General features: G+C 42.8%; 1 protein-coding gene across 1 annotated transcript; it reads left to right on the top strand.

Moving 5' to 3' along the window:
• Positions 1-24,701: 24,701 nt before the first annotated feature.
• Positions 24,702-53,697, top strand: RUBCNL (rubicon like autophagy enhancer). The gene is made up of 14 exons (XM_046665148.1): positions 24,702-24,891; positions 26,291-26,928; positions 29,735-29,817; positions 30,314-30,524; positions 37,021-37,122; positions 37,588-37,648; positions 38,549-38,681; positions 39,885-40,030; positions 41,734-41,798; positions 47,112-47,350; positions 48,575-48,636; positions 50,749-50,902; positions 51,536-51,626; positions 52,803-53,697. The coding sequence occupies exons 2-14, from the start codon at positions 26,385-26,387 to the stop codon at positions 52,913-52,915; spliced, it is 2,004 nt and encodes a 667-aa protein (XP_046521104.1). The 5' UTR covers positions 24,702-24,891; positions 26,291-26,384; the 3' UTR covers positions 52,916-53,697.
• The last annotated feature ends 18,392 nt before the right edge of the window (positions 53,698-72,089 follow it).

The raw sequence follows: 72,089 nt of genomic DNA, 5'->3' as shown, positions 1-72,089 counted from the left end.
GTAAACACTCTCTCAACTGGTGAAAGGCCATGTGCTGGGGTTGACGGGATCCTTCCCAGGAAGTCTAAACATCTGAGTTCTGGCCCTGGCTCTGACTTGCACTCCCAGTGTGGGCTTAGACAAGGAACCCCACAGACCTGATGGCCCTAAGCTCTGCTTCAACTCTGCCTAGATCTATGCAAGGAATGTAGAGCACTGGAAATGGTGGCTGCATGGGTAAATATGTGGTAACTATATGGGCAAACAGGAAGACTTTCCTTCTTATGATTTAGATATATGTCTTTAAAAGATAATCAGGGGGCTGGTCCAGTGGCGTAGTGGTTAAGTTTGCGCACTCTGCTTCGGTGGTCCAGAGTTTGCCAGTTTGGATCCCAGGCATGGACCTACGTACCACTTATCAAGTCATGCAGCGGCAGGTGTCCCACATATAAAGTAGAGGAAGATGGGCACAGATGTTAGCTGAGAGGCAGTCTTCTTCAGCAAGAAAAAGAGGAGGATTTGTGGCAGATGTTAGCTCAGAGCTAATCTTCCTCAAAAAAAAAAAAGTTAATCAGTTGTTTAAAGCAAAAACAGGACTGTACTAAATATTCATATTGTCTATTTTAATTTTCATAATCACCCTCTTGAAGTAGATACTCTTATCATGTACACTTTACAGATTAGCAAACTGAGGCTGAGAGACCTTAAATATCTTTCCCAAGGTCAAGTAAACACATCATTTAAACTCTATTGCTTTGTGTCCTTGACACAGTACACAGCTCCTTTGCTAAAAGTATGTGGAGGGGGGAAAAATGTATTGAGTAATTACTATATTTAGCTGCTTGAACAAACGCCTCTTTGTTAAAAAAAAAAAAAAGACTTTTTTGGGACACATTACCAAGTTACTCATAGATCTAAATGTGAAAGTCTGTAAATAAGGATGTTGTCTGATTCTCTGAAAGAGAAATGTCCTGAGATCTGATGGATTAGGATACGGACCAGTTGGGCGTTATGAGAATTTAGCTGGCAAGTGACGGGCTTTTATGGCAATGGCTGGAGGGAAGAGAACAAGACGGTAAGTGAATCTTCGTATTTCAAACACATCATGTAGTTTATAATCTCTATTTGGATTAGGGGGAAAAAAATCAATGGACACAGGATAAAACCAACTGTTCCTCCCCTCCCCCCCAAGTACAATTTTATTCAAGAAAAGGAATATATTAAAAAGAATACTCATTTTTATCTATCCACTAAGTTTGATGGCACAAGTCTCTGTGACTGGACCTGAGCCTTTCAGAAGACCTCAAGCACTGCACAGTGTCATGAAAAAATGTCTAGATTTTCTTCCTTATTCAATAGTGTAATGCTGACCAGGGGAAATCGTGCATGCACAGTTGTCTGTGTGTGTGTGCATGTGAGTGTGTGTGTGTGTAGGGCTAGGGAAGCAAGCAACTAACAGAAGTTGGTTTAGAAAAGTGAACATTTAGGGGCTGTCCCAGTGGTATAGTGATTAAGTTAGCACTCTCTGCTTCAGTGGCCTGGGACCTGTGGGTTCGGATCCCAGGTGTGGACCTACACAACACTCATCAAGCCATCTGTGGCAGCATGCCACACACAAAAATAGAGGAAGATTGGCATAGATGTTACCTCAGGAGCAACCTTCCTCACACTACAAAAAAGCCAACATTTATTAAGTTCTTACAATGTATCAGAAACTGTATCACACATATTTTTAAATATTGTCTCATCTATTCTTCATAAAAACCTATATAATAGGTATTATTGTCTTCTTTTACAGATAGGGAAATTAAGCTATAAAAAAATTATCAACAGTACTAACAAATAATGTTTTATTTAATAATTTATTATAAATAATAAATAATTTATTATAGGATAGGCTGTACTAAATATTCATATTATCTATTTTAATCTTCATAATCACCACACGGAAGTAGATACTCTTATCATGCAGCATGCTTTACAAATTAGTAAACCAAGGCTTACAGGCTGTAAATATCTTGCACAATGTCAAATAAACATATGTCATCTATACTATCTATTGCTTTGTGTCCTCGAGAGAGTACAGAAATTAGCACCCATTCGTCCTTAGCCTATCTCTGAGAAATACATACCAATACCAGATAGATGAATTTTGACAAGTTACTTTTTCATTTATGATAGTCAGTGAAAGGCGGGGATAAAGAAGATTTCACGTCTTCAGATTCCCGTTGTCTCAGTCTACGAAGGGTGCCTGTTTTTCCTGTTTCCATAATAATGTGATGTGCACTAGTGTTTGGAACATGGGGAAGATGAGATGCTGAGAGTCAAGGTGAGTCTGAGCGAATATGAAGCATTTGGGGTTGATCCTTAAGGAATATGAGTTTAAGGCAAAAATAGAAGGTAGTTCTGCCGCATAAGAGAGCTGTGATCACCATGGAAACAGTTAACTTCTCCACGCCAGACCATGCACTAAGATCGGGCTGTCTAACTCTACGTGCTAGAAGTCGTTAGCGTTATGCCATTTTACAAAGAAGGGAACTAAAGCTCAGACAGAAGTACTATCTTGCCCAAGGCACAGAGCTGGTGAGCAGCAAAGAAAGAATGAGAACCTCCAGATGTCTGGCTCTGAGCCCTGCACGAAATGCTCAGCTCAACTGCATCTCGAAAAACTGAACGGAGGGAAGGCTGCTGCCTGACGGGGAGAGACTGGGTGGACACACCAATCCTGTTTCAGTTTACTCTCCTTGTTAACTCTGAAAAGATTGAAGGAGGGAACTAAAAATAAGAGGAAGATGAGGATTGGTGGAAGAAATCAAAACAGTAAGGCTGTGTAAAGAAGAGATGTCAGTGAATCAAATGTGTTACATAAATTTTAGCTTGGGGAAAAGCAGTTAAAGTAAAACCTGAAACAAGAATCATGGTGTCACGGGGTTTCCAGAAATTATCTACGTTTTGTCCTTTTTTCTGATAGAATAATCCAGTGTTCAATTGCACAAACAATGGTCTTGCATTTTATTTAAAGACTTCCTTGGAACTACCAAACTTTAATGTCAGTAAGTTCATCCTCAAGTCTGACATTGAATTGCCTGCTGAAAAAGGCTTGAGAAAGACGAGATCGTCACTCCTGTAGCTGGGAGGGCCACTTGACCCCAGATGATGCTGACAGCTGCATCAGGAGCTCTGTGCACTGACAGCTAGTTTTCTTTCTATCCTACTGTCTTTTTAGGGGAATTCCAAAGGCACAACTGGCATCTCTTTTTTGTTCTCTCTCATAAATCATTATGAGGGGGTTGGGGGAGGGTCTGGTATTTTGCAACTGTAATGCACCCCGAAATCAATGTGAAATTTAAGGCTTCACATTTGTGTGAGCATTTGGATCCCCCTGAGTAGTCATTCATGATACCTTGTGAATTCCTAATAAATACAAACGATAGCTAACATAAAAAACTCAGCTAAATTGTAGGTGTTATTAAATATATTATTTCCAGTACTAATCTTTTCTTTCATGGTTAGTGCTTCTTGTGTCCTGATTAAGTAATCTTTGTTCACCTCCGAGTCATGAAGGTGTTCTCCTACGTGGTTTTCAAAGAAGCCTTATTGCTCTACCTTTCACATTAAGGTCTGCAATCCATCTCAAATCAGTGTTCGCATATTGTGTGAAGTAAACGTCAATGTTCAGTTTTATTCCACATGGTATCAAACTGCTCAACCACTGTTTCTGTGAAAGCCCCACATTTTCCCCCACTCAACTGCAGGGGCAGCCCAGCTGCCAATCAAGTGGCCATCTATCCGTGAGTCTGTGTTTGGAGTCTCTCTTCTGTCCCACTGATTTATTCGTCAGTGAAAGCCTTCGGATTAACTAGCGAGTTATACTGTCTTTCTGAGGTTGGAAGGAAGAGAGGGCCTAACTTTAACGTAGTAACTAAGTTATAAAGCCATGAACAAAATTTTAAGAGAAGTTCCTGGGGGGGAAAGGGTGTATTCCATAAAATATTTGATGGACCAAAAAATTATCAACATGTAAGTATTCTAGTCTTTCCCCACTATGTGCACTCAATGAAACAAGTCTTGTATTTGCCTCTTTAGTTTCTCCCACTTTGTCACTCCTAACAGATAAGGAGTCTTGTTTGTTGGGAAAGGGCCTAAAAAAATTAATCTGTGTAATAAAAGAGAGAAGCCAACAGTTGTTTAGGCTGTGGGTTGAGAGAGGGTTTAGGCGGCCTTTGGAGAGACATTGGGAGTAGATTCTGGGTGTAAATGAATTGCAGGGGAGGGAAAAGGAATGTTTTGAGGCATCACCTTTGATGGTCCTCAAGAAATGCAAAGGAAGGGGTTTGGTTGCATTATAATTATTGTTGGTTTTGAAATGTGTTTAAGTAAATACTTCACCTTCTTAATCTCCCCAAAATCTTATCATGGGAAGGTAATTCTATTGACAGAAGAGAGAACAGAAGCTCATCTGAGTTTAACACACTGTCTAAAATAAAGCCGAGATTTGATCTAAGATTTTCTGAATTCAGGTCTCATGCTTCTGCCCCATCACTAGAAAACAGGAGAAGACCTGAAGACAACCAGCTGTAATACAAAGCCTGGAAGGACAAGTGCTGAGACAGCAGGGGCCTGGGCACGAGGAGGGATGTTTTCAATCTCCTTCCTGGTAAGAAAGCGTTTGGGGAATTTTCTGACTTCTAGCAGGCCTGGAAGAGCACAGGCTGTGGATGGTGACTCAGCCAGAAGAAACTGGCCACTGACTGGCAGCCTGTTCGGACGAGGGTGGGCTCAGCACAGAAGAAGCAACCGTGAGTCGGGTCTTCAGAGGGCCTTGGTGAGGTGCCACTCTCCGGTCCTGCAAACTTTGAGGGGCTGCTCGGATGACGGATGGGGGAAAAAGAGAAAACTGGTTAGAAACTGGAGGAGAAAGAGAGCATCTCGAGCAAGAACTCTCTTAAGCCATGATAGTTTGCGTTCTTGCTTTCATCTTAATTCCAAACAAGGTTATCATAAGAATGCATTAGCCGCTCTCTTTTTTTTTTCTTTTAACTATCAACTAAGCTACAGAGTTTATTTGGCTCTCACCAGTTTTCTTATTAATTTTTTTATTGTGGTAAAATATGCATTACATAACATTTACCATTTTAACCATAAGGTTACACTCAATCTTTTTTTTTTTAAAGATTTTATTTTTCCTTTTTCTCCCCAAAGCCCCTAAGAACATAGTTGTGTATTTTCAGTTGTGGGTCCTTCTAGATGTGGCATGTGGGATGCCACCCCAACACGGCTTGATGAACAGTGCCATGTCCACACCCAGGATTCAAACCAGTGAAACCCGGGGCTGCTGAAGCAGAGCGCAGGAACTTAACCACTCAGCCACGGGGCCTGCCCCTATACACTCAATCTTAAACAAAGGTGGCATGCCAAAGCTTTGTGTCTCCTGCCACACCTCCTCATACATGTTCTCACCACCAAAATGAGTCTTGGAGCCTCTCGGAACTAATCTCATCCTGTCTTTTATGCAATGCCAGTTTCTTTCTTTTTTCTTTTAAGGAAGCTGTCCCTGAGCTAACATCCGTACCCATCTTCCTCTACTTTATACGTGGGACGCCGGCCACAGCATGGCTTGATAAGCCATGTGTAGGTCAACAGGCCCAGGAACCAGAACCCCAGGCCGCTGTAGTGGAGCACATGAACTTAATCGCTATGCCACAGGGCTGGCCCCCAATGCCAGTGGTTAAACATTTACCAGCACACCATTGTTATCGGCCCTGTTCAAGTCACACTTTATATCCCTCTTCCTCCAACTCTCCACCAACCACCACCTCTTGCTCCTTTTCTTCCTCCTGCTTCTCCTCCTGCTGCTCCTCATCATCTCATCATTGTCATCATATCCTCTTCCTTCTCATCATCACCACCTCCATCATCATCATCACGATAGCTATGGTGTGTTTGGCATCTACCATGTGCAAGGGACTATTCTCAGTGCTTTCCACGTGTTACCTGACTTACCTCTCACAACGTCTTTATAAAGTATGTACTTTGATAATAATAGCCACTGTATATTGAATGCTTCCTGTATGCTAGACACTGCGCTAAGCACTTTACATCATCTCATTTATACTATACAATGTGTACATATATTCTATATTGACAAAACAAAGACTAGAAGAGTCCTGTGTTCTTCTCTTGGCAATATCAATTTAAAGGCACCGTGATTTATTTACTTGCATCTTCCTTCTGTCCTTAAATCATCCAAACCAATGTACAACAGTCATTTTTGAAGAACCTGATGTTCTTGGATTAACGTCAACCTCAAGAAATCAAGAAGCCAATCCCACTAAAAATACCAGGAAAAAGGAATTTCAAGGCTTGTTTGGTAACTAAGAACATGGAGAACAAGATGAGACGTAGAGTTCTGAGCTGAAAGCGCAGAGTCTGAGTAATGGTCCAGAACAAACAAAGTGCTCAAGATGGATGACTAAGGACATTGCTACAATGTTCTCAGCCCAGGCAATTAGGTCACCCCAGGAAAACATGCAGCTACTTGAGGATGGAAAAGAGCTTTGTGTATGCTTTCTGGCTGCTCCCTTGCCTTCTTGCAGGCTCTAAAAAATCAATGATGGATGCTCACAAGTGACTCTGTTTAGGCTTTTGCTATTCAAAGTATGGTCCATAGCTCAGCAGCCCTGGCATTACCGAGAAGCCTGTTGCAGCATCCAGGCCCCCACCTGAGAAATACTGGATCAGGAGCTCCATTTTTTCCAGATCCAAGGTGATTCCTATGTACCTTAAAGTTTGAGAACGTAAGAAATATTAGATCATCATGGAAGGAAAATGCAAACATCAGTAAGGTGCCAGCCTGATTGCATCCGACTGTTCAAAACCCTTCAGAAGCCCCCACTACCTTTAGGATAAGGCCCTAACTCCTTAACGTGGCTTTAGACTCTCATCTCCAGCCTCCTCTCCTCGCTCTTCCCTCTTATATTCCAGCCAAGCTCAACTGAATGCAACGACACAAAGCAGCCAGGCTTTCTTTTTGCTCCATGTGTTGCACATATTTCTACTGACTGAAATAGAACTGTTTTAAAGCCAAAGAACTAGAGCACTAGTTAGGAACAATGAACATGAAGAAAGGTCCCCTGGCCCACAGGGGTCCGGTGAATGTGCCTAGGTCAATGCACCAGCTCTGCACATAGCTCAATTGGAGAAGCACATCTCTTCCCAGGAGGCTTCCTGAGTCAGCAACTTACAGCCGATAGCATTTTTCAAGGGACCTTTTCATTTACACTTGGTTTAACTTGCTGACAGCAGCTCCAACACCAGAGAATGACAACAGGACTCTTAGGAGCCCTTCTTAGCTGACCAAATGTTGTAATGATTCATTGATATCTCTACTTGTCTTTCCTTCTCCAAATAGGCCTAGCGTTTAGTGTTGTACATGAGATGGATGTCAGCTGTGTTGACAAGAATGTCACAGGCTCTTTCACCAGCCAGCCTAGACAGCTTCCACAGGCCTTGGAATAGAAATGAGGCTTCCTCTTCTATAAGGGAAGTTAATACTGTATGCTAAGACGAGGCATTGATTTTTAAATGGAATCCTTGTTTTTCCTGTAAGCAGAAGGAGAGCTGAGTATTTTCATCACAAATTCTCTGTTACTTCAAGTCCATATAATTTAACTACCAATTTCTTTTTTTTTTTTCTGCTTTATCTCCCCAAACCCGCCCTGTACACAGTTGTATATCTTAGTTGCAGGTCCTTCTAGTTGTGGGATGTGGGACGCCGCCTCAACGTGGCCTGACGAGCCGTGCCATGTCCATGCCCAGGATCCGAACCCTGGGCCGCCGCAGCGGAGCGCGTGAACTTAACCACTCGGCCACGGAGCCAGCGCCCCAATTTCTTGATAGTAGAGGCATTGATTCACAACTAGTTAGAGAGAGAGATGGTTAGTCCTTAAAGTTTTCAGACCATCTAAAATACACCAGTCACGGCTCACAGATTCTATATTTTGCCAAAACTTATTTATTCAACAAATATTTTTAGGAGCCTATATTATTTTCAAAGTACTTTGATGATTAGAGAAAGAGAAAAAATTGAGATGTTTTCAGAGGAGTCCACGAAACCACTTGGCAGGGATACTCTGTTGCAGCTCCGGGAACTGCATTTCATCAGTGCAGCCAAGATCACTTGGTCTCTTGGCGTCTGTACTGGTTTCCTATTTCTAGGATCGTAATGGTTCCCTGTTATATAGCTGCAATAGTTTCCTATTGCTGCTTCGGATTACTACAAACTGAGGGGCTTAACACAATACAAATTTATTATCATCCAGTTCTAGAGGTCAGAAGTCTAAAATGGGTCTCACTGGGCCAAAATCAAGGTGTCAGCAGGGCTGTGGTCCTTCTGGAGCCTCCAGAGAAGAATCCATTTCCTTGTCGGTTCCACCTTCTAGAGGTTGCCTATATTCTTTGGCTCATGGCCTCCTTTCGTCTTCAAAGCCAGAGACGGCTGGTCGAATCAGCATCACATTGCATCACTCTGACTCTCCTGCCTCCTTCTTTCACTTACAAGCACCCTTGTGATTACATTGGGCCCATGTGGATCATCCAGGTTGATCATAGGGACCATATTCTCCCTATTACAGGATCTGATTTAATATGACCAAACTCACTGGAGATTAATATATAAGCAAAAATGATAATTTATTACTACTTACTATGAAAAATATAACTTTGGAGGAGTGGAGTAAGTGAGAATGCCCATGTTGGCTGGTCAGCACCTTCTTTTTCTGTAGGCAAATTGACACAGAAAATCTATTTTTAAATAAAAGACAGCTTGGAAAGCATGAAATCAGAGTATCAAATCAAGCCGAATGACTTGAATGGCTGGTAAAAAGAATCAATGAGAGAGAAGCTGTTGGTTGCATACATCTATGATATAGAAAAGTACCTTCTCTTCAGACTGGAGACAAGTATCCATTGGTATTCATTGTACACCATGGTACATTAAGATTTTTTCACTTAATGTGGCAAAATAATTTATTGAGAAATTCATTTGTTTTGTTCTTATTGCTTTGTAGAAAAATCTGAATAAATGAAACTACTTTCCTCTCACCTCCCTGAGGAGGGCCAGCAGGGTGTTGAGGCCCCAGGGCAGAGTTAAGAGATTTTCGTATTGAGCTTGACTGTGGTTCTGTGGTATGATAAGCAGAAATGCAGGAATTGCCTGAGTGGGAAGTAGCTTCTTCGAGAAGGAACTAAGGAAAAGCGATTCCTCTTTTTTTGGATGGGAAGGGCAAAAAGGGTCTGTGAGAGGGCAAGACTCTCTGAAGGGGCAGTATGTGGATGCTGAGTGACTGAATCCCTAGGAGCCTGGTGAAGGATCCTTATACCCACACTTGGAACTGCCAAATTAACACAGACTTCAAAAATGAGAATCTCTGTAGTGACCATGATGGAACAAAGACCAGAAATCTTTCCTCGGATGTTATGTAAGCACCTGTGCTCTTGAGAAACTATAGGGAGGAGGCAAGGCTCTCCAACACACGACAGATTTAAATTCTTGTCATTTATCTAAGTAGTGATATCAAGTCAACTTTGATTTAGAAAAAATTTTAGAAAAATAAGGTTATGTAACTTTTTTTTGGGTACCAGAGTTATGGAGAAAAACTCATACCAGCCACACAGGATTTTATCTAGGTGTTTCTGTCTTTGCTTATCTAATAGTCCATGTGGATATGACTTGGAGAATTGTCTAAACTGGACCAAAAGGCTACCACAAAAACTAATGAAATATCAGGCACGAAACTCTGAAGTATCAGGTCAGCTCTGGGAAGCAGATGTGAAAAATATATGTGGTCAAAGGCTGGAGGGCCAAAGGTAGGAAAATATGAAGGAAATTCCCGGGGCAATTGGTGGGCCATTTTGGATCTTGGGATCACTGAGGCAGGAGAGAAGAGACTGCAAATTAGGTTGAGCTCACAGTAAAGAACACTTTCAATGCTAGACTAAGAAACGGAGCTTTGCACTTGGTAACTGTTCCCAAACATGGGATCATCTTAGCTTAATGTCTTCCTCTTTCATAGGATGACATTCAGATCACACCACATAAGCCACGTGAGCAGCCAAAGAAATTTGTGCAAGACCCAAAACATGTGAAGTACAGGCTAGGTCCTGGGGAGGGGAGCTGTGGAAGAAGAAATTCAGAAATGAGTAAGGTCCTCTGCATCCACATTCTAGTGGGCAAGACAGAGTATAAACAACTTAATATTTTTAGTTCTAACGGCAGATAACTGTTTACCACTGCATTCATGCGAGACCCCAAACTTTTATACATACCGCATTTTTTGTCATGAAAATAGACCACAGAACAGGTGCAGCTTCTGGTTCTACTAGTCGAGCTAATTAGGGTATCTTCAAGAGAAAAAGTGGGAACCAAGTAACGAAGATAGAGAAGAAGAGGACTAAGGACAAGGTTCACGTATTAACTGCCCCACCTGGGGCACAGGCCCCTCATCCCATCATCTCCACAGGAACAGGCTGACCCTGGGGATCAGGGTGTGCCTGAAGCTGTGGGGCTGTGTCTGGTATTCTTGGATGGCTGGAAGCAAACAGCACTTTCACTGGGGTCCACAATCCTTTTGTTGCAACGTCCTATATCTCTTAAAGGTAAAGAGCCTCTTTCAGGGTGTGGCATCTCTGAATAGGCCCCCACAAACCCCAGGCCACCTGTCACCAGCAGAAGCAAATAGTACATGGCAGGACTAGTCTTCCTTCTAAATAAGGGAGTGCAACAACCCCAAAGCTGGGCTCTGGCACCCCTCAAGAAAAGCAAAATAAGGCGAGATTTATTAAAATTCAAGAAAAGAATTTCCAAGGACAGGGGCCCTCTCTTAGCATATTTCTTTCACTTGGGCTTTTACTCCAAAGAAGTATTACATCATGATAAGAGATTTAAAATATATTTACACATATACTGTATATATACATATATTATATTTGTACATATATTGTATATTTATACATATAAAATGTGCATATATAAAATATATCCATATATATTTTATGGTAAAATATACATAACACAAAATTTGCTATTTAACTAATTTTGAGTATACAATTCAGTGACATTAAGTACGTTTGCAATAATGTGCAACCATCACCAGTGTCCATCTCCAGAACTTTCTCATCATTCCAAACAGAAACTCCTTTACCCCTAAAACAAGAATTCATTTCCACTCCCCCAGCCCCTGGTAACCTCCATTCTATTTTAATTTTTTTCTAAAGTGTGATTTTTAATTTTTATTTTTTTAATTTTTTTTAAAGATTTTATTTTTTCCTTTTTTCTCCCCAAAGCCCCCCGGTACATAGTTGTGTATTCTTCGTCGTGGGTTCTTCTAGTTGTGGCATGTGGGACGCTGCCTCAGCGTGGTCTGATGAGCAGTGCCATGTCCGCGCCCAGGATTCGAACTAACGAAACACTGGGCCGCCTGCAGCGGAGCACGCGAACTTAACCACTCGGCCACGGGGCCAGCCCCCCTCCATTCTATTTTATCTCTCTATGAATTTACCTATTCTAGGCACCCCATGTAAGTGGAATCATACAAATTTGTCGTTTTGTGGATAATGGATGTTTCAGACAGACAGACAAGAGGAAAAGAAATGGGGACAAGCCAAATGCAGCTTCCCCGGGTTCTTTGGCTCCCTGACGCACGTCTTGGCTCCCCTCCTATGCCAGATCATCCCTCCCTCCCTGGGCACCCGTGCGGTAATGATGCCATTGGGCTCCTTCTCGCAGCTTGTTATGCAATTCATCTCATCTCAGCTCCTTCCTGTTTTGTGCAGACTGATTTCCCTTTGCTGACTCTGCTAGCTGAGCTCAAAAACAGGGTCTCATCTCTGCTTATGGCACAAATCGCTTCTTGTGAAGCCTGGCTGTGTTGGGGCAGGCAGCTGCCAGGTTTCTAATCTCCTGTGAGGCAGTCCCAGCCATAATGGAGCTTTGTGTGTGACCCATGGGTGTTGGGCATGAGCCCGGCTAGCTGAACGGTGCGTTGTTCTGATACCCTTACTAGCCTGGAGTCCCAGGTCTTGCAGGGCACTGTGACCTGGAAGATGACCTTCCCCATGAAAAATAAAACAAAATCAGCCTCTGCTTTTCCTGTGTGGTACTTGGTTTGTAAATATCAGTGACTTTCTCAGAATTGACCAATCCATTAGGCAGTCTTGAAAAGCCCATCCCTTAGCATTTAGCACTTGGGAAATTCTACTTGTAGATGGGGGGGGGTGGGGGTCTGGGGAATGGGGAAGACAAATACATTTCTAGTGAGTTTTCCTAATTTGAAAAATCTGTCCTTGAGCTTTCTTTGTTCTATATATACTCATCCATGTGGGTCTCCTTTATCTGTGACTAGATGTTGACTGTGTATGTTCAAATTTATAGGGTGCCCCACACAATAGCGTATAAGCCAGCCTATTTACCTATTTACCTGTCAGTAAAGATGATTTCAAAGTGGCTTTAGAGGGAACTGACCAAATCTTACAGTCTTGGTTCAAAATCGCCTAGTCTCCCTACAAGAATGCTTTTCTCGCCTTGGACTATGTCCAGTCCACCACCTAGTACAGTTTGCTTTGTTGACTAGCAGATGCATTGATTGACGTTGCGTGACATTTGCTCTTGTTTTAAGATCTTTCTCTTCTGCTTCCTCCTGATTTCTCTTCTCTTTTAAACATTCCTGAAACAGGCTCTTGCTTGGCCCCTTAATTTCATTATTCTTTTCTGTCTTGCTAGCGGCATGGTGGAAGCTGGACAAAGGTCTTAGCGTTAGCTACACCTGCCTTCAAAGCCTGACTGTGCCACTTACTAGCTGTGTGACCTTGGGAGGTTACAATACCACAGATGTTGATAGGATTGCTTAAACTCATGAGGAAAGTAGTGGGCACATAGCAGAGACTCAACAAAAGTTAGCACACACCTCACACCTTTTGCTTTTTAATTTAGCTTCATGTAAGCCCTTCCCAGTCTGCCTTCAGCCAACCTGAATTCCTGAGACAGAACCCCAGACGTCCAGGGTGCTTTCAAGTCTGAGCCAGTCTAGACTCCCATCAGGCTGCCCTCTGAGGAAGCCGGATGATTGACAGCGAGTATTCGCCTGACTTTGTGATATTGGTACCTAGTCTTCCTCTGAAGCACAGCGATTACGTGGCGCCGCCCCCAACCACTCCACGCCAGGCTGTGCCAGGGAGGGGGAATGGGGGTTTTCCAGAGAGACACAGGACAAGTAAAGCTCAAAATATGCCTGATGTTATTCCACAACCTAGAAGTGACAAAAGACGAAGCCAAGGGACTAAGGGAGTACGATAGGATTTGATTTTTACCGAGCTGAAAGGACTCTTCTAAGAAAGCCAGGACCGCTGCACCAGCGTGTTGTTACCGGTGTAGGCAGCTCGGAGATTTTTTCCCCAAGGGAGGCTGCGGCGCTGCTGGAGAGTGCTGAAGCCCCCTAGGGGCAGAGGGGCGTCTTGCGCTCGGCCCTCCTAACGGCCTTGGTTTCTATTTCGGAAAACTTCTGTACTGGTTGGCAGCTTCTCCCCAGCATCCGCCACGATCTGGATGCTATCTGCGGCATAGCTGTGGTGGGATGCCAAACCCTCGCTGCAAGAGGACAAGACGATTAGGTTGGACTAATGCTGACAGTGAAGTCCTGGGAGTTGGGGTCCCTGTGGAGCAGCCAGCTGACGTCTGAAAGACGCTGCTCGCGCGCGGGTAAATTGCAGGTCCCCGCTGGGCTGGCTGACCGCAGTGCAGACTTTAATTCACGTTACTCGCGAGGATCATTCTTCATTTCAGGTAATTGTACTGAATGCTAAATACCGCTGCTTGAAGCATTTAGGGTTGGGAATTCTTGTCCGCCAGGTCTGCGGTTATCTCATTTCGACCCCTGAAAGCGCAGTTCCATACGGGCCCCCAGAGAGAACAGGGCTTGATTTTGGGAGGGGGGATGGGGAGAGGGGCGCACTGCTGCTCCCGGCTCTCCCCAGCTCGCGTCGCCCAGGGCCCTGCGGAGTGGGGGCAGGGGGCACGGTAGCGGGACGCGGGGAGCGAGGGAGGCCTAAGTTCCCTCCAGCTCGCGTCCTCGGCCTCTCCCCGCGAGCAGCAAGCCTGGATCGGCTCCTCGCTTCCCTGCGGAGCTTCTCCGATTGCGCCAGTAGCCAGGGATGGGGGCAGGGGGAGGTGGGGGCGGTGGCTTGGCGGCCTCGGGCGCCGCTTCCCTCTCCTCCCTCCCTCCCTCCCTCCGCCCCTGGGGAGCGCGGTGACCTCGCCACGCTGCCAGGAGCCGCGCTCACCTGGCGCAGCTGCCCTCCGCCTGGTGAGCCGGGGCGGGGCTGGGGGCGCGAGCGGAGCCGGACGCAGCGGGGAGGAGAGGGAGGCAGCGGGAGAGCGGGTGGGGGGAGGGCGCCAGAGGGGCTCGCGCGGAGCAGAGACCGGGGGCATCCCGGCTAGGTCAGGGCAGTGTCGATGGCCCCCTGGAGAATGTAGGCAGGGGCTCCTTGGCAGCGGTGGCGGATTTTTATGGAGTTGACTTGCAATGGAGAGTGCAGGGCCACTCTCAGTGAGCGCCTCGCGTGGTCCCAGGCGCTGTGTTCCGGACTCAGTGGCTTTTCTCGGTTCCCCAAAAGCGCGCACACAGACTGCGAAGGCCCCCGGAGGACTCCCTTTTAACACACCCAAACCTGTGGATATCTGGTGGCAAAATCTAAACCAACAAACTTTGCTCCTTAATCGAGCTAGGTTGGAGCGTGAAGCGCGGCGCCGTGTTTGGTCTGAGCGCCGCTGTGAAGTCCACTGGAGGCAGCGGGAGAGCGGGTTGCTGCCTGTCCCCGCCACCCCGCCCGTCTGACCAGGCGGTTTGCCACCGAGCGCCTGCGAAATTGATGCCTTCAGCGTCGAGAATGTGGAGAACCTTCAGAAGAGGGGTTACTTAGCCCTAAATGAGGGTTAAGACAAAGGAAAGGGTATATTCAAGAGCTGTCCTTACTGTGTTATTACAGTGGAATTTGGAAGGATGTTTGAATTGAAGATGCAGTGGGAAAGCTTCGGTAGGGAACTGGGGATTGGGATACATGGGTTTCTTAGACTCTATCCTGAGGCCGAATAGCTGTGAGGTCTTGGCAAGTCAAGAAACTTCTTTGGACTTCAGTTTGCTTGCGTGTGAAGTGGGAGGATAACTCCTGCCCAACCTCTCTGGGTGGAGGTGTTTTGAAAAGTGTAAAGTGTGCTGTCCGAGCAGAACAACCAATAACCATTCTATAGATAAGAGAGAGAAGATGAGTTTTACTTGGGCCAGGCTGAGGGTCATGACCTGGGAAGGCACTTTCCACTAAGGGAGAAAGGGTTCCTGAGAAGCATGGGTTTCAGTACAGTTTTACACCTTTTTAGAACAAAGACCATACATTAAACATGTTCTGAATACACATTCATGAAAGTTTCAAAGAGGTATTCTGTTCAGATGAGCAGGTCGACATGATCCTGACATCTTAGAAAGGGGATTTATTTTAGAAGAACTAATACAGTCGTTACCTATAGGGTGGTACCGATCCTGGGATCTAGGAGGGGTAATTTGCCTTCTTATCTTAAAAGAGGGCCTTCTTTCCTTGAATGGTTAAAGCAGAGGTACTGTGTATGTGTGATAGGCTGTAAGTCAGGCTTCTTTAGTTCAAGCCGAATCAGCTTTGAACCAGAATAGCTACTCCATATACCTCCCTATGTGAAAATCTCTTGTCAGTGTTCTCTACCGAATCAGGTGTCACCATCTTGCTGCCCACGCTTCCCTCCTGGCTTTCCACAGAACCGTGTCTGGAGCAGAGTTAAGGCAGCAGCTTCGCAGGAAGGCTGGCGTTTTCCTGATTACTTGTCCACAGTGGCCCAGGTGTCTGTTTCTCAGTCTCTCCCTGCGGTTCCTCTTCACTGCACTACCACGGGAAACTGCCCATCCCCATGTGACCTCAGGGACAGGAACTGTGCTCTTTTCATCAGCTACTTTAGGGCTTGTGCAAAGCGGGGGAAGTGCTCGGAAGTTGAAGAAAAGTGAGAGTCGTGGCCCCTGGGGGAATAGACTTGATGAGACTGTTCTTCATGACACCGTTTAACTCCGAAAACATCATTGGCTCTCTGACGTTGGAGTTCTTGTTTTCTGACACGGGGAGAATTCTGTCAGACCCAAGGACAAACATCCAAGAATAAACATTCCCATCGGAGTGTTCTTTACAGGTAGATAAGCAAAGAGCTCAAGAAAGACTACCTTGCTTGCTAACACGTTTTCTCCCACTCATCTGAAGGCGCACAAATAATAGCATTGACAAATTTGAATAGTTTCCCTTGTTACTAAGTTTAGGTTCATATTTCTAATATGGAAAGGAGAGATTCACATGGTTGGTTGTGCTGCTGCTAAAATTTAAGCTGTTCTTTTTAGATAAGCATGTTCAGTCTTCCGGAGATGATAAACGTGAGCCGTGTTAGTGCCTGTATGCCATATTGTATCTTTTCATGATACCAAATAAGACCTCTGATTGGTTTTTCCACTTTAATTAAAAGGAGTTGAAAGATGAATCAGTTAAGAGTTTGGGAAATAAAACTAGATCTCCTTAACTGTGCTGTCTTGTACTGAACTGTAAGTCTTTATAAAATAACACTGATGGTGTTAATATAGCTAACTTTTATAGAATATTGTGTGGCAGACTGAGATGTGCATGTTACAATTCATTTAGTTCTCACAACAATCTGTAAAAAAACTGAACAGGGAGGTTAAGTGCCTTGTCCGCGTTCACACAGCTAGTAAGTGAGTGATATCTCTCAGATTGGCATAAAAATTGCGTTTGATTGGGACTCTGGTGTTTTTTTCTTAACTTCCGCACTGTGTTTTATCCCACACATACAGTGGCAGGAGGATGAGACGGAGGGCTCTGGATCGAGGTTTCAGAGTTCGGACCCAGAGCTTGTCACTGTGTGGTCTTCACTTCCTTTTTCTGGGCCTCAGTTTTCTCACCCACAAAATAGTGATCATAATCCCATATTGAGTGAGTGCTTTATTTCTCGCTGGTACATGAAGTGTGAACCGTGGAAGAGAAATACTTCTCAGCATGTGAAAGGAAGTTTCAGAGTGAAGAGTTTTTGTCATCTGTAGCAGTAGGCTGGGAAATGACAAATGGGACCCAGGAGCAAAGCCTGCTTGGGTGTGAAACTGGCTCCTTCTACTAACTGTGCTTCAGTTTCTTATCTGTAAAATGAAGATAGTGTTGTTATATCTAACTCACAGGTTTTTAGGAGAATCAAGTGTGTGTGTGTGTGTGTATGTGTGTGTGTGTGCGTGTGTAGAAAATTTAGAACAGCTCCAGGCACATAGTAAATGCCATATAAGTGTTAGTTATGAACTGATGATGATGAGTAGGATATCAGAAGAGAGTGCTATGGAGAAAATAGGACAGTAAATGAGGACAGTGTGTACCCGTAGGGATGCAGTTTTTAAAAGAGTGATGAGAAGAGTCTCAATCTGAGGGTAAACTTGAATAAAGATGGGGGAGTAGAGGAGTGTGGTGGGTGCAGGGGTGCAGAGGCAATAGATGGGGAGGTCAGAGAGGTAACTTCGGGACACATGGACAGATATAGCAAATGTTGAAGGGGCTTTTTAAAAAAATACTTTTACTTAGGGAATTTTCTTATGGAAAATTTCAAACTTTAAAGTGGAACAGGGGGTGGGCCCAGTGGCACAGCAGTTCAGTTCCCACGTTCCACTTCAGCGACCCAGGATTCTCTTGGTCGGATCCTGGGTGCGGACATGGCACCGCTTGTCAAGCCATGCTGTGGTAGGTGTCCCACATATAGAGGAAGATGGACACAGATGTTAGCTCAGTTAGCTCAGTCTCCCTCAGCAAAAAAAAAGAGGAGGATTGGTGGCAGATGTTAGCTCAGGGCTAACCTTCCTCAAAAAAACCCCCCAAAAACCACAAAAATAAAAAGTAGAATAGTACATGTACCCTTCTCCCACTTTCAACAGTTATCAACATGGCCAATAGTGTTTCATCCATATCCCCCATTGGCACTTCCCACTGTATTATTTTAAAGCAAATTCAAGAAATTCTTTCAACCATTTCCAGATACTTCTGTTACTGAGCAATGGGCTTGGTCTGTTGGCTGAGATCTGAGCCAATTAATCACAACAAGTTAAGAATCAAGAAAGGAAGCTTTTATTCACTTAGCCGGCATAATTGGAAGATGGCAGACTAGTCTCAAAAAACCATCTTAAAGAATTACAGAATCTTGAGGCAGTTATATAGGGAACATGGGCAGTAAGGAGGGGGTTTAGAAATGTCAGTCTTCAGGGATGGTGGACTCCAGGGTCCTTCCTTGTTCTTCTCTTCCGTCGGTGACGATGAGTATTCTACAGGGGTTCCCTTTTCCTGGAGGCCTTCTTGTTTCTTAGGAGTATTTGTTAAGATTGTTAAGAACAAAACTATCAGAGTACCTCAGCAGGGGTATGTGCACAGGATCAGGGCCATAAAATCATGAAAGCGTGTAGTGAGTCATAATGATTACATGCTAGAAGGGTTTTAACTAGGGAAGGGTAATTTAGCGTGACAAGATGGCCTCACTTATGTTCACTTACACTTCTCCCTATATATTTCTAAAAGCTGGGCACTTAACCAAACATAACCACAATAAGGAAGCTCTTCGACTTTGTTTCCCATCTATAAATTGGGACCAGCAGAACCTCCCTTCAGTGCTGGTTTAGAGACAAGGATGAACACCTGAAGCCCCAGTGAAGGCTCTGGCAGTCGGTGCCCAATTACAGGTAGCCATCATGTTGACGATGTTGTCTTTACCAGCCCTTGTTTTCTGTTTCAAAATGGTTCTATTGTGACATTTTCACTTCTACTTCCTCTGTCTTCTCCATACCTACTTTAGGTACATTTATTCAGTATTCCCTTTATCTGCTTTCTAGTTCCCCTTTTAACTTTCAGTGCCTTTGTTCACAGCCTGTGCTCCTTTGACCCCTGTAGCCCGTGAAATACCAGCACTCTCTAGTCTCCCTGGACCTTTTTGAAGGGAGATGAGTACTTCTTCCCATTTCATTTTTTTGGCAGCATTATTGAGTTTGAGATAACATACAGTTAACCCATTTAAAATGTCCAGTTGAGTGGGTTTAGTCTATTCACAGATATGTGCCATCATTACCACTGTTGATTTTAGAACATTTAGAACCTCAAAAATGTAACCCTGTACTCTTTAACTATCACCTCCTATCTTTCCATCCTTCCCCCTTCCCTGCCTAGCAACCACTAATCTACTTCCTGTCTCTATGGATTTACCTATTCTGGACATTTCATAAAAACTATATATATAAAAAAATATGAAATATCTTTTGTGATTGGCCTCTTTCACTCAGTATAATGTTTTCAGGGCTCATCCATGTTGTAGCATGAATTAGCACTTCATTTCTTATTATGGCTGAATTATATTGCATTGTATGGCTGCGGCACAGTTTGCTCTCCCATTTGTCAGTTGATGGACATTTGGGTGGTTTCCAATGGTGAATAATGCTGTCGTTAGCATTTGTGTACAATTTTTGTGTGAATATGTGCTTTCATTTATCTTGGGTGTATACCCGGGAGTGGAATTGCTAGGTCAAATGGTAACTGTGTGTTTAACCATTTGAGGAACTGCCAATCTGTTTTCTAATATAGCTCCCCTTTTATTTTGCCCAGACATGGGAATCTAGCCACCTTTCAAGTGCAGGTACCTACCCTTACTTTGGGTAAATTTTTGTGAGGATATTTTTTTCTAAGTCTTATTGAGTTATCTAATTATATTCATGTAGAAGTCTTTTTTTGTTATTGTTTTTTATGTGTAAGGTTTTAAGTAGAGCATTGCTTGAGCAGTGGTCCCCAAAGTGAAGGGTATGTATCTTTAGGGTACAAGCCGATTCACTGGAAAACAGGAACAAAATGCTGTTTTCGTGTATGCTTTGTAATTACATAATGTTTTGAAATAGTTATGTATCTGTAAGATTTATAAATAAGTAGTCCTACATTGGAGATGTATGTGCAAAGATTTTCTTTTTTTTACAAATAGGAAGATGAAATCATAAAATTTTGGGAACAACTGTTCTAAAGACATGGAATCAAGTATGGCAGTGTGATTCTTAATCCTATGTTTTGTGACAAATCTGATGGGAAACATTTCAAAATTACTTTGCTAATGACATTGAAAATATCCTGCTAATTTCAGCCCAAATGAGACATGGAAATACCAGTGGAAGGAGCTTTGGATCAGGTGGCAAGCTTTTGTTTTTGTTCTACATTCGCTAATTACTAATGGTGAGACTTTGGGCAAGTCCCTAATGGTCTCCAGTTCAGTTCCCAAATTGGCATAATGACACCTGAAATATTTCGAGTTCTCATTGTGTAGAATGAGAGTGCTAAGTATGACACACACCGTGACCATAGGAAGTGAGTCATTTGTGTGTCTTGGGCAATTCTGCAGTTTTCTTAGGCAAAATATCTGAGGTTCCTTGATCTTTGTCATCAGTGGGTCTTCCCCTTCTCACCCCACCCTACCTGTTACTCTTAATTGCTTTCTGTTCTTCCTCTGTGTCTTCTGACAGCAGATCAGGTCATTGCCAGAGGTTAAGTTGGTCAGACCGGAGTCCAGGTGATGCCACCAGCCACCATTGCAATATGGCCCTGTTTCCTTCCTGGTGCTTTTAGTGTTAGAACACAGTGTTCAGCACATGCTGTGGAGTAGGTGCAACTGTGTGAAAATTCCAGTTTACTCTGATTTCTCATCACAGTTGTGGAGGCTGTGGAGTTGCATTATTGGGCATCTTAATGGTTTCTGTTTGATATGTGATAGTTTCAGTCTGTCAACATCCTTGGGGATGTGAGCCTTTGTTTAAAGTCAAAGCGTGAAGAGAAGTAGATACAGAAAGATGGGAAGAGGTTCTGGGGAACTGTGTTAACCAAACAGCTCACATCCTATGCTTACAGATCGAGTGACTTTGAGGTTCGCTTGCATTTGTTGATAGTGGGCATGCTCAATAAGACACGGTAAAATTGATAATAATGAATTTTACCTTTCACCCTCAACTTTTGTGTGTGATTTCTATTCTCTGACATCCTTTATTCTAAGAAAATGGTTGGCAGACATTTTAGGTTGTGATCTCCAATATCTTCCAAAGGATGACACCTGTTCTTGACAGAAATAACCAATGTAACTATGCTTAGGTCCTGTTCATTTGCTGTTCAATCTTTCATTCATACACTTAAAGAATATATTTATTGAGCACCTACTATGTGCCCCTGTTCTAGGTTCTGAGGGACAGAGCAGTGTCCAGAATAAATTTTTTTAAAAATTGTCCTCATAGATTTTACATTCTAGTGGGTGTTGTTCATTGAGGTTAAATAAAATGAGGATTTTAGCCAGCCCTGGTGGTCTAGTGGTTAAGATTTGGCCCTCTCACCACCAGGGCCTAGAGTTTTTTGGTTTCCTGGTCAGAGAACCACACCACATGTCTGTTGGTTGTCATATTGTGGTGGCTGCATTTTGCCGTGATGCTGAAAGCTATGCCACTGATATTTCAGATACCAGCAGGGTCACCTAGGGTGGACAGGTTTCAGCAGAGATTCCAGACTAACACAGACTAGGAAGAGGAAAAAAGAGCTGGCCACCCACTGCCAAAAATGTTGGCCATGACAGCCCTATGAATAGCAGTGGAGCATTGTCTAATATAGCGCTGGAAGGGGAGAGGATGGTGCAAAAAGACCAGGCAGGGTCCTGCTTTGCTGGACACAGTGTCACTAGGAGTTGGAATCAACTCGATGGCACTAATAATATAAAAAATGAGGATTAGTGCTAAGGAGTAAGGAGAAAAATAGAGTTTGGAAGGGGGAGAGGAAGTATTGGGGAGGGGCAGTTGCCATTATTTATAGGGTGACCCAGGAGACCTCCCTGAGAAGGTGACATTTAGGTTGAGATGTTACTCTGATGCTTCCAATTATGTATTCAGTTAGCAGTTAGTATGGGGGCAGAGAAAATCCTGAATCCTAAATCCGACATGCTGGTGTCTATCCATGGAAGAACTTTAAGATTGTTAGGGGTATTAGGAGCTAAAGCTGCTTGTCTGCCATCAGAGTGCTGGCTGCTTATGGTCTGAAAGACTTTTGCCAGGTGACTATAGAGATCTTGGTGGCTCAGGCCCAACTGAATCATTTACTCCTCCTGCAGAGGTTGCGTCTTTGTGACTGATGCTGTGGCTCTGCGGTGGCCCTAGTGATGCAGTTATTCTTGACGAGACCACTGACTCTGATGGGAAGAGACCCATCCAGAATACCGTGGCAGAGGGAGTTCTGGATTCTCCTTTGTCCAGGGCCTTGGCTGCTGCATACACGTTGCCTAGCGACCTGGCCTATGCTTACCCTCAATAGAAATGATGGTAAGCTTTGCAACTTGATTTTTCTTCCTTTAGAATGTTTTGGATGGATTTTATCTTAGTGCCCAAAGGTCTTTGATTCAAAGGACCCCATTAATGACAATGGGATGCACTTTGGGAAGATGCCAAGTATTGCTTAGACCCATATTACCCACGGCCTATTAGTTCCTGAAATATATGAATGTGGGTGTTTAGTCACTATCTCCCGTCCACCAAAATGTAAGCTACCGGAGGGCAGGACACTGATTTTAGTCACTACGGCTGCTCCAGTGCTACCAAAACAAAAACAATGCCAGTCTTGTAGTAGATGCTCAATAAACATTTGTTTCATTGACTAACAGACTACAAGTGATGTGGCAACAAGCAACACAACCAGCAACCGTATGATGGTATCTCATGAATTATCTGTTGCCCCAAAGATCAAGACATGGAGATGTTGACCTCCTATCCCTAGGGCCTGGACTTTGTTTCCAGTCATTGCTCACTCCTCTGTGTCAATCTGCCTCTCAGAGAAACTCATGCTCCTTAATGAGTGTCCAACTTGTCTTGTCATCCTCTCTCTGCCACTATCCAACTGTGCCCTTAGACATGGCTTTGAATCTCTGTGGGCCTATTCCAGCTCTAAAATCTTCCCATTTTATAACCTGGCAAAGCCAGCACTTGCTGGTTATTCATGTGAAGCAAGAACACCCTTTTAGAAGGAGTGGAGCAAGCACCTGCTTCTAAAGGTTACTTTTTATAAGGAAGTCTATTTTTGCTCAATGCGGTTAAGTCAATTCCTTATGTGGGAGGCTCATAAGTAACGTCATTCTCTTTGAACTATTGACTTTAATCTGTTTGTTAAAAACAAAGAGATCACTATTACTTACTATTTGTTTGAGGCTGTGTATTTTTCATGTGATTTCACATCTGTATCATCTCCCACACATAAAAACAGATATGACGTGTAGAGAATTGAACGTAACATGTGTCTTACATAATGTCATTCTCTTGGAAATAGTGAGATTATCCTGAGCTATGGACTCAGAGGTAAAATTGGAACTAGAAAGAGAAAAGATCTAGTAAAAGAAAGTCAACAAAAAGCAATATAAACAAAGATGTTCATTGCTGTATATTTTATAATAGTGAGAAACTGAAAATGTTTCCATCAGTAAGAGTCTGGCTAAATAAATTATGATACATTTACACTACAGAAAGTGGTAAGGTAGTTAAGAAGAATGATAGAAAACCTCAAGACACATCGTTAATAGAAAAAGAAGGGACGTTATAGAATATGTCCAGTATGATCCCATGTGTGTGTGTATAAAAAAGAAAACAAAGCATATCTCTGATCTGATGTATGTGTGTTAACTCATAGAAAAAGATCTAGAAGGAATCAAATGATTAGCAATGTTATTTCTTGGAATGAAGTAGGATTGGTGGGGCTTGGTGCAATGGAAGTGCTTCATTTTTTACTCTGGGCCTCTGTGTTTTGGACATTTTATAAAACCATAGTCCTGGTTTCCTTTTGTAATTATAGCACCTAAACTTATTGGAGAGGAAAAGATGTGTGACAAAGAGAAATTGGGGCACAAGGTGGGATTTGAGGTCAGGAGAAGGAAGATGAAGCACTTCGGGGTAATGAGTCTGGCACTTATCACCGTATCCTGGGGCGTTTTGTCACTGGGGCCTTGGAGGCTGTGCACTGTTTTCAGGATGCCTATATATATATCTCTACATCACTCCAAAAGCTATGACCTGGAATGGAAGGCCCCCAAATCAAGAAAACCCAAGGATTGTTAGTACAATTTTCACATGTACCCTCTTTCGGTCTATTTGTAAGTGTCAAGTGAGAAAAATTTCATATTTTTAGGAACCATGGATTCGCTTGTATCCCTGTATGAATAATTATGCCACAGTAACAGAGCAGTTGTCTCTACTAGAGAAGTCTGTTCTCTAGCTCCTGGCTTTATTTCCACTTGCTTGGATTTGTCCATTCAATCCGTAACTTTTATTGAACCCCATATGCAACTCTGTGGCCTGGCAGAGAACTGACAAGGCCCATGCTCTCTTAGAGTTTGTGGGTGGGGGGATGGAGGGTTGGGGAGGAGTGACAGTAAGGAGCAAAAGAATGTCAGGAAGTGAGAACTACTATGATGAAAATTAAGCAATGTGATGTGACCAGGAGTAACCGGGGAACTACTTTAAGAAAGATACTTAAGAAAGACTTCTTTGAGGAAGTAATTCATAAACCAGGGCATGCAACCAGACAGGAACAAGTCAGAGTCAAGATCATTTGGGGGAAGAGCGTTTTAGGCAGAGGGATTAGAACAGCGCCGTTAGGGCGGGCAAGAGCTTGTCGGACTCCAGAGCTTGCCGCGTGCTCAGGACTTACGGAGGGTGGACGAAGATAAGAGAGAGAGGTGTGCAGGACAGGATCATGTCATACCTTAAGGACAAGGTAACGATTTTGGATTTTATTCCAGATTTGGTGAGAAGCTATGGTGGGGGCGTTGATTAGGGGAATGCCATCTGATTCAGGTTTATAAAAGATCTCCCTGAATAACTCTTGATTTTAAATATGCAAGAGTGGAAGCAGGGAGACCATTGGGAAGATGGCAGGAGGTCCAGATGGGAGAAGATGGTGACTTAGACGAGGGTGGTAGCTATAGGTATCGACTTGCTGATGGGTTAAAGAGGGAGAGCTTGGGAAAGATAGGATCAGCGATGACTCCTAGATTTTGGGCTTCAGCAACTGGGAGGTGTGTTCCGGAGATGGGGAAAACCAGGGAGGAGCAGGTGTGGGGGAATGAGCATCTGTTTTGAACGTATCAGGTTGCTGTACCCCACGGACACATGTGAAATAGGCAGTAAGATGTGCTAGCCCGGAGTTCAGTGGGAGGTCAGGAACAGAGAGTGCTCGGGAATGTGGGAGCCGTCTACACTTACAATGGTAGTGTTTTAAGCCCTGGAACTGACTCCAAAATCTCAAACTCACTTCTGGGGAGGAGCATACTCCGCCTTTCCTTAAGGCTAAACACACCTAAGCAGACTGCTTCTGTCTCTAGGCCTTCCCCCTACTGCCCTTGCTTTTGCTGTTGAAGGTTGCTTTGAGCTTCACAGCATGAAGGACAGTGGGAGAACAGTGGAAAGAAACATGTGTGGGGCCTGTAATTACAGTGACCAGAGTGCTTCTGATTTGTGTGGCTCTCAAAATTTTAATCACGGCCTTATATACTAAAGCTAAAAACTGAGCTTAAAGTGAGCGCACCATTTTAAAGATAGATTTAGATTCACAGTGTGTCCCTTAGATGTTATAAGCTAATCATTAATTTATACTGCTACTATAATATAAATCAGTATGATAAGCTAATATGTTATACAAAACAAAGTTTTTAGTGCTATTGGTTGTCCTCATTTCACTTGCCACCTGTCTTCTTTGTTGAAATACAAACACAAATTAAATAAAAATAATAAATTATGAAAATGTGTCTTTACATCCAGATAGTATTCCCATTTGGGGTTTGACATTTAATCTCATTGGAATAATGCATGGATGTCTTACATTTTTATTTGTTTTATCAGCATCATCCTTATATGACTTTATCCTTATGTAAAAATAATCTTCAATTATTTTTATGCTTTGAAAACCCTTTCCTCTCCTCGTATCATGCCCCTATTTTTGCTGCTAGTTTTATGGCTGATTTATTTATTTGTTGTAAATCCAAGTGGAATTTACTGTGTTGTGTAGGGCAAAGTACAAACTATATAATTTTTTTGTTTGTTGCTCCTCAAAAGAATTTGGAGTTAAAAATGTGCTTGAGCCCTTATTTATCTAGAATGATTCTTGCTTATTGCAGATAAGCTCTCCAGCCCTCCAGCTGGCCACGCGGTGAGTTCAAGGCCCTAATCCAGTCGTACAACAGAATTTACACCAGCCCTGAGCGTGAAAAGATGGTGTCACAGTCTAGGGACCAGCAGGATTCTCCTGTGGACCGCTGGCAAGGGGTCAGTGATGACTTTGTCGACGCTGATGGTTCGCCCAGCCTCCTGGACAATGACCACCCGCCTTGCCAATCAGACGTGAGGTTCACGAGGCCCAGAGCTGCCTGGGTCAACCCCCAGTGTGTGCAGCAGCAGCTGCAGGATTTGTCCCTCCAGGTGCCAACAGTGGGGAACAGTGGGAGCCACTTTCTGGGGGATACTGCCTCTGCCTTGGGCCCTTCACCGTTGTCCCCTGGGGAATCCATGATGGAGACATCATTTTCTGAGGATGCCGCGGACTCCATGGGCAGCTCCTTGGCCCGGGGCTCAGGTGAAAAGAGCAGTGACTTCTCTTGTACCTCCACGGAAGAGCGGGCAGTGCTCCCAGGACGCTCTCCTCAGAAGCCTCTGTTCACAAGCTCCAAGATTTCGGCCACTTCCCCATGTCCTGACAATGCTGAGGCTGACAATGCTTTTTTCAAGCCTTCCCACCTGACAGCTTCGGCTGATGAAGGTAACTTTAGTTGGGGACTTCCCTCATTCCTGTCTGTGCGCACGCTTGCTTTGGCTTAGTCTAAAGCTGCCGTACTGTCTTCCTCACGAGAAAAAAAGGTCATGGGTTTCCACTTTGACCAGAAGCCAGTGCATTAGCTCATTTAATATTGTCTTTGGCTCAGCCACCTGGACTGTCATGATGGGTGAAATCAAGATTTCCTTTCTCCTTCGACTGCAGGGGAATGTCATCTTAGCTCAACTTAATTGATACTCAGTGCCACCTGCCATCTTTGAGCTGGTGTGTGCCTTCAGGAACTTCCAGCTCATTAAATGGTCTGCAAGGGAGAGCCTCTGAAGTGCTCTCCATTCGGTATGGCAGGGGAAGGTGTTTCCAGACAGTTCGAGGGGCTCCATTTCACACCACTGCTTACGTAGGAGATAGACTCACCTCACCTGTTATATTTACCTGGACAGAGTGAATAGAAAATAGTAAGATTTAAAAACAACAACCACAATTACCCCAAAGACTATACGAAACCTTTTTTTATTAAAACCAGGGCTGCCATTGCTATGAGGTAATGCACATATTCCTAAAATACTGAAATTCCTCAAATGAGATAATCCTTGCAAAATACCACTTAAGGAGCCAATGAGTTAGCTACGGGTGTTGTTATAATTTGTGGCAGGCTTATTTTATTTTTAAATATTCGTTAGGTTATATTCACGTCTTGCATGGATTTATATTTCTGGTAGAACCCTGGTTCAAATAGTCAATGAAGTTTTTTCTTTCAGAACAGTTTTCAATCTGGCTGCCTGCCTGTGTGTGTGTATTTATTTATTTGTCACTAGCAGGAACCAGCCCACTCCCTTTCCTAAAATATAGGGTCTGTTGTTCTGTTGGAAACTTTTGAAAAGTTGAAGATGATGACAATCTTTAACGTATTATTCATAGCTTAAGAGTAGCAGATTTTGGACAAACTTTCAATGAGGTAATTTTGAGGTAAGAACCAGATTTGAGCAAAATGACACACTCTGATTAGAGGCTTTTTTTCTGTCTTTTAACTTACCTACCCAGATAGTTCCCAGGAAAAGAATGACTTGCAATTTAGTGGTTGGTACGTAAGAGACTGGTCACCCGCCAGATTGTCTCACAGAGGCGAGTGCAGAGAACTCAGAGAAAAGGGAAAGTCGTCTCCTCCACAAACCAGCACCACCACAAGTTATAAAGTGACAGAAGATGATCGTTAGGGCCTAGTGTACCCCTGCCTGAAATCATTTGTTGTATCATTATCCAGGAAGTGGTTCTACAATTTAAAATTATCCTGTAACTTTGTCTAAGTACCTTTAAAAACCATTCAGTCTTTTGAGAGTATCTCTTAAATGTGGTAAGGGGGTTCATTCCATGGGATGAAAAAAAGAACCTTGAGTGATCAGGTTCTCTCTTTCTTTGGTGTGAGGCAGCCATGGGGAGAACAGGCGTTTGCCACTAACTCGTGGGATTGTCCTGTGACTGTTGCATCTCAACGGGCAACAGCAGGGCTTTCCTTTTCTAGATGATCCAATGGGGAAAGACCAGCGGAGCCTGTAAGCATTTCCTGAGGCTCCAGGAAACAATTCTACAGTCCCTTTTATTTGTGCAGGTTCTACTCATCCACAAAACACTTTGATATTCCTTATCTCCTTCGGTCTCCTGTTAGATGATTATCCTAGTTTAAGGGGTGAGGAAATTTTAATGCAGAGGCACAGCTGGTGCGTGGGGAGTGGGACTAGAATCCCCTCGGTCTGGTTCTTCTCTGTGCTTTCTCCTCTGTACTCAGGGTCTGCAAATCATGACCTGCCGGCCGAATCCGGCCAGCCTCCTGATTGTACAAATAAAGTTGCGTTTGTTTTTGTCTATAGCTGCTTTCTTACTACAGTGGCAGAACTGAGTAGTTGCAACAGATACTGTATGGCCCTCAGATACGACAATATTTACTACCTAGTCCTTTTCAGAAAAAGTTTGCCCACCCCAGGTGGCTTCTGAAGCCGAGAGGTGCAGCGTTTTCCACACAACAGCTGCTCCCCTGAAGATGAGGCGAGGATTGAGTGATTCTGCTTGCAGCTGTTTGTCACCCTGAGAGCTGTATAATCCTCGAGACGTCTATAGCATGTTGTTCTAATTTAGCAGGTTGGGACAACTCAGCTCTTATGGCTCTCACAGAAACATTGCCTTAGATGCTGCAATAAGAGATCACATGACAGAAGTCATTTTTGTTTTGCTGGTGTTCACTGCCAGTAATGGAGTGGCCTAAGGATGCAGAATGGATGAGTCAGCTGAATATATCCTCTGCAGTTTCTTCTTGTTTTTAACTAGAGGAAGACCATTTTTAGAGAAGCAAGACTGACCATTTTCAGATAGATTTTGTCTCTGTAAACAGGAAGTTTTGGGCCGATGGCAGTGAGCTGGAGAAGTGATCCTGTCATTCTTACGGCTCTGATTCTTGGCTGTTCCATCTCACCCTCCTCCGTCTCCTTCAGTTAGTTTCCACCATCCTCTTCTCTTGCTACTCTCTTTGCCTCGCTGGTCTCCTCATTCCTGTGGCTCTCCCATGCCTTCTTTGAGGATTCCTCCCAAGTTGCCCCACAGCATCTTGAGAAATGACCACCATTAAGGCAATATCTGTGAGGCCCACCACCAGAAGGGTCTTTCTTCTTCTGTCATCCTAATTTGTTCTAGAATTGTTCTATTTAAAAAAAAAAAAAAACACTCCCTGGAATTGTTTTGTTTTCTTAGATAATCTTGGAACTTCTTTTTCTCCATTTTTAATAACTTGCTGTATTGGCAGGTGCTGTTCAAGCCAGTGGAAGAAGCACTTCTTTGAATTCCTTCTCACCGGACGCCTTTGTGCTCCCTGTCGATGTAGAAAAGGTGAACAGATTTTCTCGTTTTTTCTTTTAAAACCGCAGAGACTGTTAACCACTTAGAGAGTGCTGTTCTGATTTCAGTCTGTCAGCTCCACTTGCTGAGGCATGGCAAATAGGTTTCATTTCAGCATTTGGTTGGCAGAGGCTGCCGGGAGCACTAGCTGAGAAGGGTTCTGAGGCAATGTCTGTGCCCAGTGGGAAGGTTTATCATGACTGAGGAATGATGTCTCCCTTTGGGCCAGCACCAACCTGGGGTTTTATATCACAAGAAATTCAACTTGGGTTGTCTGTTGGTTACAGTAGGCTGAATCTAATGTCTCTGGAAGATGTGGGCTATACTTCCAGTAATGACCTATGATAACTCGGTTAAATGAACATTTTTATTTCTATGCATTAACTCCATTTAAGTATAGATTCTTGATTTTTCAATCTAATTTACCTTCAATGAAAAAACTTTGATTATTCTTGCAAGTATTTAGCTGATAATTTTTTTTCTACAGGAAAATGCCCACTTTTACGTTGCAGATATGATTATATCAGCAATGGAAAAGATGAAGTGTGACATCCTGAGTCAACAGAACACAGAGCACTGGAGGATAGAAGAAGCCAGTGGGTTACTTGGGGATGATCAAGCTGACTCTGAAGTGACCTTTTCTTCCAACATAAAGCAGGAATCTGGGTCTTCCACTTCTTCAGACAGTGGCTATGAAGGCAAGTGGGGCAAATAGGACGAAGCTTTATGCTGTGTTTGCCACATACCTCTCCAATCCTCTGTCAAATCTTCAAGTCTATCTTTAAATTGTTTGTCTGACACTTCTTGAGTCACCTATATAACCCCCCCCATTCTGCCATTTGGGCTTGGAAGTGGTTATCATGCTCTATTCGGATGTTAAATCAATACATATTTTTTGAACTTCACCCTACTTTTCTTTTGGGCTGATGTTTTCCTGCCTCCTTTGTTTTCTGTCACTTGGCATTCTTCTAGCTCTTCTTATACATTGCTTCCTTTTCCAAGTAGTCTTCTTTCATTCAATCTACAAACGAGGAGCCTGTGATGTACTGGGAATCAACAGGCAACAAGATGTACTCCTTCCTTCCAGGCACTTCCGTGCTAGAGCAGAGGTCGAGAAAGCTGTGTGGGGTCACTTGGCCAGCAGAGGCAGGGCCCCCATGCAGTGGGTCACAGAGTAGGAGCAGCATCCTCATTCTGGGGTCCAGCAGGGAAGGGGACCTAAGCTGAGAACTGAAGTTGGGGCTTGACGTTTGCCTGCCATTTCCTGAATGTGAGTCCTGCTTCAGTCCTATATCCTTCTGTTTCTGTATTCACTTCCTGGGAAATTGTATTCACTGCAATATCTTTCCATTGTTCCCTCTGGGTTGATGTCTTCCAAATCAGTGTGTTTTTTTTTGGAAGGAAGGAAAATGCACTTAAAAGAGAGGTGTCCAGAGCACTAGCTGAGAAGGGTTCTGGGGCAGTGTCTGTGCTCAGTGGGAAGGTTTATCATGCTTTTCCTTTTAACTTCTTTTACCTTGCATCTTAATCAGGAACCTTTCAGTAACAGGGGAAGAGCTTACTCCATGTGGTACATGTATAGCACAATGCCAGGGACAAAATAGGCGTGCATTAAATAGTTGCTGAATGCACCCCCTGGCTCCAATTCACGGGGATTTTCTGAAAGGATGTAGAGCATTCTCAGTGGTGGGAAATACAGAATGACCAATATAGAGGCAGCTGTGGCGTCTGCCTTTTTTGGAGCTTTGTGGCCTCTCTTCACTTGTCTTTGTGCAATTGCTTCATTCTCCCTTTTCTGCACCCCCTAGCATCTGGTTTCAGATCTGCAGTCTCCCTGACTGCTCAGCCAGGGCCTTACCACCCTTGCAGGACCCCAAGATTCCCAGGGCAGGCCACCTGATTGGGTCTGCTTTGATTGGTTGTCCACAACTGGTCAGCCAGCCAGCTACGGCCACAGAAGTGAGGGGATGTGATGTGGACCATCATACCCTCTGAGGCCACAGTAGGGAGAAGAGACATGTGGGTGGAAAGGAAGTGATTCCTATTTCGGTCCACCCCACTCTGTTGTGGTCTTTCCTCTTCCTTGTGCCTCGTGCCCCTGTTCTGTTTCTAGTTAGTGAATGAATCAGTGCTGACTTCTCGCTAATAGCAACATCCTCTCCATCTGTTCTTCATTCCTGCCTTTTCCCTGGACCACCACAGCAGCCGTCTGGCGAGTCACTCTGTAAGAGCCGCATTTAGGTCCTCAGTACATCTTTGTTGTTGTCAATTTTCTCTTTACTTTCACCCTCTTCCCCTTGTTGATCCCACACACATCTGTCTTCCTAGAACACAACTTCTAGTCCTGTAGAATGGCCTTCTGTATTTGTTCCTCATTTTATCCTGGGATGTTTATCCTGTAGGATCCAGCTTCTCCCTGCCTTTCCAACAGACGTCTCTTGCCATTTCCCTGTGTTGTACTGTGGACTTGAGTTAGACTCTCCTGTTATGCTTGCTGGCAGACATTTCTCATGAGCTGCTGCCTCCTCCCTTTGCTTCGCCTGGGCTCCCCTGCATGCTGTTTCCCCAAGAACTGCACGTTAGTTCCTTTGTCCTTCCCATTCTTCAAAAGCAATCTCCTGCCACTGGCACCGTAACCTGCTCCCTGATTCGTATCACAGGGCAGAGGAACCATTCATGTGGAAGGAAACCTAAGTTGTGCTCCAGAATGCTCTGTAATTGTCTACGTGCGTGGCTCCCACTGGAGTTGTGCAATATGGAGCCCGGCCTCTGAACTTCTTAAGGTCCATGACATGCAACTGTGTTTTCTTGTGGTTAAGTGTGTCAGTATCTCAGTTCCTCATGAGATTTTAAACTCTTCCGTGGGTGAGAATTTGTCCTATTTGTATTTGCACTTTAACGTGGTACCTTGCCCCAAAGAGGTATTTTATAAACGTTTGTTGAATGGTTGAGTAGAAACTGATGGTTAGCTGAAATTTTTAAAAAATATGAATGTTAAATGAAATTTTAAAATATTTATACCACCCAAATAGAAATATTTATCTCTTATTAAGTATGTCTCTTGTGACATTTATGTTGATAGATGGACTCAATGAGGTGGGTGAGCATTCTTCATGTTGCAGGTTGGTCATGAGAGCATTTAAATTAAAAAAAAAAAAGGAATAGAAGGTATCAGTAGACATGCTCACTTAGGGCGAGCAATGCTTCCTGAAACGTTTTTTCCAGTTAAATATACTTTTGTGTTTGTACTAAGTCACAACGTAAATTGTATGTTACTGTATATATGGTCAAAAGAGTGTGAGAAACACAAAGATGGGTGGTATTGCCCAAATTTTCTAAAGAGGAAACAGAAGCTGAGAAGTTGATTGTCTGCAGTCAGCCAGCTAAGGATGGAGCAATGTGGTTTTAAACCCCGGCTAGGAAGCTAACCCCTGTGTAACCTATGGGCTAGAATATTCCCCTAAATTGTACAGTCATAGTCATGAGCCGCGTAATGACAGGGAGGTCAATGGTGGACTGCGTATTCAATGGTGCTCCCATAAGATTAGTAACATTTATAGCCTCAGTGTGCAATAGGCTATACCATCTAGGTTTGTGTAAGTCCATTACTGTGTGATGTTCGGACAACAATGAAATCACCTAACAACGCATTTCTCAGAATGTATCCCCGTCAAGTGACACGACTGTATTCATTTCTCTGTGTTTCTTTCCTATGTTTAATCAAATGAACACAGTTCCATAGTAATTGTAGACTCAGATTAATGTAATTGCATTAATAATATGATTATATTATATTAACAGTATTTCATGTCCAGTTTTCCAAGTTGCTGCAGTTTTTACGTTTTTCAGAGACTATATTTCTTTTTTCTTATTGAGTTACTGATAGGTTACAATCTTGTGAAATTTCAGTTGTACATTAATGTTTGTCAGTCGTGTTGTAGGTGCACCACTTCACCCTTTGTGCCCACCCCCCACCCCACCTTTCCCCTGGTATCCACTAAACTGTTCTTAGTCCATAATTTTAAATTCCTCATATGAGTGGAGTCATACACAGATTATCCTTCTCTTGCTGGCTTATTTCACTTAACATAATTCTCTCAAGGTCCATCCATGTTATTGCAAATGGAATGATTTTGTTCTGTTTTGCAGCTGAGTAGTATTCCATTGTATATATGTACCACATCTTCTTTATCCATTCGTCTGTTGCTGGACACTTAGGTTGCTTCCGTGTCTTGGCTATTGTAAACAATGCTGCAATAAACATTGGGGTACATAGGACTTTTGGGATTGCTGACTTCAAGCTCTTTGGATAAATACCCAGTAGTGGGATGGCTGGATCGTATGGTAGTTCTATTTTTAATTTTTTGAGGAATCTCCATACTGTTTTCCATAGTGGCTGCACCAGTTTGCATTCCCACCAGCAGTGTATGAGGGTTCCTTTTTCTCCGCAACCTCTCCAACATTTGTTGCTATTAGTTTTAGATATTTTTGTCATTCTAACGGGTGTAAGGTGATATCTTAGTGTAGTTTTGATTTGCATTTCCCTGATGATCAGCGATGATGTGCATCTTTTCATGTGCCTATTGGCCATCCGTATATCTTCTTTGGAGAAATGTCTGTTCATGTCTCCAGCCCATTTTTTGATTGGGTTGTTTGATGTTTTGTTGTTGAGTTGCAAGAGTTCTTTATATATTATGGATATTAAGCCTTTGTCAGATATATGACTTGCAAATATTTTTTCCCAGTTAGTGGGTTGTTGTTTTGTTTCAATCCTGTTTTCCTTTGCCTTGAAGAAGCTCTTTAATCTGATGAAGTCCCATTTGTTTATTCTTTCTATTGTTTCCCTTCTCTGAGAAGGCATGGTGTCCGAAAAGATCCTTTTAATACTGATGTCAAAGAGTGTACTGCCTACGTTTTCTTCCAGAAGCCTTATGGTTTCAGGTCTCACCTTTAGGTCTTTGATCCATTTTGAGTTTGTTTTGGTGAATGGTGAAAAAGAATGGTCAATTTTCATTCTTTTACATGTGGCTTTCCAGTTTTCCCAGCACCATTTGTTGAAAAGACTTTCTTTTCTCCATTGTATGCCCTCAGCTCCTTTGTCAAAGATAAGCTGTCCATAGATGTGTGGTTTTATTTCTGGGCTTTCACTTCTGTTCCATTGATCTGTGCACCTGTTTTTGTACCAGTACCGTGCTGTTTTGATTACTGTAGCTTTGTAGTATGTTTTGAAGTCAGGGATTGTGATGCCTCCTGTTTTGTTCTTTTTTCTCAGGATTGCTTTAGAAATTCGGGGTCTTTTGTTGCCCCATATGAATTTTAGGATTCTTTGTTCTAATTCTGTAAAGAATGTCCTTGGGATTCTGATTGGGATGGCGTTGAATCTGTAGATTGCTTTAGGTAGAATGGACATTTTAACTATGTTTATTCTTCCAATCCATGTACATGGAATGTCTTTCCATCTCCTTATGTCGTCATCCAATTCTCTCAGAAAGGCCTTGTAATTTTCATTATATAGGTCCTTCACTTCCTTAGTTAAATTTACCCCAAGGTATTTTATTCTTTTTGTTGCGATTGTGAATGGTATTGTATTCTTGAGTTCTTTTTCTGTTGGTTCATTACTGGAGTATAGAAATGCTACTGATTTATGCAAATTGATTTTATACCCTGCAACTTTGCTGTAGTTGTTGATTACTTCTAACAGTTTTCCAATGGATTCTTTGGGGTTTTCTATATATAAGATCATGTCGTCTGCAAACAGCGAGAGTTTCACTTCTTCCCTCCCTATTTGGATTCCTTTTATTCCTTTTTCTTGCCTGATTGCTCTGGCCAGGACCTCCGATACTATGTTAAATAAGAGTGGTGATAGAGGGCATCCTTGTCTCGTTCCTGTTTTCAGGGGGATGGTGTTCAGTTTTTGCCCATTGAGTATGATGTTGGCTATGGGTTTGTCATATATGGCCTTTATTATGTTGAGGTAGTTTCCTTCTATGCCCATTTTGTTCAGAGTTTTTATCATAAATGGCTGTTAGATCTTGTCAAATGCCTTCTCTGCATCTATTGAGATGATCATGTGGTTTTTATTCCTCAGTTTGTTGATGTGGTGTATCACGATAATTGATTTGCGGATGTTGAACCATCCCTGTGCAGAGACTATATTTCTTGAGTTAATAATGTGATTTGCAAAATCAGTTTCTTATTATTTGGCATTTAGGTAGCTTTCAATATTTTAATATTTTCAGTGGAGTGCAAATAACTCCTTTGCCATCAAAACTTTCTTCTTTCACTTTTTTTTCTTTTTAACGACATTCTTAGGATAATTCTCCAGGCTGGTATTAGGAATAGAAAAGCATGAACGTATTTGTAATAGTTTCTTAGGGCTGCTGTAACAGAATACCGCGAACTGTGGGGCTTAAAACAACCGAGATTTATCCTGTCACAGTTGTGGAGGCCAGAAGTCAGACGTGCAGTTGTTGGAAGGGTTAGTTCCTTGTGTTGGCTCCGAGGGAGAATCTGTTCCATGCCTCTCACATGGCTTCTGATGGTTCCTGGTGATCCTGGTGTTCTTTGGCTTGTAGCTGCATCACTCCAACATCTGCCTCCATCTTCACGTGGCGTTCTTTCTGAGTCTCTGTGTCTGTGTCCAAATTTCCCTCTTTTTATAACCCCGGTGATGTTGGATTTAAGGCCCACCCTAATCCAGTATGACCTCGGCTTAACCTGATTACCTCTACAAAGACCCTATATCCAAATATGGTCACATTCACAGGTTCTGGGTGGAGGTGAATTTTGGGGGGACACTATTCCATCCAGTACAAAGGTTATGTCGCCTGTATTGTTTGCCTCACTGTGAAACTGATTGTTTTTTCCCTTCTTTCACGTTTTCAAACTTTGTGTTATGGAAATTTTCAAACACACACGAAAGTAGGCAGATTACTCTTATGAACTCCCGTATATTTGTCAGTCTGTTTCTCTTGACCATGCCGAATGCAAGAACAGCACAAAAACGGCTCCCTGAGTTTTTTAATTCTTGAAGCTGGATTTTTAAATTCTTTTAATTTAACTTCTTTTTTAACTTAATTCTTTTAATTAACTCTGCTGTTTTCATTCCCCAATTTCTATTTAGTTGAATGTTGCAGGTCGTGCTGGTTTTCTTTTCCTTCGTGTTTGTGAAACCTCCTTCCTTTCTTTTTCTAGGTTGTGCTGTGTTGCCGGTCAGCCCCGTGGTTGAAACGCCTACTTACTGTGAAGGGATAAAAGAGGTCTGCGACTGTGACTTTGATGAATTTGTTATTTTGGGTAAGATTTGGACACTCGGAGCCTGTGACTGGGGCCCTCCCTCCTGCCCACACACATACACATATTGACATGCATCCCACACAGTACCACATTATCGTAGCATTCAAAGAAACTTCTCCCAAGATCCCATTATGTCCGTGATATAAAAAAATGTTTTTCGTGTTTGAAATGTCTTGATAGTTAGCCTCTTATCTCACTTGTAGAACTGAATGCAAACGCAGATACTCATTACAGTCTGATATCTGTGTGGCCTCTCAATTATATTTGGTGAAATTTCAGATGAGTATATCTTGAAATACCATCTTTGGTCATTAGCTGTTGTCTCATAATAGAAACCCCAAAGAACCTGAAGTATGGAGATGATGAATAATTGGTTCCTTCTGAGGGGCAGGAGCTGTTTTTGTGTTCTTATAAAACTGACACAGACTGAAAGACCTCACTACTCTTTCTTTTGTTTTCCCCCAGAACTTGGAGAGGTTAGCAATACCACAGAAAACTGCAGATGTTCCTGCAACTCCCCTAAGAGGTATCTCTCTTCCGTGTCCACCTGCGTGTAGACCCCTGGGCCATCCCCTCTGAGGCGCTGTGAACCCCAGGCCTCTGACATCCAGGCCAAGTTCAGTCACTTCCAATGACAGCGATGACCACTTAGAAATGAAACAATCACACTAAAGTTCCTACAGTGTTTAAAAGACCTTTGTGGACATTCTTATTTAATCCTCATGGATAGTCCGGGAGGTTTTTTAAACCCCATTTTATAGATGTGGAAACTAAGGCTCAGACAGAATGTGCCTCAGGACACAACGCTGTTAAGTAGCAGAGGTAGGCCTTGGACATAGGTCCTCTGACTCAAAGCCTAGTGCTCTTTGCTCCACACCTGCAAGTCTTGGTACCCTCAGTAAATAAAAGCTGCTGTGTTGAGTATGTATATACAATGGAATACTACTCAGCCAGAAAAAAAGACAAAATCGTCCCATTCTCAACAACACGGATGGACCTGGAGGGTATTACGCTAAGTGAAATAAGCCAGACAGAGAAGGAGAAACACCATGTGACTTCACGCATATGTGGAATATAGACAAACACATGGACAAAGGAAACAGTTCGGTGGTTACCCGGGGAAGGGGGGTGGGAAGTGAGCACAGGGGGTGAAGAGGGGCATGTATGTGGGGACAGACAAGAAATAATGTACAACTGAATTTCACAATGATGTAAACTATTATGAACTCAAAAAAAAATTACTTTAGAAAAAAAGAGCTGCTGCGTTGAGTGTGGAGGAATTGGGTTGAGTAGATGGCCGGTGGGTGGTTGATGTGTGGTCTCCTTTATGACGCCTCTTCTGAGTTTTTGGAGTGGGAAACATGAAGACCCTTAACACACTCCTCATCAAGACAGTTTTCCATTGTTTGCATCTCTTACATTTCAGTGTTGTTTATGAGCCAGACTTCAATTCTGCTGAGCTAATAGCCAAAGAGTTGTACCAAGTATTCCGCAAGTGCTGGATGTTGTCAGGAGTTAATTATCAGCTGGCAGGTTCCCTGGATGCAGCTGGCTCAATAGTAAGTAAAATAAGTTGGCCCTGAATTGGAAGTCCCTAAATGCTCATTTGGCCTACTGTTCGTATCAGACATTTGTGTGTTTCCTTGTAAGGTTACTGAGTGTTGGGGGAGACTCTGACAGACAAAAAGGACATTTATTGAGTGCTTATTATGTACCAAGGACTGTGTTTAGCAATTCACCTTTCAGCCCTCATAAGCACTGTTAGGGACATGCTATTGTTATGTTTATTTTAAAGTGTTAGTCACAGACCTTCAGCAGGGCTGGCCACTGGTAGAGCAGGAGTCATGCCCGGGCTGCCTAATTTGAAAGTCCGGGCTGGGTCCCTTATAGAACACTCTGCCCTCAGACAGCATGTGGACTGGAGGGTAGAGAACTTTGTGGCAAAGGCTAAAATAGGGGTAGGAAAAAAGCACTGTGGAAGTGCAGGGGAGGCAGCGTTTAATTTATTAGGGGAACTTGGGAGGCTCACTGGAGATCTGAGAACTTGAACTAAGTATGAGGCCAGGCAGAACTGTAGCAGGTAGAAACGCGTGGAAGGGCGTTCTTGGCAAAGAGCAGCTGGAACATAAGTGACACGGAGGTGAATGGTGTGTTTATTGATCAGAGTGGTTTGGTGTGGTTGGATAACGTGTTTGTGTGTATACGTGTGTGGTGGTTAATCTTCCTGGGAAATAAGGCTTGAATGATGGTGGCTAAATTGTGGAGAACAGAGAATGTTAATTTGAGGAGTTTGGATTTTAAATGCTAACAGGGGAGTGTAATGGTTCAGAGGGGAGCCACTGAACGTTATAAGCAAGGGAATGGCCTTAGCAGAGCTGTCTCTGGGGCACTCTGACAACAACAGGGCATTCTGATTGGCAGCATCTCTCAGCTTGTTGACCAAGGAGGGTAAGGCTTCTGCTCTGCATAAAAGCATTCCAGGTCACAATGACCTACTTACGGTGGTTTGAAGTCTGGAAACAAATAAACTAACTGAAAATACTAAGGGAAGTGCTCTCAGCTGGGTGGCATTTTCAGCAATTCTTCTGCAGATGCTTTCGATACATGAAGAGTTCGTGCCATGTCCTTTGGTTCAGTTGAAAGCAGTTTTAATTTTTCATGGTAAATTTTAATGTTGGAAACACTTTCGAATGATCTTTTTATTTCAGTTCTTGAAATCTGCTTGTTTAAGTTGTTCCTAAATGCTCTTCTCTGTCGTGCAGGTTGTAAATGAAGAGCGTGTCCGAAAAGACTTTGAATCCAGCATGGATGTCGTGCAGGAAATTACATTTAAGTCGAGGATCAGAGGGACTGAAGATTGGGCACCCCCTAGATTTCAAATCATCTTTAACATCCATCCTCCACTCAAGTAAGTCTGGGTTGCTGCTTGGGCCTCCAATCTGGTTAAAACCAGTTGCAATGGATCCTACCTGACCCTCTGTGGAAGTAGGTGAAGGAAAAAAATAATACACTGAGGACCAAGGGAAAATTTATTTTAGGAAAAGGAAAGTTGGGCATATTTTTCTGTTAGCTTTCTTGGCACCATGTTTATCGTGAGCTTTTAGGGGCCCTGTAAGATGTGACAAGCTGAGAATTTTACTCTGCGTCCTTAATTATGAACGTTACATAGCAATTGAAAAGTAAATAAGGTTAAAGGAGATTTTTTGTGTTAATATTGAACCTTAAAAATTATATACAATAATATTTTTTTTCCTTTCTCTCCCCAAAGCTCCCCAGTACATAGTTGTATATTCTTCGTTGTGGGTCCCTCTAGTTGTGGCATGTGGGACGCTGCCTCAGCATGGTTTGATGAGCAGTGCCATGTCTGCGCCCAGGATTTGAACCAATGAAACACTGGGCCGCCTGCAGCGGAGTGCGCAAACTTAACCACTCGGCCACGGGGCCAGCCCTGATATATAATAATTTTAAAAGATTAGACTACTCCTTTTTCCAGTACAGTGTGAAGTAAGAATCAATGAATACATTTTTTAAGAAAGAAAATTTAATCTTGAGCAGAGCTCCTGTAGTTAATAAATGTAAGAAATTGCCAATAAAAATACCTTTGTTCTCTAAGAAGTAAAAAAATCCTAAAAGACAAAACTGCTAAGATGATGCAAAAAAAGAAAAATAAACCCATTTATTTTATACACACACACACGTATGTTTAAAGTAGTCATTTAATTTATTTGTTCTGAGAGTGTGTGGCATTATAGACAAAGGACACTTTAACAAACTACAATTTTTCCGTTCCTCTTGGTTTATATTTAATTCGGTAGGCAAACTGCAGAGTTACAAAGCGACTGGCGAGAGCTGTTGCCTGGGCCCCATGGAGGTGCCTTATAGACTCTGTCTGTCTTTTATCTTTTTCTTTGGAGAGAATGCGGAGAAGGTCTCCGGGGCTGCTTGGGCAGAAGCACTCCCTCTCCAGGCCTCGTGAGAGCTCGCTTTCCTTAGCGTGGGATATCTTTTCTCTAGCATTCCCCAGGGCCTCTTTCAGGCATGTGGGCAGGGATTCTGCATATGTTTACCTTGGCCATTGTTGCTGACCCTGAACTCTAATAAAGTTGTACAACTTTCTCCATATTTCCAAATCACATGTGAGATTGTGGCACCAACAGTTCAAAAGAAAACAATTCAGTAGACTATCTCTCACCAGAAATGATTGATGGCTTTGCCTTACAGTGCCTCCTATTCATGTGAATTTCTTTGGATCCGTTTGTGAACTACCCAAGTGCTTCTGATGTCTCGTCTCCCTGAACTTTCTCCCAGGCATTACGTGTCTCTAGTTCTTTCTGGAGAGAGAATCCCGTGTAGGTTCAGTGAGAAGCCCCTTGGTGGAATAGTTACTTGTGATACTGACTTCTGCTTTGGTGGGAGCAGGGGCTTTTAAAAGCCCCAGAGATTTCAGCTAGAAAACTCTGTTGAATAATTCTACTTGTTTCCCAAATGAAATATGACAAAATTAAGGCCTCAAGCTGAGAAGAGTATTGTGATGTTATTTCTGTTCCAATCAGTGAAAAATGCTCCATTGGCGTTTTCTGAAATGTAACTGTTATCATTTTCTGCACTCAGGAGGAATCTTGTGGTAGCAGCCCAGAATTTTTTCTGTGCTGGCTGTGGAACTCCAATAGAACCTAGTAAGTATGGATAATGGATTGCCTGCTTATTATGCGTTGACGGAGGGTGGGGAGGGGGCAAGAATGACAAAGTTGGGTGGTGCGTTGTTTTTGTGAGACATGCCTTTGATGAGAGGTTATTATAAGAGCTTCGTGAAGAGGTATGGTCACCTACAAGGCTATGTGACTGGCCTGTTACCTCTCAGAGTCTTATTTCCTAGTTCTCTCCCCATGGAGAGCTCAGCTCCAGCCACATGGCCTCCCCACTGGTCCTTGGAGGTGGCAGGCTCACTCCTCACTTAAGGATTTGCACCTGTGGTTTTCTCTCCCTGGAATGCCCTCCCCACCCCCACTCCAAGACATCCCCATGGATGTCGAAAGTCAAAAGGTTTACGCTGGCTGCCCTATTGAAAATGTTCACCTTGTCACACTCCTGGCCATAAACATACATGTGCATGCTTTAAATTACTCCTCCTTATTTTTTATTCTAGCAGTTATCTTCTTAAAATACTCTTTTAGATTTTACTGATTTTTCTTGTTATTGTCTGTCTCCTTCGCTAGATTCTAAGTTCTATGAGGACAGATATGCTGTCTGTTTTATTCATTGTTTTATCCCCAGTTCCGATAAGAGTGCCTGGCACAGAGTTGGTCCTCAGAAGATATTTGTGGAATGACTGAATGGCTTACCAAGGAGCTAGCCACACTCCTCTGAGAGAGTTTGAGGAAGTGGCCTGAGGGGATCATTCCTGGGCCAGCTGAGGCCTAGAAAATCAGGCTCCTCCAGTCAGAAATGCAAGTTGCTCGCTTGAGACTAGAAATCACTTGCTCTGTTGTGAGGCTATTCATAGGTCTGGCCTGCAGAAGGCTGGGAAGAGAAACTTTGCTGGAAAGGCTTCCCTTGGGCTTTGATAGGCAATCTTGGAAGGAAAACGACTTGAAGGAGCTTGACTTTAAGAAATAAAATTGAAAGCAGAAGTCTATCTGGGCTTGAATGATAATGTGTTGAATGATAATGTCTGCCATGCCTCACAGTTACAGCTGATTTTCTTTAAATGAGTCATCTTCCTGGCTGGTCTAGCAGGGACGGTGTCTGTTTGGTTAACTACTGTATCCTGGTGCCTCAGTATATATTCAGTGGATGAGTCAGACACTAGGGATGCGTGACTATGATTCCACCAACTTTTCAGGCACTAAACTAAGTATGTTCAGATATGGGAATGTGAGCCTGTACTGTTGATGCAAGCATGGTCCTTGCCTCACGGAGCTTGCCTACAGGAAGATATAGCGATCAGCCAAGTAAATAACAAGGGTGATGCACGCAACGAAAGAGAAGGTCAAGAGTGCTGTGGGATTTACAGCAAGGGAGCTTAATCTGGGCTTAGGGGGCTGGCAGTGAGAGGTTTCATAAGGAAGTGATTGTCCCCAGAAGACTGTGTGTAGGGTGTCTCCGTGTGCAAAGGGCCTGAAGTTATTGCAGAGAAGTCCTGTGTGACTGGAGGGTGAGAATGAGGGGGAAAACATGCAGCAGAGGTGGGTCGAGCACAGATTATAGAGGCCTTATCAACTGTGTGAACAATTTTGGACTTTTCCTGTGAACTTCTTATAGTTCTGAGGATAAATTTTTTTTTTTTGAGGAAGATTAGCCCTGAACTAACTGCTGCCAATCCTCCTCTTTTTTCTGAGGAAGACTTTCCTGAGCTGACATCCATGCCCATCTTCCTCTACTTTTTTATATGTGGGGCACCTACCACAGCATGGCTTGCCAATCGGTGTCATGTCTGCACCTGGGATCGGAACTGGTGAACCCTGGGCCACTGAAGTGGAACGTGCACACTTAACCACTGCACCACCAGGCCTGCCCCAGGATAATTTTTTTTAACTTTTTTATTTTGAGAGAATTTTAGGCTTGCAGAAGAGTTGCAAAAATAGTCCAGAGACATCCTGTATAGCCTTTACTCAGCTTCCTCTATTGTTAACATCTTATAATAATTGTAGTTTAATTATTAAAACTGGGAAATTAGCATGGGTACAATCCTATTAACTAAACTACAGACTTTAATCAGATTTCACTAATGACCTTTATCTGTCCCAGCATCCAATCCGGAATTCCACGTTGAATTTAGTTGTCATGTCTCCTCAGTTTCCTCTAACGTCATACATGCTGAACCATTTGCAGGGCAGGAGACAGCATGACATTTTACCCTCTAATAGTTCTGCATGTCCTAAAGATAAGGATTACAAACAGTTATCACACCAAAGAAAATTAACAGCAATTCTCTAATATTGTCTAATACTAGTCCATATGCATTTGTTGTCCTCAAGTTGCCATTGATAGCTAGTTTTTCCACCCAGGTTCCAACTGAGTTTCATACCTTGCATTTATTTATTAATTTTCTCTAATGAGCTTTATTCTAGAACTGCCTATTCAGTATGGTAGCCACTAGCCCATGTGGCTATTTAAAATTAAAATGAAAAATCCAGTTCCTCCATCATACTAGCTACATTTCAAGTGCTCAACAGCCACGTGTGGCTGGTAGCTGCTGTATTGGACAGCACAGGTTTAGAACATTTCCATCCTCACAGGAAGTTCTATTGGACTGCACTATTCTAGAATTTTTCCCTCCTATTTTTATTTTTTTCTATGATAGTGACTTTTCCCCAGAGGAGAAAAATTGTGGTTTAGAGCAGGTTTTCTCAACCTCACTAGTGTTGTCTTCGGTGGTGGGGGGCGGGTGGTGGGGTTGCTGTCCTGTACATTGTAGGATATTTAGCATCATCACTAGAGGCCACCAACAGCTCCTCAACTGTGACAACCAAAAATGTCTGGACAGTTCCAAATGTCCCTTAAGGGGAGAAATCACTCCTTGTTGAGAACCACTGGTTTAGGGTGCTTTGTTTTGCTCTATTTTAATTAAAGGACTGAGGAAACCAAAAGAGATGGGCATAGTTTATTCTATGTTGATAGTATAATGCTTAGTATGTGTTTAATGAAATTTGATGAATGGGTGACTGGATATTGAAATGTTTTGGAAAGATGAGTTATATCAGAAAAATTTATTCGCCCCTCTGTCCTCCTTTCTTTCCCCATATTGCTAAGTTTGATCAGAAACATAGAGTGCAGGGGCCAAGGGTATACCTGTCGTTTTGCCTATTTAACATAAAATGTATGGAGGCCCTATCATAAGCCAAATAATACTCATTATCTGCCACATCAGAGATCTTAATCCAGGATGGGAAATAGACACGATACAACAGACTTTTCAAAGTTTCAAATTTGAAAACTCAGACATAATCATTAGGCACTTAATAAGTTCTTAACAAATACTTTGTCAACCCTAGAGACATGTCACAAAATTAACCCAGAGTTTGATAATAGTGTATGTACATATATACTTACAGTTGACCCTCATTATTCACAAATTCCATATTTGCAAATTTGCCTACTCACTAAAATTTATTTGTAACCCCAAAGTGAGTACTTATGGTGTTTTCGTGGTCATTCATGGATACGCACAGAGCTCCAAAACGTTTGAGTCCCCTGAAAGTTGAGTTGCCCGATGCTCGCGTTCCCAGCTGGAGTGGAACAAGGCTGTGCTCTGCCTTCTTGATGTAGTTCTCATACTGTAAACAAGTCCTTTTCATGGTTTATTTAGTGCCATGTTTTGTTGTGTTTTTTACATTTTTTGCCTTTTGTTGGTGATTTAGCTGTTTAAAATAGCCCCTAAGCGTAGTGCTGAAGCCCTGTCTAGTGCTCCTAAGTACAAGAAGGCTGTGATGTACCTTATGGAGAAAATATATGCATTAGATAAGCTTCATGCAGGCATGAGTTATAGTGCTGTTGGCCCTGAATTCAATGATATGAATCACCAAAACATATTACATAAGGTGTCTTTAGACAGAAAACAAGGTTGTGTATTGATCGATTGATGAAAACGTTGTGACCAGAGGCTCATAGGACCCTAACCCCATCTGCCCCCGGGAGCAGTTCTTCAGCATTTATTAATTCAGTGTTCATGGCAACTGTAGAGGACATTAACTACTGCAAATTCTAAGAATCAGTTGTGTTTGCTCGCATTTAAAAGTCAGCTCTGAGGGTGAGCTGGGACCGAGGGATAACTTGGGCGAGTGCAAAGACAGCTCCTCTCCTGTTCTCTCTATCAAAAGCGTAGCGGAGGAGTGGGCTATGGTGGCTAAGAGCTGGAGCTTCCACAGTCCACACGGCTTGGAGTCCTGTTTGCCTGCTTCCTGTTTGTGTGTCTCTGGCGTGTGGCTTAATTTCACTGTGTTATGCTTTCATCAACGAAATAGGGGAAATAATAGTCCTTACTTAGTCATTCCATAGTCCTTACATAGAGGCTTAGCACAGAATGATACAGTGTTTGTAAGACATTTAACCAGTATGTGGCATAGAGTAAGTGTCCAATAAAGTTTTGCTCCATCAGGCCTTGTTTATTTTTAAAGCTGTTATAAGGAAACTATATTTAGAATCGACAGTGTGCTTGGTACTGTGGTAGCTGCTTTCCCATCCATTGTTTCATTTAATCCCCACAATAGGTGGCAACCAATATTTGTATTCTACCTCACGATATTTTAATTACAAAGAAACCCATGAGTTAAAGGGTGAGTGATAAGTATCAGCCCTGGCTGATGTTCGTCCCGGGTGTTGAGGGAGGGCCACATAGCAGAATTAACTGAACGCTGCTTTCTTTCCTAAGCTGGGCGGTAGGAGCCCAGGTGTTTGTTGCATTGGTCTCTATACCTTTTGCTTGTCAATGTATTTGATTGAAGATGTTTCCAAAAGCAATGCATGTTCATTTTAGCAAATTAAGAAGTGCAAAGAGGAAAAATATTTTCTGTCGCCTACCTCCAGAAGTATTTGCTGTTGGTTTTTTGGTGGGGATCCTTTTGGACTGTGTATGTTTATTTTAAAAGCAAAATCAAGATCGCTTGATACATACCTGTGACTGAATGTCCACTGCCCATGCTCTTCCACATGTTCATCGGTTCTCCAGCATTTCATGCTGAGTGCACCATACTTATTCATCAGTTGCTTCTTAATGGATATTTAGATTGCTCCCCTGCTCCGTTATAAATGTGCTGTAATGAATATCTTTCTCTCTGTCCATGAAAGCAAAGCTCACGAATGGCCATGATTTAAGGCCTCCAGTCCCTGCCAGAGCTTTCCTAGCTGCTATGAGGTCGAGTATGGCTTTAGCAGCATGAAAACAGCAACCTGAGCCTTGAACCCTGGGTGGGAATTGGAGGCAGTGTGGGGGACAAGGGTGGGTATTCAGGGTCCAGGGAGTGGTCCTCACCTTCCGGTGTGCCCTGCAGAGTTTGTGAAGCGGCTCCGGTACTGTGAATACCTGGGGAAGTATTTCTGTGACTGCTGCCACTCATATGAGGAGTCCTGCATCCCTGCCCGGATCCTGACCATGTGGGACTTCAGGAAGTACTATGTCAGCAATTTCTCCAAACGGCTGCTGGACAGCATATGGCACCAACCCATTTTCAATTTGCTGAACGTCAGCCACAGCCTGTACGCCAAGGTCAAGGAACTGGACAGAGTGCGGGTGAGCAGCTGACCCTGTGGGGGAAGCCAGTCAAGTGGCGGAAAGGGTCCTGTGGTAGCAAGTGCACGTCACACCCGTCTCAGGATGGGACAGACCCTCTGACGGGAAGATTCACCCTAAGCCAATGGAGCTTAAGCTTCGAGGCCCCTCACCTCCGTGGGCTCTTTCCAAGGCCCCATACCGAATTTTAGATTTATGCATAGTTTTGCATTTATATATAGCTTTTAAAAGTAATTTATTTCTTAAAATAAAAATTGTAGGGGCTGGCCCCGTGGCCGAGTGGTTAAGTTCCTGCGCTCCGCTGCAGGCGGCCCAGTGTTTCGTTGGTTCGAATCCTGGGTGTGGACATGGCACTGCTCATCAAACCATGCTGAGGCAGCGTCCCATATGCCGCAACTAGAAGGACCCACAACGAAGAATATACAACTGTGTACCTGGGGGCTTTGGGGAGAAAAAGGAAAAAAATAAAATCTTTAAAAAAAAAAAAGAATCCCCTTTTAAAAAAATAAAAAAATAAAAATAAATAAAAATTGTATATGTTTGAGGTATACAAGATGATTTGATATACATATTCATAGTGAAATGATTACTAGTTAAACTAATTAACATATCCATCTCCTGACATAGTTATGTTTTTTGTGTGGGCGGTGAGAGCACCTGAAATCTTCCCTCTTAGTAAATTTCCAGTATTGGGTACTGAGTTGTGAGCTATAATCATCGTGCTATACATTAGATCTCTAGACTGATTCATTCTACATGACGGCAGCCGTGTAGCCTTTCACCAGCATCTCCCCAGTTCCTCTGCCTCCCGCCCCCGGTACCGTTATTCTACTCTCTGCTTCTATGTGTTTGACACTTTTAGATTCCACAGGGTTTTTTTTGCAGTTTTTTTCTTCCTGTGTCTGGCTTATTTCACTAAGCATAATGTCCTCCAGTTTCGTCTATGTTGTTGAAAATGGCAGGAGCTCCCTCTTTTGTACATAGTTTTGTGTTTTTCTTAAAGAAGGCCCCCAACGTTGTGTAAGTTTCAGGCTCTGCGAGACCTGGGTCCATCCTGGACCCTCTGGACTCAGTCATGAACCCTGCAATATAGACTTTACTTTAAAGGCTTGTTTTATAGAGTTGTAGCATGTCAAGTTAGAAGTAACATTTAAATTTAACTTAAACCCTTCCAGTGTCATTTATCACATTTACCTTTTCCTTCTATTTGCTTTCTCACCTTAGGAAACCCAGGAGCAGCTTTTTCATATCAAGAAATTATTGAAGACCTGCAGGTTTGCTAAAAGGTACTGCTGTCGGCTGGGGCAGTCCGGGCCTGGGGGTTGGGAGGACTGACAGCCTTGTCACCGTGCTCATCCTCTGTGTGCCTCCTGGTCCAGCTCCTCCAACACACGGGCCCACTGAGCACAGCAATGATCTCGTGTCTCTCCATGGGAATGCAGACCCTCTCTTTCAAGTTACTAAGCCGGCCAACTCACTAGTGGTGAATTTAACTTATTAAGAAGATTGGGCCGGCATAAGGATGAAATAACTCTAGCCAGTGGCCTTTATTATCATTGTTATTTTAAACTGTGGTAAAATACACATATCATAAAATTCACCGTCTTACCCTTTTTAAGTGTACAGTTCAGTGAAATACATTCACAATATTGTGCTACCGTCACCACTATCCATCCGCAGAGCTCTTTTCATCTTGAAAAACTGAAATAGTGTCCCCATTAAACAATACCTCCTCATTCCTCCTCCCCGCCAGCCCCTGGAAACCACCATTCTGCTTTCTGTCTCTATATGTTTGACGACTCTAGGAACCTCGTATAAGTGGAATAATACAGTATTTGTCCTTTTGTGACTGGCTTATTGCACTTAACATAATGTCCTCCAGGTATATCCATACTGTAGCATGAACCAGAATTTCCCCCCTTTTTAAGGCTGAATGACATTCCATTGTAGGTATAGACCACATTTTGTTTATCCATGTCTCCATCTTGGGTTGCTTTCGTCTTTTGCCTATTGTGAATAGTGCTGCTATGAGCATGGGCATATCAATGGCCTCTAAATAACCCAGATAGAGAGGCGTGTTGAACTTTTATTGGCTGTATAGTATTCTATACTGTACTGTGGTGTTAATTTAAGTATTGTCCTATTACTGAATGCCTAGTAGATTTTTAATATCTTTTGTTATTTAAAAAACTAGGCTTTAGCTGAATCTCTGCCCACAGCCATAGGTATGTCCTTAGGATAAACTTCTAGGACTGGAATTTCTGGAAGCCATGGCCAGAAAGCTATAGGCATGAATTCATTGACAGCGATAGAGATGTTTTTTTCTTTAGGAAAACTAGACTAGCAAAAAAATCGTAACTTTTTAATTTGTTTTCATGCCTTTAATTTTTTCCCAGTTTTATGGAGATATAACTGACATACAGCAGTGTATGAGTTTAAGGTATACAGCATAATGATTTGACGTACCTATATCGTGAAAGGATTACCACCATAAGTTTAGTTGACATCCTTCATCTCATATAGATACAGAAAAGAGATTTTTAAGTAGAATAAAAGTAGGTTACTCAAAGGGTTAAGATTACTTGATATAGTAGATAAGATCATAGGTTTAAAAATTTTATTTTGTTTTAAATCTTCCTTCCATTTCTGATCTTTATTTAATGATGATGTATTGCTTTTGAATTAGATTTCTTGGGGAGGAGCATGACTTCTGTATTCATGTGGCCTTGAGATCTACCTCATGGCATTGGTCTGACAGGCTAATTACTTCTCAGGCCCTCAGTTTTCTTGTGGGTAACATGTAACAATACCCACAATTCTCACCATCTATAAAAATTTCTTAAATATCCATTCTGTGCTTCAGATAAACAATTCGGTAAGACTCATGTTAGGTCCAGGGAGAGAGTCAGCACAAACAAATCATTGCTGGACTGTGTGTTGGATGCGTGTACATGGAGCTCCACTGGATCAGAGGAGGCAGCATCTAGTTCATAAGGGGTGGGGTAGGGAAGAGAGCAGGAGGCAAGGCTTCCTGGAGAGAAAGCCTGAGCTTGAAGAAGAAATTGGAGTGAAGAAGAGGGGTCTGGGGTCAGAGGAAGCAGTGTGAGCGAGCTCCCCAGGCAGGACAGAGAAGTCACATGGTTTGGCATCACTCCAGTGTCAAGTGCAGTGTAGGCAGTGGCTGGCTTGGGAATGCAGTGTGTGGTGATGCCACTGACTGACTTAGGGAATTCGGGAGGAGAACAGGAAGGTTTGGAGAAAGTTGCATTCAGTTTTGAGTGCCTTTGGGACATCTGAGTGTCTATGACCAGCCCGCAGTTGGATGCATATGAGTCTTAAGCTCCGTGCTGGACTTGGGGATTTAGAGTTTTGAATCCTCTTCCTTTCCTCTCTGGCAGTGTATTAAAGGAGTTTGAGCAGGTGCCGAGACACTTGACAGATGAGCTCCACCTCTTCTCCCTGGAAGACCTGGTCAAGGTCAAGAAAGGGCTGCTGGTGCCCTCGCTCAAGGACGTTCTAAAAGCTTCGCTCGCGCACGTGGCCAGCTGTGAGGTGAGGGTTTGCCTGGGGCAGGGGCGTCCCTGAGCTGTCCCTTCTGCTCAGGGCCTTGTTGGTGTTCTGCATTTACCTCATTTAAGCCCACCAACCCTGAGGGAAGTGCTAGCAACACTATTTACAGAGAGGAAAATGAGGTTCAGAGCTGTTAAGTAACAGGCCAAGATGGCCCTGCTGCTAGGTGGCCGGGCTGGGATGCAAGCCTGGGCCAAGCGACTTCTTAGTCTGAGCACCCAGCCCTACTGGGGCCTTCCTCCACTCCCGTCTGCGCTCACATGCTGAATACAGCCATGTGGACTCAGGATCCAATGGAACAGGAGCTCTGCGTCTAGACGGACTGAAGAATTGCAGTGCAGCTGTCAGAAACAAAATTAGATTGTTTGAGAATACATGTTTAAAATCAGGATCTTTCTCTGGTGCATCAAACCACCTTGATATGAAATTTCTCTGTGTGAAACAAATGCACATTTACATTCACAGCAGTAGGATAAAACATCCTATCCCTTCTAGAGGCTGGAATCAGGGACAGTGAAAAATTGATGCTTATAAAGTTCTGTAAAAGTGGTAACTCAGCTTCTCCATCAAAAGAAACCTCACCAATGCAGACTTTTTTTTTGACTTTTCTTACAGCTGTGTCAAGGAAAGGGCTTCATTTGTGAATTTTGCCGGAGTACTGCTGTCATCTTCCCATTTCAGACTTCAATGTGTAGAAGATGTTCAGGTATCTTAATACCTTAATAACGTAAGCTCAATAATAGCTTAATAACTTAAGCACAATATTGTTTCTTTAAAGTATGATGATGTTGGTGTGTGCTTGTATGTTGGATTGGAGGAATAAAGTTTGGGGCGCATGAAGAAGAGTGTTCGGGTGGGGCAGGGATGACGGTGATGTCTCCTGGTTCAGGATTTGGAGAGAGGAGCTGGTCCCTGTGTTTCTTATGCCTTGAGACTTCTAGCCCAGGGCAAGCTACAGCGCCCCAGTTTGTAACTGGATCATGCCCAACGCTGAAGTGTTGTCTCTGGCTTCTTTTGCACGACAGTGGCAGAGTTGAGTTATGGAGACCGTATAGCTCAAAAGGCCTAAAACATTTACTCTCTGGCTCTTTACAGAAAAGGTTTGCCAACCCCAGTTCTACTGTATTAGTGCCCGAGGAAATCCCATGCTCTCTAAACGATTTCATGGGAGAGATCTGGTAATGAATTCGGCCTTCCCCCTGGATATGAGCAGGTCCTCCTCTTAGACCACTCCAGTGTTGTCTCCCCCAACCCAACAGGCAGTGTTGCAGGATGGGTTTCCCAGCAGAGAAACTCTGAGGCAGGGATTTGCATGCAGAAAGTTCACTGGGGCCTGTTCTTGGGCTCAATGCCTGTGGGGATGTGAAGGCAGCAGGCCTGGGCAGAGGGAGAAGCTGAACGGTGGTGTGGTTGCATTGAAAGCTTAGCACCTCTCCTGGGGAGCTCTGGAGTGGAGATGGCCTTCAGCACTGTCCCGAATTGAGGACAAGGGGCCAGCCGAGCCTTTAAATCCCATGTTGACCAGTCACCAGATGCAGGCCAGTGCCAGCAAGGGGACATGACCTTGAGCAAGGCAGCTCTCTCTAGTTTGGGCCATCTCCACAGAAGGGATGCTCCCTCCTGAGCCATCAGCCACCAAGACTCTCAGCAGCTTCGGGATGGTCTTTGGGAGGCTCTGTAGCATCCGCTACACCAGGCTTTCTCAGCCTCACGTCCATGACCTACTGGAGACGTTATAATCCCTCTGAGTGTCAACCTGCCTGGTTTCTGTTTGGAAGACTCTGGCTTCCGGATTCAGACCCCAGGATGGGGATGAGTGTCTGTATATATGTGAGAAACCAAGACGTTCCGTTTGCTGATGGCTGCGCCCCTTTGCTTGCAGTGTGCAGAGCATGCTTTCACAAGCAGTGTTTCCAGTCCTCTGAGTGCCCCCGCTGTGCAAGGATCACAGCTAGGAGAAGACTTTTGGAAAGTTTGCCCTCCACGGCGATGTGATGCCCCTGAGTACTGTGAAAAAGACTGTTCAACATGCCTTGTCACACCGATTTGTGTCTGTTATTGATAATATTGTTTTAGATATCAACTATTGTATATTAAGAAAACAAGTGGCCATATTCTCTTTATTATATATATTTAATTTTTTAAAAGAATGAAGATTATTATTAAGCGAAGGGTTGTTACTGGTGGTTTTGTTTACAAATGTTCAATGTTTTTGCTGCTACTGTTTTTTTTAAATAGTTTTTTTTGGATAATTCTTAAATTGTATTTGAAAAGTTGTATTTAGCTAATGTTGGAGCTTATTTTTTATGGATCGTAACTGACAAGATTCAGTTCCTCTTCCTGTAAAACTTGTTTTGTGAAACGGATTGGTACTTTCAATGAACAAAAATGCAACCAAAAATGTTTGCTCAGGGTTTTTTCCTGACTAAATGCCATTTTGTAATTGTATCAGTCTTACAGATTTCACTTATTGCAGGGTTTGTGTAGAGAGTACACATTACTTCGACAGTCACGTTTATTTCAAGATGCGTTTGAGTTGCTTAGCAGTGCGTGGAGGTGCCGTTTGGAGCTGTTGCCTCTAGATGGCGCTCTTTCAGATGGCACAAATCAAACCTGTGTTTGTCATCCCTATTCCACACACTAAGTCAAGGGATGCACGGGTGAGCAGAACTTCATCCCTGCGCTTTAGGGTTTTGTCTCATTGATATAAAACTGAACATAAGGTATTTGGACTTAAATTGTGGGAAAATACTGTTAACGAACAATATGATTCTAGTAATAACATTGAAATCATAAACAGTAATTAAAAAGGGTAGCTGAATCCCTAAACTGTTATGAATTTCATTTTCCTAATATTCTTTTTATTTATATGCTTTTTTGAAACACCTGAGCCTTTTTTCCTTCTACCTTCTATATACTTTGACCTACTTGAGAAAGGGCCCTGGGGCTGGGTGCTTTCCCGTCACATCTTGAATGGAGCGTGGGTATCATATCCCCCAGAATTCACATGTCCTAACTAAACCAGCTCTGAGTCAATTTCCAAACAGCACAGGCAGGCAATAAAGCGGTCCAGGTCATCCCCTAACCCCATCCGTTCCGTGTGTGTGTGTGCGTGTGTGTGTGTTTTCAGTGGGATATTATTGAGCACATGAAAGAAATGAGTGTTTCCTAGCAATTCTCATCCTGTCACCTGTTCTCCCATCCCACATGCCTCTGCCAGAGCTGTGCTCCCATTCGTTATTTAAGCCAGGTCTCTTTTAAATAGAAATGTAGGCACACGTGATAAGATAAATAAGATCAAATTCAAAACAATGTTTTATTCTTACCTATAAGCTTATATTCCCTGTTGGGCATCAAGGGTTGGGGTGGCAGGTTTCTGTTCCTTATAACAGCTCTATGAGGTTCATGTGAGTGTCTTCATTTTACAGGTAAGGACACTGAGGCTTACAGAAGAGAAATAACTTACCTAGGTTCCCACAGGGCATGCATGGTTGAGCTGGGATTGGCATCTGAGTCTGCCTGCCTCCGAAGGCCGTGTTCATAGCCCCTGCTTCTTCTGTGGTATCCTTTTGAGACAATTAAACCAAACCAACTTTGATTTGTAAGTGCTGGTCAAAGCTGACCTACTGACATTGGGCTGAGTGCTTGCTCACAACATTCCCTTGTGTTGACTTAAGTTGCTGTGGCTTGTGCATTGTCTGAAGGGCTCTGTGTTCCTGCTGCTGTGTTTGTAAGGCACTGGTGAGTGTGTGTGTGTGTGTGTAAGAGAAAGAAAGAGAGACACACACATCTTTGATTTGAGGAAGAGTGCACAGCAGCTACCAGGAAGTGATGCTTTTGACTCTCTATTTTGAGGAAGGATGAGGTAACCACTCTATGGGTCTGGCTGAGACACGCTTCCTCCCCACCGCGGTACTTGAGGCTCCTTACCAGTGAGGTACGTGTTAGAACAGAGAAGTGACCTCAGCCCCCGTGCAGCACCCTGTAGGGAAATAATTAGTTGTGACATCTATTGCTTTCTAATGAGATTTACCCCTTGCCTAGTTTTCTGTGCAAACTCTTCCTTGGCTGCCGGAAGGAAGATGAAGACTTGGGCTTTCTCATCAGGCGTCAGCCACCGTGAGGCATCAGCTTGCAGTGCTGGGATCACAGTGATTAATTTTCTGCCTTTACAGTATTCGCTTGGGAAATTCTAGTAACACATCCTTTAGAGTCATGATTCGCAGCTGCAGGTAGGGAGTTATACCAAGGGACGTGGAGCGAGGAGGGGTGAGCCATCCAGAAGACTGGGGTGTTGATTGGGTGAGAAGTATTGGATTGATTCCCAGGTCTGCCACTTCCTACCTGGGTGACTCTGGGCAAGCCTCTTAAGTTGTCTGAGCCTCTATTTGTAAAATGGGGGGTAATAAGTATATACAGTTGACACGAGGATTAGAAATGGAAATGGAGCTCTCAGTAGAGGGCCTGGTACAAGTGAGGGCCGAATAGGTGGTAATGATTAGGTCTACAAATGAAAACTGAGTTATCCCACCTATTTTCTATATCTTTGGTAAATTACTCTCTGAGTCTCAGTTTAATATGAGGACTAGAACAATACCTACTATTGTGAGTTGAATTACGTTCCCCAAAATGTTATGTTGAAGTTCTAACTCTAGGTACCTGTGAATGTGACCTTGGAAATAGAGTCTTTAAGAATGTGATTAAGTTAAGATGAGGTCATACAGGATTAGGGTGGACCCTGATCCAATGACCCATGATCTTATAGGAAGAGGGAAATTTGGACAGAGAAATAGACCCAGAAATCACCGGGAGAACACACGGTGAGGGAGGCAGAGATTGGAGTGATGCTTTACAAACCAAAGAACACCCAGGATTGCTGGCACAAGCTGGGAGAGAGGCGTGGAACAGATTCTCCCTCAGAGCCTCCGGAAGCAACCAGTCCTGCTGCCATCTTGCTTTCGGGCTTCTAGCATTCAGAACCATAAAAGGATAAATTCCTATAGGTTTGTTCCACCCAGTTTGTGGTAATTTTTTACAGCAAGCCCAGGAAATGAATATACCTACCATTTGGGGTTGTTTGGGGGGTTAAATGATGATTAAGTAGCACGTGTAGAAGAACTGGCATAATTTTCGGCAAGTGAGATACATTGCAAGTTTTGGACCTCTTACCTTCAGGCGTCAAGACACAGAAAACGGATTCTGAAGGATAACGATGACATAAAAACCAATACTTTCTGTAGATTTGTGGGTGTCTGTATAGCTAGAGATCCCCCAAGCCCAGAGCAATAGCAACTGCACACTACTGCCTCTCCTACCTCAGCTCATAAGTGTTGGAGGGGGCTGCTTACCCTCAGGTGTTGGGAGACAGCCATGAACTTGGAAGGTGGTGGTTTGAGTCCTGGTGGAGGGGGTGGGGGAAGGTGGCTGTTACCTCACATTAAAAAGCAGATGAATCATCTTGATTTTCAGATGTAACAGAAATTGAAATACAGCTTCAAATAAATCTTGAGTGAGGCCTTGATTGTGAGTGTTAAGAAGTCCCCTCTCTTCCCTTGTTGTCTGCCGAGGGCTGGAGCAGGATTGTCACGGGACAGTGAGGGCACCTGTTCCTGCCCCACACTGTCCTCACTGCTGGCCCCACTCATGGCGGGAGGGCCACTCACTGCATGGAACAGGGGGACAGGTTCCAACGGCCCTGCCCAAGCCCAGCTTCATGTGGAGGACCTCAGAGGGTGAGAGAGGCTGTTAAGTAGAGGCTGTCATAACGTCCTATGGAATAACCTTGCCTGTGAGTGACCTGTGGGCAGGTCACCTTTGTAGCCCTTGCTGTAGGTATTTCGAGTGTACAGTCCTAGGAGATGGGGAGCCAGTCTAGAACAGGACTCCATCTTCAAACCAGGTCTGAGGCATCACTGGGACATCCATCAGGATGATGGGAAAGATCCATGTTGCTGTGGAGAAAGATCCGTTACAGAGGCCAGGAAGAGGATAACCAGAGTACCTGTTAAAGTTTAGACTCCAGCTGGAGGCTGAAGGTGCCAAAGAGTAAGTTGGCAGTACTGTTGTCCAGCCCTGGGGCCAGAGAACAAGGCATGGAGTCTGAAACCAAGGTGCTTACAGTCGCCCCTAGGGATGCTGGCAGGGCCAGGGCAACGGGTGAGGAAAATGGAAGTCAGAGCGCATAAGTTCTAAAGTTGAAGAACAAAGCACAGCAGGAGTGACAGGTTCCACTTGGGACTCTAAGAGGGATCATGGATCCCTGAAGGCTCAGCTAGAGTCCAAATTGAAGAGAAGGGAGGGAGGAGGCTCAAGGAGAGGAAGAGCAGAACAGAAGCATGAGGTGGGAAACATGGGCTTCTCGGGGGAAGGCCGAGTAGACCAGCATGGAACTGAGGGATGTGGCTGGGAATGAAGCCGGAAAGGTTAGCAGAGCCCAGAACACGGAGCCCAATGAACATGAAGGGGTTTGGGCTCTACTGGAGCCAGAGAGGCTTCAAAGGATTTTGAGGGAGAGAGGGTCATGACTCAACCTACACTTAATAAGGAATATAATGCTGGCTCTGGGTGTGGGACGGATCAGAGCAGGAAATGAAGGCTGACCAAGTGATGTGATGAAGTCCTGAATTAGGCCTGCAACAGAAGAAATGGAAAGGAAAGGATGCTTGCAAAAGCAGGGGACACCTAGCAGGTGATCGAGGCGCTCGTCCCAGGCATAAAATTCAAGGGAGACCCCAAAAGCCAATATTCAAGAGAAATCATGTTTTCACGCAATATTTAAAAAAATCAAGGTCAAAAAACTCCATGATGAACAAAATATCAAAATTTCAACTAGAGACAGGACCCTACCCTCCACTGGTCCAACTTGGCCTCACTCATCTTACCCAAATCCCAGCCTGTGGGGAGGACATTGAGGAGACACAGTAGTCGGAGGTTGTTGAGCCTGGAGAGTGGGGTGGGGGAGCCCCAGAAGATAATGGAGGTTGTAAGGCTGACTAGGAAGAAGGTAGCATGTTAACTAAGAGGTTGGACACGTGTAGGGGAGAAGTTTGAGCTGACAGCGAGGCTTCCATGGAAAAGCTCGGCAGTCAACTAAGAATGAAGGTCTGGAGAAAAATAGGGGCCTGAAGTCCCTGAGTTGGGGTAGGGATGGGTAGGATCACCCAGGAGAGGAAGAAGGCCTGGGCAAGAACCTCTATAAGAGTCATCTTCAGGAGCTGGAAAAGTGAGGGAAGAGGAGGGGAGGGCCTGTGTCAGGGGCTCCAAGAGTTTTATTTTTTCTCACCAAAGCCCCAGTGCATAGTTGTATATTCTGGTTGTAAGTCCTTCTAGTTCTTCTACGTGGCATGCTACCACAGCATGGCTTGATGAGTGATGTGTAGGTCCACACCTAGGATCTGAATCTGAGAACCCCAGGCCACCAAAGCAGAGCATGTGAACTCAACCACTATGCCACCAGGAGGGTTGCCCAAGAGAGTTTTGAGAACAAAAAAATAGGATCAATGACTGCGAAGAGTTCTGAGAGCTGTTTCCAGTGGAATAATGGGATAGAAGCAGATATCAGAGTTTAAAGAGAAGAGAGAGAGAGTCTGTGTGTGTGTGTCTGTGTGTGTACATGTACAATATGTTGAAAATTGGGTGAGGTTGGGAGGGAGACAGGAGGGGAAAAGCCCACCGCTAAAATTTGCAGAGCTTATACAAGAAAACAAATGCAGACCCACATGCCACAGAACTAAATATTTAAAAACTAAACAAAATATGCTATATCCTGCTACCATGATAAATCTACCTTCATCAGGACCTGGGAGGGCAGGTTTGAATTTCTAAATCTCAGACCGTTGGTGCTTTGCTCTGGCACATGGTGGCTCAGGGATAGCTGATGAATGGGTGAGGTCTGCCCCCTTTCTCTTTGTACCCCTGGCTCCATCCCACACACAGCTGCCCCTTGGCCTTGGTGGGCAGAACGCCTTAGCACAGTTCACTGTCAGAAGATCGGAGCAAGGGAAAGGTCGTCAGCTGCTCCTGGAAGTGATCTAGGGCCACTGGGCGGGGAATTCTGGGGTACACAGAGCACCATCTAAAAGGAACGATGGAGCCTTCTGACGGGCATGTCCCTTTGGCTTGTGTCCCATCACCTGTGGGGAGGGACATAGCCAGAGGAAGGCGACAGCAGGGCCTCGAGTTCCAGGATTGGACACACTGCCCCCAGGCAGAGAGCCCGGGAAGAGCAGGAGCATGGAGGCAAGAGCTCAGTGGGGCGAGGATAAGGGAACACCCCTGGGACAGAGAAGTCTGGAGGTGCAGACAGAGGCCTGAAAACGTGCAGAGGAACGTAGAGAATTTGCCTACCTCAATGATTCATCTCTTGGATCCTTAGTCTTCTCAGCCAGGAGAGCTGCCCGCAGTGTGTGAGGAAGCAGAGAGCTTGTCTTCTGTTTTGCGCTGTGGTTTTCCATCATGTTTGCAGTCTGCCCCCATGACATCACACATAAAAAACTATTTTAGTTTCTAGTGAAGTGAAAAAGGGAACTATGATTCCTCTTTTCAAACCAATTGGGGAATTATTTATTTAAAGATAGAAGGCTTTAATATTTGTTTTAAGGAAGCATGCTTATAAAAGATGTTGACAAATGAGACAAGGCAAGTCTCCACTTCACCCTCTTTTGGAGATGACCTCTCGAAGGCTCGTGACTGAGACGCTTCCTGTATGTGGTGTTAGGTTGATGTTAAACTGGCTGACACCTGGTGGCAGGGACTGAAGTCCCAAATTCCTTCTTGACATGTCTACGATGTTCTGTGAACCAGAGAAGAAGCTGGGTGCAGGGAGGCTGCACGGATGCATTAGATCGCCAGTCCTGGCTTCCAGAGTCACGGGCCTGCAAACCACTTTCCACCCGCAGAGCTCTCCTGTGACTGCCCCAGGCAGAGATAGAAAAGCTTCTAATTGCTTACTTGAGAAGTGTCCCCTTCTGCCACCTCCCTACCCCCATTACCTTCTTCTCATCCTCAGTCCCATTCACTTTAAACAAACTTCAACATTAAAAACAAATTAACGAAGCCATTCAATAGGCCATTACTGAGGAAGTACTGTTGCCAGGGACACAAAGATGCCTTTGGAAAAGTACTTGACTATAGACTCCAGTTACCTAGATCCGAACTCTTTCCCCTGTACTCTACTCATTATGGACTCCACCAGTGTCAAACAAGAGCGTCTTGCCTAACCATTGAAGATGGAAGGCTCTGGGGAACAGTTTTTCTATCAGTATCCAACAGAAAATGGCTTATTAGTAGCTAGTGGACAATCTTTATTATATCTAGTTAATGAACAGTGGCTCCATTTAACCATGGGGCTCTAAGAAAGCCAGGAAGAAGGATGTGTTTACAGCTTGTAGTATGTCCACCAGTACCTGGCTCTCCTTTTCTTTATGGGCACACAGTTAAATTACATGTCCTACCCCTGTTGTATCCGAGTGAGCCAATGTGGCTGAAGGTGGCTAATGAAATACAAGTTGAGGTGGTGTACATTACTCCCAGTCTGGCCTTAAAATATCCTGCTTGACTTTCCATTCTTTCATTTCTCCCTGCCTGTTTGTAAGTGATAGACTATGTGACAGAAGAGCCACATGATGGAAAAAACCCAGACCCCTGAGCATTGTTTAAAACAGAGCTGCTCCAAATCATGGCACCTGCATTGGAATTTGCACAATTAAAAATGAACCCCTATTTCATAAGGTTACTGAGATTTTTGTGTCCCTCTAACTGCAGGATAACCTAGCCTACCCTGACTAATACAAGCGATCTTGATGCTGTGGTCAAGTGGATGAGCAGGTGAGGGGTGGGTCTGCCACACAGATGGTAAAAGCTATTCTACTACCTATAAGTTATCCACTACTATCTAGTATCCTTTATATCAAAAAGTGAATGAATAAGCAGAGGGAAAAATTCTTTGACTTCATATACATCTCCATTTCCACTTCTATATTCTTTTTCGCAGCAACATTTTTGAAAGAACAGTCTTTAATTTATGTCTTCCTTTCCATACCTCCTATTTCCTCCCTTATCTAGTCCAATAGAGTTTCTATCCTAACCATCCCACCTAAATTGTCAAGGTCACTAGTAATATCCTTGTGACCAAATTCAATAGTCATCTCATTGTCTTCATCTAGTCTATCTCTGAGGACCATCTGCCACAGTTGCCTGCATTCCTTTTTTTTTTTTTTTTGAGCTATGATCATAATATTATTTTAAAAATATACAACTCCAAAAATAGAAAAACTGGACTAGAATGAAATTCACCATTTTACTTTAACGGTAAATATCTTTGTACAGTGGGATTAGAATAATTTTTTTCTTTTGTAAGGTTTACTATATAGAACACCTATCATTTTGAAAATCAGATCAGCAGTACAGCTGTATAAAAGAGAGTGATGCTTCCATTTCTGCTGCCCATGCCAACAGTGAAGAACTCAGATTAGCTCTTGGGGACACCTTTACCTCCATCTTTATTGGGTCTGGTGATGGAGGTGCTGCCAGGGACTCGAAGCTCCTGATTCTCTTGGTTATTTCACTAACGACCACGTGAACAAAGGTTACCAGGACTGCCTGTCAGAGGGACCAAATGGACCGAATGCATCTGCTCAGCTTCCCCCTGGAAGCCTTTGGAACCTCTTGAAATGGCTTTTGTGGTTTCTCTCTTCTCTCTGCAGGCCACTCCTTCCTGGTCTTGTTTGCTGGTTCTCCTTTTTTTCTCCATTAATCTCTAATTAAAGACAGAGATTCCAGGGCTCAGTTTTAAAATCTCTCTTTTTTTCTCTTTGGATGATCTTATCCATTGAAATAGCTTTAAGTGACTCCCAGATTTATAGCTTCAGCCCTGACCTTTCTCCTCAGCTCTGGAGTGATGTAATCAACCAGCTCACTTGAGAGCCAAGCTTGTATTTCTCTGCAGTCTTTCCCATCTCAGACAATGGCGCCACCATAGATCCAGTTGCTTAAGCCAAACACCTACGATTCATTCTTGCTTTTCCTTTTCCCTCACTCCCCAGATCCAGTCTATCTGTAAATTTCATCAGCTTTACCTCCAAAATGTGTTTTGATTGATGACTTCTCACCACTTTCACTGCTGTTGTAACAGTCCAAGCCACCATTTCCTTCCTGGACTTCTCTTAGGTCGGACCAAATGGAATTGCTGCTATTTTTATCATTTTGAGCCAGAAAATGGTAATTTCACATCGTTCAACCTAATTAATAGCCTCCTCACCATCTCCTGCTTCCACACTTGCTCCTCTTCAATCTACTTGCTGCACAGCAGCCAGAGTAGTCTTTATAAAAGACATAAAGCAGGGTGTGTATGTCCCGGGCTTAAACCCTCCCAAGTTTCTCCATTGCGTTTAAAATTAAGTCCAAATCCCTTACCCAAGTCAGTTCCCTGTTGGATTTGACCTCTCAACCTCCTGAAAATTCCACGCTTTCCTCAGTCAGGCACATCTCAAAAATTCCTCTTGCTCCCTCCTTGGTTCCCCCTGACTGCACCCTCAAATCATCCCACATTTTCTCTTGGGATGCAGTGAATTACAGTGACCCAGGGTTTAGAGCCAGAAAAGTACTTGGATCCTTTCACTTCCAATTCTGTGATTTGTGGTAGGTTTTTTGAATTTCTCAAGACTCAAGTTCCTTATTTGTAAAATGGTGATAACCTAGCTCAGAGGGCTATCTTGCAGATTAAATGATGTAATTTACTAAAAGTGCTTAGCACCCTGCCTCCCACTTTGTGTATAAAATCAGTTTACTCTCTGGCCTCCAAGCCACCCCGCCTATCCCAGTGCATCACCCTTTTCCTTTCTGGGTCATAGTTTCTCAATACTTCTTGATGCAAGTCCTGGGATAACTCATACATCTCAATCACATCTTTCCTTCCTATTCATCTGACCCTATGACTCTTCCATAAGAATAATGTCAACCTCCCTAAGGGTTTCCTTTACATCTGATAACTTGTCTTTGGGACAGGCGGGTGATTGCCTTGGCCCATGGGCATGATGAGAAGGTAGAGCAGAGGATGAAGTCAGGAATTTGAAGGCCAGCTCAGAGACTTTCAAGTCAGGTACATTCAACAGGGCCTTTAACCTCTCTGAGTCTTTTCTTCTTTATCTGGAAATTGAAGTATAACACCCACTTCGCAGGGTTGTTGTGATAACAGAAGATAATATAAGCAAAAGTGCTATGATGTAAAGCACTGTAGAGACGTAACAGCACAGTTACCTTCTTCTGATGCTAACAGTCATGAAAACCTACTGCCCGCCTGCAGTTTCCCCTCTCGGAGCACAGGCGAACTGTTGTTGGCTCTCCTGAGAGTCACTTCCCAACAAACCCTCTTTCATTCTAAGAGAGTGGATTGGCCACATTTTGGCTGAGCTTCCCTGGGCCTCATCTTTGGATGAGAGAATTGGTGTGGATAGTGGCACAGCTCTATTAGAGTTGCCAGGTTTAGCAAAGAAAAAGACAAGACCCCCAGTTAAGTGTGAATTTCAGATAAAGAATAAGTTTTAAGTATAATTTCAAACATGAAGAAAAGTTGCTAGAATATATATTGGCCATAGAATTTCTACCTATTTTTGTTTCACATTCATCTATCCTTAACATTTTGCCCATATGTTTCATCATTTACGCTCTCTCTCTCATTTATATATGTATCTATTCATATATATGTAAAATATATACTTTTATATATTTTATATACTTTTTAATATATATTCATATATATGTAAATGCATACTTTTATATATTTTATATATGTATTCATATATATGTAAATATATCCTTTTCTGTTGATGTATAATTGACATATAACGTTATATTCGTTTCAGGTCTACAACATTATGGTTCAATATTTGTATATATTGAGAGATGATCACCACAATAAGTCTACTTAACATCTGTCACCATACAAAAATTTTTTTCTTGTAATGAGAACTTTTAAGATCTACTCTCTCAGCAACTTTTCTTAACTATAGTCACCATGCTATACATTATTACATCTCCATGACATTTATTTTATTTTATTTTTTATTTGAGTTCATAATAGTTTACACCATTGTGAAATTTCAGTTGTACATCATTTCTTGTCCGTCACGTGTAAGTGCTCCCCTTCACCCCCTGTGTCCATCCCCCTTCCCCTGGTAACCACTGAACTGTTTTCTTTGTCCATGTCCTTGTTTATATTCCACATATGAGTGCAATCACCTGGTGTTTGCCTTTCTCAGTCTGGCTTATTTTGCTTAGCGTAATTCCCTCCAGGCCCATCCATGTTGTTGCAAATGGGATGATTTTTGTCTTTTTTTCTGGCTGAGTAGTATCCCATTGTATATATAAACCACATCTTCTTTATTCAATCATCAGTTGATGGGTACTTGGATTGTTTCCATGTCTTGGCTATTGTGAATAGTGCTGCAATGAACATAGGTGTGCATATGTTACTTTGCATTGTTGATTTCAAGTTGTTTGGGTAGGTACCCAGTAGCGGGATAGCTGGGTCATATGGTATTTCTATTTTCAGTTTTTTGAGGAATCTCCATACTGTTTTCCATAGTGGCTGCACCAGTTTGCATTCCCACCAGCAGTTTGTGAGGAGGGTTCCCTTTTCTCCATACCCTTTCCAAGATTTGTTATTTTTAGTCTTAGTGATTACAGCCATTTTAACAGGCATAAGGTGGTATCTTAGTGTACTTTTGATTTGCATTTCCCTGATGATTAGTGGTGGTGAACATCTTTTCATGTGTTTATTGGCCATCTGTATATCTTCTTTGGAAAAACGTCTGTTCATATCCTCTGCCCATTTTTTGATCCGGCTGCTTGTTTTTTTGTTGTTCGGTTCTGTGAGTTCCTTATACATTATGGAGATTAACCCCTTATTGGATATATGATTTGCAGAGGTTTTTTCCCAATTGGTGGGCTGTCTTCTGCCTTGCAGAAGCTCTTTAGCCTGATGAACTCACACTCGTTTATTTTTGGTTTTGTTTCCTTTGTCTGAGAAGACACGGTATTTGAAAAGATCCTTTTAAGTTCAATGTCAAAGAGTGTACTACCTATGTTATCTTCCAGGAGTTTTATAGTTTCAGGACTTATCTTCAAGTCTTTGATCCACTTTGAGTTTATTTTTGTGTATGGCGTGAGATAATAGTTTACTTTCATTCTTTTGCGTGTGGCTGTCCAGTTTTCCCAACACCATTTATTGAAGAGACTGTCTTTTCTCCATTGTATGTTCTTGGCACCTTTGTCGAAGATTAGCTGTCCGTAGATGTGCGGTTTTATTTCTGGGCTTTCAGTTCTGTTCCATTGATCCGTGTGTCTGTTTTTGTACCAGTACCATGCTGTTTTGATCACTATGGCTTTGTAGTACATTTTGAAGTCAGGGATTGTGATACCTCCAGTTTTGTTCTTTTTTCTCAGGATTGCTTTAGCAATTCAAGGTCTTTGGTTGCCCCATATGAATTTTAGGATGCTTTGTTCTATTTCTGTGAAGAATGTCATTGAGATTCTGGCTGAGATTGCATTGAATCTGTAGATTGCTTTGGGTAGTATGGACATTTTAACTACATTTATTCTTCCAACCCATGTGCATGGAATTTCTTTCCATCTCTTTATGTCATTGTCTATTTCTTTCAATAATATCTAATAGTTTTCATTGTAAAAGTCCTTCACCTCCTTAGTTAAATTTATTCCTAGGTACTTCATTCTTTTTGTTGCGATTGTAAATGGAATTGTATTCTTGAGTTCTCTTTCTGTAAGTTCGTTGTTAGAGTACAGAAATGCAACTGATTTTTCTAAGTTGATTTTGTACCCCACAACTTTACAGTAGTTGTTAATTACTTCTAATAGTTTTCTGATGGATTCTTTAGGGTTTTCTGTATATAAGATCATGTCGTCTGCAAACAGTGAGAGTTTCACTTCACTCCCTATTTGGATTCCTTTTATTCCTTTCTCTTGCCTAATTGCTCTGGCCAAACCTCTAGTACTATGTTGAATAAGAGTGGTGATAGTGGGCATCCTTGTCTTGTTCCTGTTCTTAGAGGGGTGGCATTCAGTTTTTCCCATTGAGTATGATGTTGGCTGTGGGTTTGTCGTATATGGCCTTTATTATGTTGAGGTAATTTCCTTCTTTCCCCATTTTGTTAAGAGTTTTTAAAAATAAATGGCTGTTGGATCTTGTCAAATGCTTTCTCTGCAACTATTGAGATGATCATGTGGTTTTTATTCCTCATTTTGTTAATGTGGAGTATCACGTTGATTGATTTGTGGATGTTGAACCCTCCCCATGTCCCTGGTATAAATCCCACTTGATCATGATGCATGATCTTTTTATATATTGCTGTATTCGGGTTGCCAAAATTTTGTTGAGGATTTTTGTGATATTCATCATCAGCGATATTAGCCTATAATTTTCCTTTTTTGTGTGTCCTTGTCAGGCTTTGGTATCAGAGTGATGTTGACTTCATAGAATGTGTTAGGAAGTGTTCCATCTTCCCTAATTTTTTGGAATAGCTTGATAAGGATAGGTATTAAATCCTCTCTGAAAGTTTGGTAGAATTCTCCAGGGAAGCCGTCTGGTCCTGGGATTTTATTCTTTGGGATGCTTTGATTACTATTTCAATCTCTTTACTTGTGATTGGTGTACTCAGATTCTCTATTTCTTCTTGATTCAGCTTTGGAAGGTTGTAAGTGTCTAAGAATTTATCCAGTTCCTCTAGACCGTCCATTTTGTTGGCATATAGCTTTTTGTAGTATTCTCTTATAGTCTGTTGTATTTCTGTGGTATCCATTGTTATTTCTCTGCTTTCCTTTTTAATTTTATTTGAGATTTCTTTTTTTCTTTGTAAGTCTGGCTATGGGTTTGTCAACTTTGTTTATCTTCTCAAAGGACCAGCTGTTAGTCTCATTGATCCTTTCTAATGCCTTTTATGTTTCAGTAGCATTTATTTCTGCTTTTATTTTTATTACTTCTCTCCCCTGCTGACTTGGGCTTTGTTAGTTCTTCTTCTAATTCAGTTAGGTGTAGTTTGAGATTGCTTATTTGGGCCTCTTTTTGTTGTTAAGGTGAGCCTGTATTGTGATGAATTTCCCTCTTAATATGGCTTTTGCTGCATCCCATATGAGTTGGTATGGTATGTTTTCACTTATCTCCAGATATTTTTTGATTTCTCCTTTTGTTTCTTCAATGATCCATTGCTTGTTCAATAGCATGTTCTTTAGTCTCCACATCTTTGCCCCTTTCTCAGCTTTTTTCTTGTAATTATTTTCTAGCTTTATAGCATCGTGATCAGAAAAGATGCTTGTTATTATTTCAATCTTCTGAAATTTATTGAGGCTTGCCTTGTTTCCCAACATATGATCTATTCTTGAGAATGTTGCATGTGCACTTGAGAAGAATGTGTATTCTGCTGTTTTTGGATGGAGTGTTCTATATATGTCTATTAAGTCCAACTGATCTAGCTTTTTGTTTAATTCCACTGTTCTCTTATTGATTTTCTGTCTGGATGATCTATCCATTGATGTGAGTGGGGTGTTGAGGTCCCCAACTATTACTATGCTATTATTAATGTCTTCTTTTAGGTTTGTTAGTAGTTGGTTTACGTACTTTGGTGCTCCAGTGTTGGGTGCATAGATATTTATTAAGTGTTATTTCTTCTTGATGGAATGTCCCTTTAATCATTATTTACTGCCCCTCTTTGTCTCGCTTTGCCTGTCTTATCTTGAAATCTACTTTGTTCGATATAAGTATTGCAACATCTGCTTTCTTTTGTTTGCCGTTAACTTGGAGTATCATCTTCCATCCCTTCACTCTGAGTCTGTGTTTGTCATTGGAGCTGAGATGTGTTTCCTGTAGGCAGCATATTGTTGGGTCTTGTTCTTTAATCCATCTCACCACTCTGTGTCTTTTTATTGGAGAATTCAATCCATTTACATTTAGGGTGATTATTGATATATGAGGGCCTAATGCTGCCATTTTATCACTTGTTTTCCAGTTCTCCTGCATTTTCTTTGTTTCTCATCCTGTGTATTTTGGTCTACCAATTGAGTTATGTAGTTTTTTATGTTGTGTTTCTTTGTTTTCTCCTTATTTATTATTTGTGTCTCTGTTCTGCTTTTTGGTTTAGTGGTTACACTGAAGTTTTTATTCAAAACCTCGTGGAGAAGATAGTTCCTTTTCTAATGACCTCTAATTTCCTCAGACTAAACTGATTCAGTCCCTTTCCTCTTCCCCTCCTAAGCTGTTCTCCTCACATCTTATTCCATCTTGTGTTATGAGTTTGTGGTTAAAATGACAAGATTATCTTTGTTTTTGGTGTTTTCCCTCCCTTTGTCTTTAATGCTATGCTTGAGTATTTGCTATCCTGCTCTAATTCTGTCTACCTATTTATCTCCTTACTCTGTGCTTTGTAACCCCTTGCTCCCTCTTTTTCTTTCAGGTATGAGGGCCTTCTTGAAGATTTCTTGTGTGTGTGGGGGGGGGGGGGGGGTCTTGTGGCTACAAACTCCCATAGCTTGTGTTTGTCTGGGAAAGTTTTTATTTCTCCATCATATCTGAAGGTTATTTTCACTGGGTAGAGTATTCTCAGCTGAAAGTTTTTGTTCTTCAAAGATTTGAATATATCATTCCAGTCTCTCCTAGCCTGTAAGATTTCTGCAGAGAAATCAGCTGTAAAGCCTGATGGGGGTTCCTTCATAGGTTATTTTCTTCTGCCTTGCTGCCCTTAGTTTTCTTTCTTTGTCATTCAGTTTTGCCAGTTTCACTGCTATATACCTTGCAGTAGGTCTTTTCACATCGACATATTTAGGAGATGTGGCAGCCTCTTCCACATGGATTTCCTTCCCTAGGTTTGGGAAGTTCTCTGCTATTATTTCTTTGAACAAACTTTCTACTCCATTCTCCTTCTCTTCTCCTTCTTGAATACCTATAATTCTTATGTTGCATTTCCTAACTGAGTCAGATATTTCTTGGAGACTTTCTTCATTTCCTTTTAGTCTTAGTTCTCTCTCCTCTTCTATCTAGAGCATTTCAACATGTCTGTCCTCAATCATTCTGATACACTCCTCTATGGCGTCCACTCGAGTGTTCAGGGAATCCACACTTTGTTTTATTTCTTCCATTATGTCTTTCATCTCTAGTATTTCTGATTGAGTCTTCCTTATAGTTTCAATCTCTTTTGTGAAGTAGCTCCTGAACTCATTGAATTGTTTCACTACATTCTCTTTTACCTTGTTGAGTTTTTTATGATAGCTGTTTTGAATTCTTTGTCATTTAGATTACATATTTCTGCGTCCTGAGGACTGATTTCTGGCTACTTGTCATTTTCTCTCTGGTCTGGAGATCTAATATAATGTTTGATATTGCTAGAGGGAGTGGCTCTGTTTTTTCGCATCCTGGTGTTATTTGGTCACAGTTACCAGCTATCGCCACTGGGTGGGTGTCAAGAGCCACGTATTCTGAGCCCTCTGCCTTCAGCTGAAATCCCAGGGGCTGGAGCTGCAGTGAGCGGATAGGAGGAGAAGTGCTTTCTCCTGTGTGCTCTCAGGGTTTTCTCCCTCTGCTCTAGCTATCTGTTCTCCTGGGGTGCTGGCTTGATAAGGTCACCCCCTGCGAAAGCTTTCACCCTGGTAGAAGGCTTCCCTCTAGGCTGCAAGGTCCCTTGGGAGTCCTTGATGTTCCCACAAACGAAAATCCCTTCCCCCATTCCTTCCCTCTCAGACACTGCCCGTGGTCCTGGATCACAGTCTTTAGCTGAGGGAGCGAAGTTTTCTCTTACCTCATTCCACCTCTTCTGAGGGGGTCTCCAGCCTCTCCGCCCTCCATTGTATGGCTACGTGGGTCTCTCTGACATCTTTTGTGTCGTGTTTGGATGTCCTCTGTTGGAGTATCAATGTCCTTTTCATTGTATATTAGAGGGGAAAGATTACTTGGAAAACTCACTCTGCCATGATGCTGATGTCACCTCCAACATTTATTTTATAATTGGAAGTTTGTTCCTTTTGACCATCTCCACCCATTTCACTCATCCTTCACCCCCTACCCCCTGCCTCTTGGAAACATCAACCTGTTCTCTGTTTCTATGAGCTTCATGGTTTGTTGTTGTTGTTGTTTTTTTAAGATTTGACATATAAGAGAGATCACATGGTATTTTTCTTTCTCTGTCTGATTTATTTCACTTAGCATAATGCCCTCTAGGTCAGTCCTTGTTGTTGCAAATGGCAAGATCTCTTTCTTTTTTATGGCTGAATAATATTCTATTGTGTAGATAATATCTTCTTTATCCATTCATCCATCGATGGACACAGGTTGTTTCCATGTGTTGACTATTGTAAATAATGCTGCAATGAACATGGGGGCTCAGATATTTTTTTGAGTTAGCATGTTTGTTTTCTCTGGATAAATGCTCAGAGGTGGAATTGCTGGATCACATGGCAGTTCTATTTTTAATTTTTTGAGGAACCTCCATACTGTTTTCCATAGTGGCTGTACCAGTTTACATTCTCACCAGCAGTGCACAAGGGTTCCCTTTTCTCCATATCTGCCAAGACTTGTTATTTCTTATTAACAATGGCCATTCTAACAAGTATGAGGTGATATCTCATGATCATTTTAATTTGCATTTCTGTGATGATTAGTGATGTTGAGCATCTTTTCACGTTCTTGTTGGCTATCTGTATGTCTTCTTTGGGAAAATGTCTATTCAGATCTTCTGCTCACTTTTTAATCAGATTATTTGCTCTTTGCTATTGAGTTTTATACATTCTTTATATATTTTGGATATTAACCCCTTATCATATATATGATTTGCAAATATTTTCTCCCCTTCAGTAAATTGTCTTTTCATTTTGTTGATGATTTTGTTTGCTGTACCAAAGCTTTTTAGTTTTATAGAGTTCCACTTGTTTATTTTTGCTTTTGTTGCCTTTGCTTCTGGTGTCAGATCCAAAAACTCATCGCCAAGACTGAAATCAAGAAGCTTACTGCCTATGTTTTCTTCTAGGAGTCTTGTGGTTTCAGGTCTTATATTCAAATCTTTAATCCACTCTGAGTTAATTTTTGTGTGTGGTATAAGATAGTGGTTCAGTTTCCTTCTTTTGCATGTGATTGTCTAATTTTCCCAACACCATTTGTTAAAGAGACTATCTTTTCCCTATTGTATATTCTTGGCTCCTTTGTCATAAATTAATTGACCATATATGTGTGGGTTTATTTCTGGGCCTCTCTAATCTGTCCCATTGATATATGTGTCTATTTTTATATCAAAAACGTCTACAATATAAAAGGCTGACAATATCAAATGTTGAGGAGGATGTGGAGCAAGAGGAATTCTCATGGGTTGCTGGTGGAAATACAAAATGGTGCAGTCACTTTGGTAAATCGTCTGGCAATTTCTTACAAAGTTGAACATTCATTTACTACTTGAACCATAAATTCCACTCCTAGATATTTATCCAAACAGACTAGAAATAAGTCAAAAAGCCCATTAATGGGGGAACAAATTAACAAATTCCAGTATATTCCTACCATAGCTCACTACTCAACAATAAAAAACAAACTGCCAATAAATCTCCAAAATGTTACAGTGAATGAAAGAAGCCAGACACAAAAGAGAACATGCTGTATGAATCCGTTTATATGAAAGTCTAGAATAGGCAAATCAATAACGATGGAAAGCAGATCAGTGGCTCCTTAGGTCAGGATTTGGGGTGGTGAGGAGAGTTTGACGGCAAAGGGGATGAGGAAACTTTGAGGGATGATGCCCATGTAAGGTTCCTGAGGGTTTTTTTTCAGGGTTCACACATGGCACTTTAAGAAAAATCGACTATACTGAAGCATAACTTATATACATTAAAATGCACCAATTTTAAGCATATAGTTTGATAAGTTTTGAGAAATACACACATCCATATTCACCCTCACTCAAGCTATAGGACATTTATATCATCTTGCATGCAAAGAGCTCCTAGTTGGAGCCCCAGAGTACCTCGTTAAAGGAGACGGACTAAACCAAAAGAAGGCTGAGATCCACCCACAGCCCCTCACTTCCCCCGACACTTTCGCCCTTACCATTACCCACACCCTGGGTCCCTCACTGCTACCACAAACTCACCTTCATAAAAACAAACACCTCCAGATTATCTCAGCTCT

The sequence above is a fragment of the Equus quagga genome, chromosome 6, assembly GCF_021613505.1.
Source record: "Equus quagga isolate Etosha38 chromosome 6, UCLA_HA_Equagga_1.0, whole genome shotgun sequence".
Taxonomy (NCBI): Eukaryota; Metazoa; Chordata; class Mammalia; order Perissodactyla; family Equidae; genus Equus; species Equus quagga.
Note: the sequence above shows the minus strand (reverse complement) of the source record. Positions and strands in the feature narration are given on the sequence as shown.

Bases quoted from the DNA above. Each gene is read 5' to 3' on its own strand.
- RUBCNL (XM_046665148.1), top strand. From the start codon at position 26,385: ATGGTGTCACAGTCTAGGGACCAGCAGGATTCTCCTGTGGACCGCTGG. The intron at 30,525-37,020 runs GCAAGTGGGGCA...TTCTTTTTCTAG, and splicing joins TTCAGACAGTGGCTATGAAG to GTTGTGCTGTGTTGCCGGTC. The intron at 41,799-47,111 runs GTAAGTATGGAT...TGTGCCCTGCAG, and splicing joins TGGAACTCCAATAGAACCTA to AGTTTGTGAAGCGGCTCCGG.